Source organism: Hyperoodon ampullatus (genome assembly GCF_949752795.1).
Source record: "Hyperoodon ampullatus genome assembly, chromosome: 5".
NCBI classification, from domain to species: domain Eukaryota; kingdom Metazoa; phylum Chordata; class Mammalia; order Artiodactyla; family Ziphiidae; genus Hyperoodon; species Hyperoodon ampullatus.
The window spans coordinates 142620731-142687046 of NC_136918.1; the positions used below are offsets into that span (position 1 = coordinate 142620731).

Genomic DNA, 66316 nt, shown 5'->3' on the forward strand with positions numbered 1-66316 from the left:
TTATCAACTATCTATGTACCTATCTAGCATAATCCATCTATCAATCAGCAATCATTCAACTATTTATCATCTAACTATCATAATCTATCAACTGTCAACTATCTATCATCTATCTATCTTCTATCTATCTATATTTTAAAAATAAGCAATAGGAGAATAATCCATAAGTATCATTGAAGGATACCTATGGGGGGGGGGTGGAGAACAGGAAGACCTGGGGTGGAAACCCACCAATTTGGACATGCCTTGTTTTAAAGTTTTCACTTTGGAACCATGCAAATAGTTCACTTACTTACAAAACAAATTAACTTTTAAAAAGCAATCCCTAAAGGTCAAAAATAAAATAGGACAAACCATGTGTATATCCTTTTGGAGGCCTGACTGACCAGAGGGGAGCTATCTCAGGTGACTTGGAAACATGGAAATTTGAAAGTCACTCACTCCTGGGGAAAATACCCGAGGACAAAAAGAACAATGAGAAAGAGAGAAAAATCTTAGACCTTTCCCGACAATCATGCTGTGGGTATTATTATTCTGGGACTGGTGTATGTTGAGGAATAAAGCAAATGAGATATTCAGAGTCTGTTATTACCTGTGTTGTGGAGTTTTTTCCTTTTGAGAGAGTGGAAGTTAAGGAGCTCTGAACTTAAAGTGAATATTAGCTCAGAGTCGTCAGCAGAACTGATAAAATTAGATACTGTAAACGTGCTGTAAATTGGGCTGGTTATCCATCATAATCTAAGTGCATATATGGGGGGGGTTGTTCCTTGAAACAGCAAAGGTCTCTCCTCCGCTGCACCTTCTGTCAACTATTTTTATATAGACACAGAATTCCCATTTCTACCAAAATGAGAGGCATTGTATTTATTGCAGTGAACCTTTAGGCCATCCTGAGAATCAAAGGTGAGATAGATTATTCAAAGTTTACTTACAGTCTCTTAAAATGCCAAAGCCCTCCCCGCCTGATCAATGACTTCCATTCATGATCACTGATGAGATTATCAAAATTTTTTATTTTTCACTATTAATTCTAAAGGTCAACAAAACATATTCACTTTCTGGAATAACATCGCGTTTGAGAGTTATCAGACAACAGTAGGTCCAAGTTATACATGCAACGAATAAAATTATTCTGCAGAAATCAGGGTTTTCATGCTTTCAGTAATCGACTCCTGTTCGGACTCCTGATCCGAAATGCTGGAAGGTGATTGGAGTGAAATCCCACCTGCTGATCCTGAGAGACTGGTCACGTGAGGTTCCCACGAGTTCACCTAGAGAGGCACTGGCAGTTGTAAAGCTGGAGAGAACTCAGATGAAGGTGACTTCCATCAATGTCATCCTTCGATTATTCTCAAACACACCTCTGCTTTATGGCTACACATTTCATTTGTAATTTAAAGCTTAAACAAACGGTGCATTTTTAAATGCTCCTTTTTAATTTGCAGAGAGAAAAGTCATTTTTTTTTTTTTTGGTACGCGGGCCTCTCACTGTTGTGGCCTCTCCCGCTGCGGAGCACAGGCTCCGGACGTGCAGGCTCAGCGGCCATGGCTCATGGGCCCAGCCGCTCCGCGGCATGTGGGATCTTCCCGGACTGGGGCACGAATCCGCGTCCCCTGCATCGGCAGGCGGACTCCCAACCACTGCGCCACCAGGGAAGCCCAAAAAAGTCAATATTTATTATTAAAGAATGTGGCTGAAATACAAGACCTGTCTAGAGGGAAGCAGGGAAAAGATCAAAGGCGTGACTGCAGAATACATGGCAAAATTAATTAACTTTTATAAAACTTTATTCTGAAACTGCATTCCCTCCTAAGGTCTAAAGCACTTTTCTTTACCCCGTGTGTGTGCACGTGTGTGAACCTGAACCAGGGTCTCCCCACTCAGCTGCATCAGACCCCCTCCCCAGGGCACCGTCACCCAGACATGCCCGCCACACCCACTGCCCATCACACAGATGACCCCCCATTCTACACATGGCATTTCGGGGCCTCTGGGCAAGGGACTGGTGGAGGTAGCCCTACCCGCACCCAAAGAACCAGGAGGACCGGCAGAGATTTGAGGAACGTCTCCAGTGTGAGAGGCAGAAAATAATCAGAAAAGGGGAACTCAGAAGAAACAGAGCCAGTCCAGAGAAAACTGCGGGAAACTTAAAACAAGAGACCTGCACATAAGCTCAGGGGAACAAGATATTTGCACCTATGAAGTCAGAACAAGATGGGGCGGTGGGGAGAAAGATTACTAGAGAACCAGAAAGAACTCTTAGAAATTAACACACAATCGTAAAACTAAAAAATTGAAAAGCCACGGAGGTCTACCAGAGATTTCAACAAAAGACAAAGAGATGGAAGGAAAAATTAGAGTAGATCAGCAGGAAAAGGCCAACGTCCGATTCACAGGAATTCCAAAAAAAGGAGGAGAGAGAAATGGAGAGATTGGAAAGTTATCAAAGAAAGAACACCGGGACCTTCCAGGACTGGCCTACAGTATGTGCTCCACGTCCACAAAGTAAAAATTCGGAAGAGAACGAAAACAGGGAGGACAAGGCAGCAGAACACCCTCCACTTCTCACACCTCATCTCCCAGCCCCGGTGGGGCACTCACCTTGAGACACCCCCATCAAATGATTTTATTTCTCTTGGGTAAATACCTAAGAGTGGGATTGCTAAACTGAGGGGGAGATGTACGCTTAACTTTAAAAGATACTGACAGACAGTTCTCCAAGGCAGCTGAACCATTTTGATCTCCCACCAATGCCAAGTACACACACACACACACACACACACAAATGCACACATACATACACACATATAGACATATGTACTTACATACATATATGTACACACATACACATATATACATACCTATCTTATTTTATATGTACATACATATATGTACGTCTTTTAAAAAAATTAAGACTTCATTTTTTTAGCAGTTTTGGGTTTACAGAAAAATTACACAGAAAGTACAGAATTCTCATATACTCCCATCCCCCTGCACCCCTACAGTTTCACCCATTATCAACATCATTATTTGTGTCCTGCGTTGTCATAATTTATGAACCAATACCAGTAAATTAGTTTTAACTAATAATTAAAATTTAACGTTTACATTAAGTAAACTAATGTTAACATTTAAATTAACTACACATTGAAAATAGGTGAATGATTTTTTTTTTTTTTTTTTTTGCGGTACGCAGGCCTCTCACTGCTGTGGCCTCTCCCGTTGCGGAGCACAGGCTCTGGACGCTCAGGCTCAGCGGCCATGGCTCACGGACCCAGCCACTCCGCGCCATGTGGGATCTTCCCGGACCGGGGCACGAACCCGTGTCCCCTGCATCGGCAGGCGGACTCTCAACCACTGCGCCACCAGGGAAGCCCGATTTTTTTTTAAGTGTTCCATTTTGGGATCAATTTTAAATACTTTCACTTTCTGTGGAAATAATTTCTTCTGCAACCGGCTAATATCTGCGTACAAGTCACTAGCGAGCAGAAGGGGCAGACGTGCGTACGTGGGCTGGGAGCCAGGTGCACCTTAGCCAGGTAAATACTGACAGGCCGGAGCCCGGAGGAGACAGCAAGATTGGGCTGTCAGTTCCCTGAGGGCCACGGTACAACCTGGGGTTAGAGTTCAAGGAGAGATCCCTGCCTTTCACGCCAAAACCTTCTATAAGCTCTCCTGGAGATGCTTTTGTATCTATTACATAAAAAACTACCCATTTTGGGGGCTTCCCTGGTAGCGCAATGGTTGAGAGTCCGCCTGCCGATGCAGGGGACACGTGTTCGTGCCCCGGTCCGGGAAGATCCCACATGCCGCGGAGCGGCTGGGCCCGTGAGCCATGGCCTCTGGGCCTGCGCGTCCGGAGCCTGTGCTCCGCAACGGGAGAGGCCACAACAGTGAGAGGCCCACGTACGGCAAAAAAAAACCAAAACAAACCAAAAAAACTAGCCATTTTTTTTTAGGAGTCTGGGATTAGCATATACATACTACTATCTATCAAATAGATAATCAACAAGGACCTACTGTAGAGCACAGGGAACTCTACTCAATATTTTATAATAACCTATATGGGGAAAGAATCTGGAAAAGAATGGATATATGTATATGTATAACTGAATCACTTAGCTGGACACCTGAAACTAACACAACATTGTAAATCAACTATACTCTAATATAAAATAAAAATTAAATTTAAGAAAGGTATGGCATTTAAAATAAATCACCATTATGAATTTAATGGAGAAAATATTAAATTATATAGCCTTTTGTCTTTCTCTTTTCTGTTGGCTTTGTTCCATATTGGTGTAAGATGTTAAGCAAAAATTTGATATTTTATTAACTCAAATTCATATGATCATTTTCTTATTTTAAGATCGCATAACATAAATCAGAAATGCTTTTCAACCTCTCCATCATATCTGAAACTTGAAGTGCTGAAGATCATTCTTCCATTCATTCAATAAAGTCTTACTTAATTAAAAAAACCAACTATCCCATTGACTTTTCTTCAAGCTGGTAAGAAGCTTCGTGTTATAGTTAAGCATATGACACCTCCCAGGTGTACGGTTCCTGGCTTGCTACCAGTGATCCCTGAGGACAACGAACCTCAGTTACTTTCGTCCAGCTGTCTTCCTGATTTTGTCCAGTTGTCACAGCAACCACAATTCCAGAGACGTCTGTCTCAGAGAGGAGACATTTACACAAACCGCAGGGCACAACAGACGGCTTGCGTAGCTACCGAAAAGGAAATCGGTGGAAACGCGAAAACAATCCGGTTTATCTGAGGCAAGATTTTACCTCTTCAATGTGCAAAACCAAACAAAAGCCTTTGCAAGCCACCGCCGTAATATCTGCATTACTATTAAAAGGTAATTTAGTAGCAAAGATGTTTAAAGGAATGTCAACTGTCTTGAATAAATATACATTCTGTTTCCAACAAACCCCAGCTATTTGTAGGGTGCTGTGGCATGTGTTAAAGCAGCGGTTTAAAATATTTTAACCTACAGCCCCAGTGGTCCCACACTTCCAGGATGGTCTCTACTTCAACGATGATCGGGGGTGGGCTCCGCGGGCCCCCTTCCTCCTCAAGCCCCCACCCCCGTGCTGGCTTCCTATTCCCTTCGGTGCATTGACAAGGGAAGGTCGGACTGGATGGTCCCTACTAACTGCCAGGGGCTCCCCGTGGCCACTCAAAGCTGCAGGGAGAATGAAGCGCCCCCAACACTGCAAGCAACCGCAGACTGCCTTGGTCAGAGGTAGGAACTGAGAGAAAGAAATCATAGTTGCTATGGAAACCAAACATTTTTCTATGCTAAACTATTCAGCATCAAATCTTGGGCCAGGTGCCAAAAAAATGAAAACCACCATTTAAAAAAACCTCATTACCAGGAAATTCAGAATATAAAGAGTCCTTTTTTTTTTTTTTTTAAGATGAATTTGTCATTTTCTCTAGGGATTCACCTCGGTCTTTCCTTCCTCAGCTTTGGTAGACTCTAATTAATCAAATTCAGAAACTTGACTTATTCTTTACCCTTTTCAGAATAGACTAGTACATAGTTATAAAGTGACATATCTTTTTGAATGTAAGTTAAAAAATTTCCATAAAGTGATCTGTGCATTATCGGAAAAGTACAAAGCATTCTAACTCACCAGGAATTCTAATCTGGCTCCACAGAATTCTCTTATTGGCAAAGTATTTGCTACAATACTGATAAATACATGCTCTAAAATTAAACACAAACGCACCAAAAACTGAAACATAAACTTGTTAGTAAAGTATGGTTTAATAAAAGATTCTTTAAACATATAACTCATATTTTTCCTGAAAATCTACATGAGGTAAAAGTAAATACCAGTGAGGCCCACACAGAAAGCAGAGTTGAACACAGATAGAAATAATCAAAACAAAATAAAGTTGCAATTACAACATTTTAAATATAAATTGTGATAATGGATCAGCAAATGTAAGTATTTCAGAAGACATTTCTACCTACACTCTGATGTACTGTTAAACACTCATTTGCAAAAACACGCTCAATGAATATGAAGAGTAGAAACCTATTCTAGGTTTTCCCTGATGGCGCAGTGGTTAAGAATCCGTCAGCTAATGCAGGGAACACGGGTTCGATCCCTGGTCCGGGAAGATCCCACATGCCATGGAGCAACTAAGCCCGTGCACCACAACTCCTGAGCCCGTGCTCTAGAGCCCGTGCTCTGCAACAAGAGAAGCCACCGCAATGAGAAGCCCGCACACTGCAATGGAGAGTAGCCCCTGCTCACCACAACTAGAGAAAGCCCGCGCGCAGCAACAAAGACCCAACGCAGCCAAAAAAAAAAAGAATGTGTATATATGTATAACTGAGTCATTTTGCTGTACAACATTGTAAATAAACTATACTTCAATAAAAAACGAAAATTGAAACCCTTGAAGGTTCAGGGGGAAGTCCGAGAGGAGAAAAGATGAAGAGAAAAGGCTGCAGGACTAGTGCAGGTTAGGAAGTTGGTTCGTGGGTTTGAGAAGTGAAAGGCTATTAGACAAAAGGCTATAATCACCTCTCCTTGATATTTATCACAAACAGAACAGGAAGGAGTACCCTCAATTATCCGACATGAGGATGTTTTTGGACAGAAACAATTACATTAATTACAAACCTCTTCCACTTGCCTCATTAACAATAAAACAAATCATGTCTGGGGGAGTTTAGCCATGTTTCTGTTCTTGGTTTGAAATCAGTTGCCGAATGGCAGCTCAGGGCTGTAAAGCTTGCGTTGTTCCCAAGTTGAGGAAAAGACGCTCTTCTGGGCTGTGAGTCACCGGAGCCAGGGATGAGCCCAGGATGAGCTGGTTCCCAGTAGGAGTTTTGATGGTAGTAGTGGTAGTAGATTTGCACAGCAAGCTAGAGGCGACGGTAAGCCCTGGAGAGTCAGAAGTCTGACTGCGCCTGGTGACTAGCCGGTTAGACTGTTTAGGCTTTGACCCCCTTGAAGGCAGATCGGGGGTGGGGTGAGGGTAATTACAGCCAGAGCGGGAAAGCTGAGCCACGGCTGACAAACAGTCGGATGGGAGCCAGTGAAGTCATAATGTTTTGTTGCATTTGCAATTAAAAAGAGGAAAAAAACAGTATGGAGGTAAAAGTAGAGCTAAAAAGCAAGAAGCTAAAAGTAGAGTTGCCATATGATCCAGCAATCCCGCTCCTGGGCACATATCTGGACAAAACTATAATTTGAAAAGATGCATGCACCCCAATGTTCATAGCAGCACTATTCACAACAGCCAAGACATGGAAACAACCTGACTGTCCACGGACAGATGAATGGATAAAGAAGATGTGGTACATATATGCAATGGAATACGACTCAGCCATAAAAAGAAATGAAATAATGCCATTTGCAGCAACATGGATGCAGCTAGAGATGATCATACTAAGTGAAGTAACTCAGACAGAGAAAGACAAATACCCTATGATATCACTTATATGTGGAATCCATAATATGACACAAGTGAACATATCTACGAAACAGCAACAGATTCACAGACATAGAGAACAGACTGTGGTGGCCAAGGGAGAGGAGGGTTGGAGGAGGGAAGGATTGGGAGTTTGGGGTCAGCAGATGCCAACTATTATATATAGAATGGATAAGCAACAAGGTCCTACTGTAGAGCACAGGGAACTATATCCTGTGAGAAACCATAATGGAAAAGAATATGAAAAAGAATATATATAGGTATAACTGAGTCACTTTGCTGTGCAGCAGAAATTAAACACAGCTTTGTAAATCAACTCTACTTCAATACAATTTTGTAAAAAATAAAAAGGAAAAAAATAGGCCTCTGTTTAAAAAAAAAAGTCTCTGTACTATTTGGTGCCACATTCAGATGCTGGTTATTTTGGGAACATTCTGATGAATCCCTGTGGGATGCTCTTAGTCTGAAGCCTAAGAATGTTGGCTTGGTGTGGGCCAGCTACACTGGCATCTTCTTTTCTTAAGAGGAACTGTTTGGCCATTCAGGCAAAAATTCACAATGTCTCCAAAAGTACGGACACGGTTCTAAATATAAGCAAAGAAACCCAATTCCACACACATGACATTACAGATCCATTAAGACAACGTTTTCTAACGATATTCCACTGGCAGTGAAGTGTACCCTTTGCTTGAGAAACCCCGCGTCATGTCACTATGAGACGACAGCCATCTCAGGGGGCCATTGGAGGGACTGGCTGAGCTGACGGTGGTGGAGCCCCGAGAAAGCAGGAGTTGGGGCTGTCACTCTTCTTATCTGAAATTGACATGCAGGGTGTTTAAATACAACTCCTTTTGGGCTTCCCTGGTGGCGCAGCGGTTGAGAGTCCACCTGCCGATGCAGGGGACACGGGTTCGTGCCCCGGTCCGGGAAGATCCCACGTGCCGCGGAGCGGCTGGGCCCGTGAGCCATGGCCGCTGAGCCTGCACGTCTGGAGCCTGTGCTCCGCAACAGGAGAGGCCACAACAGTGAGAGGCCCACGTACAGAAAATAAATAAATAAATACAACTCCTTTCAGTTATGTTTTTGCTGATGCTTACGAGATGTATCCAAACTGAAATCTAGGGACATGCACTTCAGCTCCGTTTCTAAAGAACTCGAAAAATCAGTGTCCAACCTACCAAAAAGATAACCAACCGCAGTGAAAAGATACTGAGATACTAAGAACACGAGGCATGGGTATTTTGTTTTTCACTATAGCATTTATTAGAAATTTCCAGCAGGATGGCAGGGGAGGGGAGGGAGGTCCAAGAGGGAGGGGATATATGTACATATGGCTGATTCACTTTGTCGTACAGCAGAAACTAACACAACATTGTAAAGTGATCATACTCCAAAAACAAAAAAACTTCCATTGTTCTATTCCACTCATCATGTGTCTCCAATAGACTGTTACACCGAGGATGCTAGAAAGTGATGTAGGGATGACTGGCACGCATGGGGGCAGTCCAGGGAATACGATTTTTGAAAACCATAGGGTGCTTGCTGACATGTACTTCAGGGTCTGCAGAAATGTACTACAATGTTGGACATGAAACCTATATGATTGTGTCGAATGAGTGTCTTCTTTTTTTTTTTTTTTTTTTTTTTTATGGTACACGGGCCTCTCACTGTCGTGGCCTCTCCCGTTGCGGAGCACAGGCTCCGGACGCGCAGGCCCAGCGGCCATGGCTCACGGGCCCAGCCACTCCGCGGCACGTGGGATCTTCCCGGACCGGGGCACGAACCCGTGTCCCCTGCATCAGCAGGCGGACTCTCAACCACTGCGCCACCAGGGAAGCCCGAGTGTCTTCTTTACTGCCATTTCCATTATGTGATCGTTTAACATAACGAAGGGCACTTGTTGTAAAGAAAGAACCATTTTCTGCTAAATGGTCACCTGCCATTAATCATGAAGTATGAAGAATCAAAAGGCTTGATTATGTTTTACTATTTGCTAACAAGGGGCAAAAATCATAACTTAATAAACAAAGTTGAAGAAGTAATTAATAATCTTATCCATAAAATCGAGTCATTGGAGATTAGGATTTCCAAGAGTCTCATGAAGACAGAAATTTCAAGTGATAATTCCAACCGGATATAACAAAGTTAGTTAGGTTTTTGTGGGGGAGTGCTTCAAAGCTTTGGTGGCCACCCTTGGGAAAAACACTTGCCTATTAATCTCTGTGGGTCAGGCTTACTGTCGGGGGGTGGGGGGGCTCAGGGGAAATGATGAAATGATGAGAAGCAGCACAGTCCCCGCCCTTCTGGAACTTACTGAACAGCAGGGAGGCACATATAGGAACAAATGCATACAATGAGTAAACAGCCAGTGTAATCGCCCACTGGCGCGCACTGTGCTTGCTTGCTATCAGAGGGCGGGAAATGAGGGCTTCCGGGGGATTCCAGGAGGCTTCCCTGAGGAAGGGACGTTTGAGCCGCGATCTGAGGGCCAAGCAGCATTAACCAAGCGGGGGCTCAGGGTGCTGGGCGAGCGGAGGCCCTGGGAGAGGATGGGGAGGGAGGCGGGGCAGCCCCCGCAGGCTTGAGGCCGCAGAAAGGATCGGCGTGTCCAGGGAGCACTTCGGATCCGTTGGAGGACGCTGACCTTGGTGCGTGGGTGACACATAGAATGACACCACCGAGGCCACCGTGTGGAGGACAGATTCCTGGGGACGAGAGGGGCCCAGGTGGACCCTTAGGGGCTGTCAGCTGGGAAGGTGGTCATGGGGATGGTGACACCCAGACATTCCCAAAGGCACAGGGGGTGTAAGCGTGGGATGGCTCTGGGCTCCCACCCGTGCCAGTAGGTGGAGGGCAGGGCTGTGGGCCGTGAGTGGGTACAGTCGGGGAGCGCCGGGTTTGGGGCCGGGGGTCATGAACTTCGGAGTCAGACGTGCGAGCTTAATGGTCCTTGGCGACATCCAGGTGATGAGTCCGTGTGCGTTCCCAGAACAGAGGATGGCAACGCACAAACGAAACGGCGGCCGCTCCTGACCCAGCACCCTCACCCCCAGCCCCGGATCATTCTGGAGACTCCGACAGGGCAGCTTGTGGATTTCTAGAACATTTCCCCCAACACTGCGGCCGTGTCTTCTCTTTCCTTTGTGACCTTGCTACCCTGTTTTGTGGCTAAAACTAGGAAGAGAGAATTCCTGGGGTTGAGGGCAAGCTGCAGATGGTCACGCGAGGGGGTGATGCAGTGCACCCAGGAGGAGGTGAAAGGCCCAAGTGGAACAGACGGTAAACAGCGGCACCAAGCCCCGGGTCCTGCACCCTCACTCTTCCCGGGAAGTATGCTGGGCCGGGCTCTCTGCAAAGATTCAGGGTGGGTCTGTGTCCCATTGAAGGGACTCCTTCCCATGGAGAGGGGGCTCCGTCTCCCTCCTTATGGAGCAAATGTGGGCAGACAGACCGGACGACAAGGAAGAGCTGGAGGCTTGGTGCCAAGGCAGTCAGGATGTGGGGCGCCTGCCCTCAAGTGTCGTCCGGATGCCAGCGGCCTGCACCTGGGACTGCAGGGCCCCGGGGAGCCACAGGTCTCGGCTCAGGGAGGAGAAGCCTCAGGTCCATGGGTACCAGGGCTCGGGGGGGAGGGGTGGTCCCAGCCAGCTCATTGTGCGGGTCACCCAGGTAATTCTGCTGCCTGCAGCACACGCAGGTCAGATCATTGGCTGTCATTCCAGGACTAGGACCTCCTGATGTGGAGGCGCTCAAGCCAGATGCAAACACCCACAAGAGGAAGCAGCCAGTGGCCCAGCGGTCTCCCCCCTTTCTGTTGGAATTTGTTGCACATACAAGAACATGCTCACAATTTGTTGGACGTTGTGGGGGTGAATCCTATTCACTGGCAGAAGAATTAGCTGCTACCAGCTGTTCTCTAAGATACAACTGAAGTACCTAAAACAAGGTTCTCGTAATTCAAATCCTTAGAAGATCGGATGACACTCCAGGTGTTTCATAACGTTAAGATGACTCTTCCTAACAAATCGGAGCATATCATTATTTGATCCATAAAATAAGGGATCGTTCCAGACCATGTGCCCTAAGAAACGCCTTGCTTACTAAGTTCTCCCCTCTCTCTGGCTGTTCATCTTTTCTTGTGTCCATTCTCTCCATCTAAGCTTTACAAAAAATGCTACAACCACTTGCTTTATTGCTTTTAAACAAACAAACCAACCCTTGTGAAAGCTTCTGATATCTCAGTATCTTGTTTATTTTCAATGTTTGGGTCATTTAAAATAATCCAAGCATTTCACAGGGTCTGAACTACACGGGAATTACAACTGTTCTCAAAATATACCAAGTGTGTCCACTACTTGGAACGGACAATCTGAGCAGAGGGCCAGCAATGGAAAAACACCGCTCATGGCAACTTTTATTTGTCGTTATAGAAACTAACGAGACACGAAATACACGTGACCTCTCAGCCTTGATGCCTTTCAAAATCCAACGGGAAAGTCACTGACACGGCCCTGGGCTGGGAGCCTTGAGCTCTGGCCGCTGTGACTGTGAAGTCCGTGCATCTGCCTCCCGGGCCCCGAATCCTCCAAGGCGGGTCCCTGTCGGTCACAGTGGAGCGGGACCCAGCACGAGGAACACATCCCACTCGGGGCCCCCGTCCCCTCCTCGCCTCAGGGACACTCAATCCCGGGGGCCGGCTCTGCAAGGCTCACACCGTCGGGTGGCACAGAACGACACAACTTCACAAATTCACCGGCCAAAACCAAGCATCTTCTGTTTATTAATTTAGAATAACCCCGAGGGATTCACAGAGCTCAGTGGTCACAACGGCTCCATCTAATTTCCTCCTATGGATACAGCTGTGCACTGGGATCAGTTAAAAAAAAAAAAAGTAAGTATTTTCCATCAGGAAACAGTGGTAGAGGTGCAGAACAGTCTACAGCTGGTAACTCTTTTGGCTGAGTAGTACTTTTTATTTTTTATTTTTTGCTTCCCAGTTTCTTATATGCAAATTCATAGCAACTGTTTTAAGACAACACAAACCTATTTTGCCTCAGACAGTGACCCTATTAGACCAAATATTTCTAGAGAAAACTCAGGAGTCAATTTGATTTTTATTTAGAGTTCTCACTTATTATAACAGGAAGTATGATTAAGCATCTGTGTAGTTAAATAAATGGCAGGAAGTACACTGGGGCCACACAACCTAAATCAGGTTCTTTAAAGACATTTGATGCGTTCTTACTCTAAGCATAAAAACAACTTCTCTTAAAAAAATAAAACTGTGATTTAAAAGGCCTTTGTTTCATAGGGGAGAGGAATAAAAGATAAATGCTAGCGGGTGTTCAATCATGTTTGGATTTTTTACTTGGTCATTCATCCCTTACATTCTGCAAATGCAAAAGGAAATGGTCAGCGATTTTTAAGAAAATACCTTAGGAACCTTGGCGCTTTTGATGAGTCCATGGATACCTGGACCACTTACATTTGGAGAACAGAGACAATACTTAGAAAGTATATCACCCCCAGCCCAAGTTCATTTGATGAAACTATTATGTATAGAGCAGTTAATTATATACATAAATAACATAAAAATAATTATCATAAATTAAAAGTCCAACAATCCCCCGCTACTAATTCAGAGGTGCGAGCCGGGAGTTACCGGTGAGCTGGGTGTGGAGGGTGAATCCTGAAGCCCCTTTCACATGCTGCGTGGGTGATGAACTTAGTTCACGAAAGCATGTATTGCACAAACCAAAGCCTAGCCCCCCTCCTCAAAATCTTGCGATTTGGAATGAAGCGAAGTGCTGAGAACGTTGCATTTTGCATAACAGGTTGTCTGTAGCCTCACTAGCAGCATAAGGTTATTCTGCCTCATTTATCCACTACTGATGGTCTCCCAAACAACGCAGGATCGGGGACAAATACTGATCAGGGCAAAGTAAGGCAAATGTATCATTTCATTCTGGACAGCGTTAAAGCATCAGGAGGGTGGAAATCAAGCTTCTTTGCCCGCCTCTTTGTTTCCCTGGCTGCGCAGTGGGAGGGCTGGCTGCTGGCTGCCACCTTGGTGGTCCAGAGCCTCACCTGCCACTTCTGAAACGGGCGCACACGTGCGAAAGCGCGTTCCCCGGAGGGGCAGGGCTCCCGTCGCTCAGCACATTTATTCACTCATTCGTTAGGGGCACTGACGCTTCTACGGGTCAGCTAACAGCCTTTCTGCTTTCATACTACGTGGCAGGAAATAGCACTGTCTTCGTATTTCAGAAAAACCTATACCTTTCTTGGGTAAAGAGCCAAGCTCATTCAACATTTTTATAGAAAACTGGTCTTGAAACACACCAACCTTTGGAATTAAACAGAAAAAAGACATGAATTTCTCCCTTGTTCTCTAGTGCAGGGGATTCTGGCTGCGCCTCAGCCATAATAAATACATTTGGATGGCAGAGAATCCTGAGACAACCCCAAGGAGCCTCCAGAGGGGCATGAGGCTCACGGCCCCTGCATCGGGGGAGCCGCGTAGAGCTGGACGTGGACCCACAGCCCCACAGTGCAAACGACTTCTGTGTGTTAAAGGAAAATAGAGAACGACGTGGCCTCCGCAGTCTCGATCACACAAGGTATGCTCGAGATAAAGTTAAAAAAAAAAAAAAAAGGAAAAAGCCATACTGAAAATCGATTCACGAATTCTATCACTGAGATGCCTTGGTCAGCGACCTCACATGACCCCTTGCCCGAGAGGAACTCGCGAAGGCCAGAGGAGGGGCGTCCGCTCCCACAGGGCATCTTCCCACATGGTTTCAGCCCAAAGGTGCAGAACGAATTCGACTCAACTCAGATTTCAAAGACAGTAAACGTTACTTGAACTCCTATCTGCTCGTTAGCAAAACAGTGCAGGAGCCAGGAGAAAACGGGCTACATTGTCACACAGTAGCGGAGCCCTAAGGGGAAAAATGAAACAAGCCACTTACATCCCTAATGACACACGGGTCTAACCCTGCTGCTCCCCTCTGGGTTTCCTTTTCCCAAACCCTGCGCCCATCCGCGTTCTGAGAGGGAAGCCTGGGGGCCCGGCCTTGCCGGGCAGAGCATATGGGGCCTGAGGGGGACCTGCTCGGGGTCACTTCTGAGTTCAGCTGACAGACTGTGATGGTTGTTGGGGAATTTGGAGATAATGCTGCAGAAGCTAAGTCAACCTTACTGATACTGCAACGTACGGTGTTTCGTTTTTTGTTTGGTATCCAGCAAACAAATCTCAAATAAAAACGAAAACAGACCACCTGTCTGTGGTTCTCTCTCCCAGGTCCCCGCAAGGTGACTCAGTAGCTGTACATCTGTGGCTGCTGCTCGGCCGGCACCGGGGGCTGGGCGGCCTGCGGGGCGGGGGCCGGGGCCGGCAGCACGTCTGTCTGGGGCACCGCCCGCCAGGTGAGCGGGTGCTGCTCGCCAAGCTGGCTCCCCAGGGGCGTGATGGAGTTGACCAGGGTGGTCAGGTTGATGAAGTGGGCCACCGACTGCGGATTCGAGGCTTCCGGCTGCGGGTGGATCTGGAGGTCGTTCTGGCGGTTGTGCAGCATGGCAGAGCCGCTGACGGTGTCAAAGGTCACGGTCAGGATGGAGTTGTCCAGCTGCAGCTGGCGCTCCGGGGTGGTCAGGTGCCCGACGGCCACCGGCTGGAGGTTGGTAAACTGAGTCCCGGCCGCGGTGCTGATGGGGGTCACGGTGATGTTGGTCAGGCCGACGGAGCTCGACGGGGTGGTCACATTGGGGTCACCCAGCGTCACCACCACCTGGAAGAGTCACGCACAACACGGGACCGTTAGTTCCTGCAGAATCGAGAACAAGAGCAGCTTCCTGTGCTGTACTTTGTCACGGAGGCCATCTCGTGACGCTAGAATCATCACACTCCTGGCCCAAAGGAAGGAGTTAAAACACCTGCTGGTGAGAGATTAAACCAAGTTCATTTTTCCTGGAGAAGGAATTCTAGTGAAAAAGAGAAACAAGATACAGACACAATCAGCTAGAACTGAAAAACAAAGGATTTCAGTAGCTAGGAAAAAAAAACAGAAAAGTAATGAGAAAAACAGAGCACATTCTTCACTGTCTCTTAACTTCTGTGAAGTGATGATGGTAAATGGAAATCCCAACCGTAAAGGTCAGAAGGGCAGTGAACCAATGTGCAGCGCAAGAGCTAATAAATGAAGAAGCAAGCAAAGCTCTTCCCCACAGACAGGGATGAAACGCAGGAACGTCTGCAACCAGGATGACCAGGGCCAGTCAAGGGAGGGGTGTGGCGTCCGACACACGCTGACCGGGAGCTGGGGGCCTCGAAACCCCAGCAGGGAAGCTTTGGTTAAAAGCAGCAGACTGGCCGGCCACACGCCCTGGCGTGCAGGGTCGGGCCCTCCCTGACTGGCCGGCACGCTCAGGCCATTGAGAACCTCCCCAAACTAGACACAGCCCCGTTCCCAACCAGGGAGGATGGCTGTGACTTCTGGGTCTAAGCTGGGAAACGCTCACGGGGAAACGGGGCACGTGCTGACCACGGGCAGAGCCCAAGCCCCCCATACCCGGGGCCCCAGCTCTGCACAAGGAGCGGCGACCTGCTGGATGCTCTGCACGGCAGAGTTGGTCTCGTCCCCGACGCCGCCCGAGAACGTGGCCTCCTTCTCTGAGAACTCGCTGAAGGCGGTCTCCTCGGGCCCCGTGGCCCCGGTCTCCTCCTCTGGCTTCTGCTTCCTCTTGTGAGTCCTCCTGGAGGCTTTCACGTGTTTCCCTTCCGCCAGATCCTCCTGCCCCAGACTCAGTTCAGGCTGCAGGAACAGAAGGCGCGACAACGGCGGGTCAATAGGCCGTGTCCCCGAAGCGGCCAGCGCATCCTGACCCTGTTCCCAGACACCAGGTGACCAGGCTTGTCTGCTAACTTGCACTTCTAAGGACGGGGGCAAGTTCCTGTTGGTTTCGGTTGCTTTTCTTTCAGGTGAAGGATTGTATCTTAGATACAAGTCATATTTTTAAAAGCCACATTTTGTGCTGAAATAGAAACATCTCTAAAAACAGATTTTTTGAGCCACTGTTTCAGCCCTGTTGAGCTCAGTCTGAGACTGAAAAATGCTTTCACATCAGGACTCTCATCCCCTGGCTGAAACAAATTCACTGCAGACACAGTCTTGGATCAAAATGAGGCTGACTGCAAGAACTGTACGGTCACCTTTTCTGGGGACAGCAAATAGGGCCCAATGGTAACGGCGACCCCAGACGGGTGCCCTGCACACGTCTTCTTGAGCTGCTAAGTGTGGCCTGTTTTCCGACCTACAGCTGGGCTGGCCCAGCATCACGGAGGCCGCTGAGCCGAGGTGGCCAGCAAGGCTCTCCACCCTGGTCACCCACCAACCCTCCTGGTCCTCGGCGCCATCCATGAGACTTGCTCCCACCCAGTGGCAGGCAGACCCTGAGGAGGCCTGCCAGGACATGGCCACTGAGGGGTTGCCCTGGCCAGGGGTGGGCGTGGTCCTGGTCCTCCGGGGCTGCTGAGGCGTGGGGCACGGCAGCTCAGTACAACCCGGCCGCTGAGCACCGCGCCCAAAGCTCCGTTGCAAAACACAGACGTAGAAACATGATTTTAAAATAACCGAGAGCATGACACGTTTCCTTTAAAATAAGAGAAGCTCTTTATATAAAGGTATTGACTAAAAATTCCTTTTAAAAGTAAGTTCACCTAATACGTTGAAAGTTATTTTGCTTCTAATAATCTAATCATGCTAATAAGCTTTTCTGGAAACCACCTGTGATGGTTAAGTGTCAACGTGGCTGGGCTCGGGCGCCCGGCTGGGTGGCTGAACACCAGTCTAGAGGCTGCCATGAAGGTATTTTTCAGATGTGATTACCACGGAAATCGGTGGGTACTGAGTCATGCAGAGCATCCTCTGCAATGCGGGTGGGCCTCGTCCCATGGGGCGAAGGCCTCGAGAGAAAAGCCTGAAGCTCCCAGAGGAAGAGGGAACTCTGTCTTCAGATGGACCGGGCACAGCATCAACTCCTCCTGGGTCTCCAGCCTCCGGCCCATCCTGAAAGTTCTGGACTTGCCAGTTCCACACTCGTGGGCGCCAATTCCTTAAAATAAATCTAATTCTCTCTGTACACACACGTACACACGTGTACACAGGCTCTCTATTGACTGTTTTCTCTGGGCAACTGTGACTTAAGAAACCATCTATTCTCTAAAAGGAGGTATGTCAGGATTCAGAAAACTGAAATTCTAGAAACTTTTACAGAAACTAAAAGGCTCCTGGGGTGACAACCAACCAATAAGACAGAGGCAAATGAGCGTGAAACGTGGGTTTTTTTCCCAAAGGCTGCTCAGGACACCTGCCGGGGCCCCTCGGGTGAGACGTCCCGGGCCCCGCGTGCGCAGGGCTCACCTGGACGATACCGATGGAGGAGGCGTCGATGGTGGTGGTCTCAGGGAGGTGGTCCAGGTCGTCGATCCTCACGGCCAGGACCTAGGAGTGACCACAGGGCGGTGAGCCCGGGACACCACGCCCGAAGGCCCAGGCTCAGGTCAGGCGGGACCCAGACACGTGCTGACAGGCCGCCACCCTCAAAGGTGCCCACGCCCTCACGGGCCCTGCTCAGGACTTGAAACCTGGATTCCACAGCCCCGTCCGGGCTCTCCTTCCCTCCTCCCAGGCCCCCTCTCTTCATGTTTCTGCTGTGCTCTCACACACGGGGGTGTTACCTCGCCCCTGTCCACGTGTCACCGCACTGTCCACCGCTCGAGGGTGGAGGCTATTCCTTCCCTTTTAGTTTAGTGAAAACGCTAACGTGCACAGTGCATAATGCATAGTGCATTCTCACTCAATCTTGTTCTTTCAAACCGAGAGCGGAGTGGGATAAGATACAGGAAACCTGTCCTACAAGGAACCACCAAAAATGAGACGCTTACACTGTAAACACCTGACTTTTCTACCTGAAAAGTAGAGAAGTCCGGGTAGTTTCATCGGTCATTTCTGATGAAGTGCACCTGTGAGCCGCACTGGCCGGTCCCCAGCACGCAGACCCTTACGCCACGACACACGCCCGTGGTCCACCCGGTCTTCCCTGAACCTGATCCACACACCTGCTGACGCCGGCTGTACCGTGACTGCGATCACTTAAGTGAACAAATCACAGGTGGGGCGACGGACCCTGAGCGCAGAGAGAACGGAATCCCTGGGAGGGAGGTGTGGTGACAGGGAGTTGCTGAGGAAGGGAAGTGCTGTGCAAAGACTACACGAGACCAGGGAAACCAGGAAAGTCTACCTGCACGGGCTCTTCAGCCAAATGGCTCTGCGAGCATCTTTACATTTTTGCTCAGAAAAAATGAAGAACAAAATTGTAGGCTATACATAGCGGGTGTGGCTCATTTAAGAAGAATGACGGGGAGCTGCATTTCCGGACTTAGGTTCCAAGACCAGGGCTGGGCCTTCTCTGAAAGGATGGCCAGCAAGGTGGTCGTGGTCACGTGGGTTTCAACATAAATGCTGACGTGGCGCTGAGGACCCAAGCGTGACTGTGATGCTGCAAAGCTGAGTCACAGCAGCCGGATGCCACCAACTGTCCTCTCCCACCCTCACCGTCACCAACTCCATTGCTGTCACTACTGTCAGTCACCACCACCTCCACCACTGTCAGTACCCCATCACTGTCACCACCACCATCACCTCCACCGCTGTCACTGTCACCACCACCTCCATCATCATCAACGACGACATCACCAGTGTCCTAGTCACACGGTCTGGAAGCTGATGCCACGAAGAACAACCACAGAAGCATCTGCTGGCTTTGCTCTTATCCGGAGAGAAGACCACGCATGCAAAGTACTTTGTGGGTTTGAATTTTTTTTGAATGTAACATTCACTCAAGGCAGAGGGAAAGACCATACCTTGAAGTAATAAAATCGTATCAATTCTGAAAGGTCTCCAATATGTGAAAGCAGTTTACGCCTAACACCTTAGCCGGCCTCCACGGGACCCCTGCCCCCGAGTCTGTGCCCAGCACTGCGGGGCCCCCTGGCCCGCACCCCTGCACAGCCGGGCCCCAGGGTGGCACCCACACGGCAGCCGAGCCCTCCCTCGGCCTCACTCCATCTATTCCTCTCTGTCTGACTTGTCTGCGTGCTACCCCTCCCCTCTGTCTCCCACCCTAGACGTCGGTCCAGGAGGACGGGGCGCACCCTGTCCGGCCGGTCACCAGCGCTCATCCCCGCAGGCACTTAACTGTATCTGTTTGAGCAACACAGAAGGAAATGACAGAGAAACCTCAGAGGATCAACGGGGGAAGCGGCTGAAGGCGTCAGAGACACAAGGGACTGAGACCAGAGCCCGACGGGGAGCCCTCCGTCTGCTGGAGTCCCCTCCCGAGCGCTGTGCCGCTGGCATGGTGGGCGTGAGAGGAGGTGGCCGCACAGAGGGGCAGGCTAGGAAGTGACCGCCAACCGGACGGAAGAGTCTGCCGAGCTGCTCCGCGCCCGCAAGGCCTCCCGCACCCGGCAACGTGCATCACACAACCCGTCTGCAAAAACTGCTGTACACGCTGTTAGCACGTGTGCCTACAAACACCCACACATCACCAAGAAATCACTCCCACACGTCACGAGCCCCCGGGGGAGCCTGCAGCGCCAGCCCTGGGCCCCAAGACCTGGAGGGCGCTGTCTGCCGGCACCGGGCAGCGGGTAGATGCTGACACTTCGGGCGCCTGCTCTCCCAACTTTGCTTTTCTAGGTGGAAACGCTAGCTGGCCGCTAGGTGGAAAAGGCCGGGAGTGAGGAGAGCGAAGCTGGTGGAGCCCCAGCTCCTCGAGGACCCCAGAACTCAGGGTCGAGGTAACACAGAAAAAGACGCACTTACCATCCAAATGAGGCAGAGGGTGCTTTTATAATTGCGAAAGTAACCCATGTTCGCTAGAGGACATTATTTAAAATGGAGAACAAGAGAAGAAATAGCCAAAACTTCAACGCCAGGAGAAGAAGACCACTGTGTAATGTTTTCGTCCTTTCTCGTTTCGCCCACCCCATTTATATTACATAGGTGAGTCTCCCACAAACACACACAACGTGAACGACATGCTGTGTATACACACGCAGTACACGCACGGTGCGTACGGCTTTCTTACAGCGAACACGCACACTTTTCACTCAGAGTTCTCTGCAAACACGTGACATTCAGGCACATCACTAAACTACCACTAACTTAATAACATTCGTCTTGCTGGACATTGAGGGTTCCAAGTAGTCATTTATAAAACACTGGAGGGATGGTCACGCTACCCCCAGCAGGACACGCCACGGCCGGGCACCCGGCTCACGCCTGCCGCACAAGCATTTTGAATCTAAGAACCTCCTCTAATTCAACGGAGGGAGGATGGCACCTCTACCGTTAAAGGCTTTCTCCTGTGTCTTAACCACAGGTGTTTCCTTTCATGAATCTCCGCGGACACACTGGGTTCTTCATGTTCTTCTCGTGGAATGCATATTACCTTCAATGTTAACAGTTTCTATCTGTTAACGGTAGTAATATCTTAACACATGTCTTCCGTTTTCCCTTTGACCTACAGAAGTTCTAAATGTTAGGCTGCTTGGTCAAATCGTTTGTTCGAGACTCCTTTCACCGCTTTTGCGCTTAGAAAGTTTCCGCCTTTCAGTGATACAGCTGTCTTCCCGTACTTTCTTCTAGCTTTGTTTTTCAGTTTACTTCTTTTTAAAAAGCAATAAATTCTTCAGCGCCCTGGACCTGCCCTTAGAACCAGCCCCCGGGTGAGTCAGCGTCTATCTGCGTCAATACAGCTTCTCCCCCTCGGTCCCCAGGGCCACCTTCTAATCAGCCCCTAACACCACACGGAGGCTCCCGTCCCGAATCTTTTTTAGTTGCCCAAAGGGAGGAAAGGGGGAGGGGGAGGGGTCGTACTCCCGTCTCGCTGTAATTCCAGCGAGAATGTAATTTATAACCTCAGCAAAACACACGTTCCAGGCTCTTCTGTTCACTCACTCGTTCAGCGCCGTCGGCGCGCAGGCGGAGGGGAGTGGCCAGGCCCAGGCCCGGCCTGGAGGAACCACGGGCCCGCGAGGGGCAGGGATGGTGGGCCCGCGAGGGGCAGGGATGGTGAGCCCGCGAGGGGCAGGGATGGTGAGCCCGCGAGGGGCAGGGATGGTGAGCCCGCGAGGGGCAGGGATGGTGAGCCCGCGAGGGGCAGGGATGGTGGGCCCGCGAGGGGCAGGGATGGTGGGCCCGCGAGGGGCAGGGATGGTGGGCCCGCGAGGGGCAGGGATGGTGAGCCCGCGCGGCGGGGTCTCTGAGCAGGAGCCGCCACCGGGCAGAGGGCAGAGGGGCCGGGCCTGCGTGGGGAGTGCGGGGGGAGGCAGGCAGAGGGTCGCCCGCCCAGGCTCACCTCGGGGTGCTTGCGCCGCATGTGTCTGCTCATGGAAGCCCGGGTGGACACCTTGGTCCCGCACAGCTGGCAGCTCTGGGCCTCCACCTTGTCGTGGGTGAGCTGCACGTGCTTCTGCAGCATGTACTCGGTGACGTACTTCTTGTCGCACACGGAGCATGTCCACTGCTTGCCCACTTCCCACACGCACGGGGCAGAAGAGAAAGCACGGGTCGTGAGCGGGCTCAGCCTCTGCACGTGCGGCCAGGGTCGCCGGCCGGGTCACCCACCCGGTGGTCAGGCCGCGGGACAGGCAGCGCGGCCTCCTCCCCTCCTGGAGCCCAGTCGCTACTCCAATGTCCAAAAATTCAAGTTTCGGACAATGTCCGAAAATTTTGAAAATTCAAAATTTTCAATGTCCGAAAATTTTGATGGGCTGAGTTTTTGTGGGCAAGGGACCATCGTTAAGGCAGAACAGCACCAAAACACGTGAAAAAGCCTACCAGGAGCATCACAGCCGTGCCATCCCCACCGCGCACGCTCCGATGGCCTCAGCGGAGACCGCGGTGGGCGGCCGGCCGGCCGGTCCCCAGGTGCCCCGCTTACCCGTGTGGATGAGCTTGTGCGTCTCCATCGTGTTCCTCTCACTGAAAGTTTTTCCGCACAGTTCGCACATGAAATCTTTAATCCCTGCAGAAAAAGGCACACTTAATTTCACGTTTCATGAGTGTTTTAACTACATACAGAAGCTGTCTCGTCCTTGACACATTTCTGTATTTGCAGAAGCTGCACGGGAGGTAAATTACCAGGAGAGAGCAGACAGTAAGTGTTCATTCCCACACGCGACCGGCACACTGTGGCTTGAAAGCTACCCTATGGCTGGCACCCAGGCGAGCTCCTTCCGCAGAAGGGGTGACAAGGACAGTTTCAGTCCGAGGCCCACAGACTGCCACAGAGTCTCAGCAGAATCCGATTCAATGAGCTTACTCTGCACAGCTCGCGACCAGGGAAGGCAGGGCCACGTTTATGACACGTTTAAGGCTTCCACCCACTTCATTCCAGCCCTGAGTGTTCAGATCAGTCACTCGGTCTGGGGTGACCACCCTGCCTGCCTGCAACCTGGCAAGGAAGCATCAAGGCATCAGACTGTTTCTCTCCCCAAACTGACAAGAAAGTGGATCCTTAGAAGGCCTTTTAGATAAAGGTTTCCCCCCAAATGGAAAACTAGGTAAGTGATTTTCAAGGTCCACTCATCTTGGACTTATCCTGGCCCTGTATTTGGCGAACCCCTCGTATGCTCACTGTGGCTTTCGGAGGCCAGAGACCACTACAGCCCAGCAGTTGCAGTGTTGTGAGACCCGAGAGGTGGTCCAGGACCCAGTCCCAGGGGGTGAACGCTTCCCAGAAAAGGGGGAGCGAAACGGATGAGCTTCCCCAGGAAGAGGAGGGCAGCACACTTTTGTGAAAGCCCAGTGCCCTGGGGGCTGGCACTCCAGGGGGACCCAAAGCAGACCTGGGTGGTGGCCTGGACAGCCCTGGGGGCAGTGAGAGAGGTGGGCGCACAGGTAAGCTGGGCCAGGCAGTGGCAGGGCTTAAGTCCGTTTTAGGAAGAACACGGAACCAACCAGAAACTTCAGACACAACTCCATCACCCAGGGATAACCGTCTCTCACTCCGCTGTCGATCTTAATCCTCTTATACACACACGTTCATCCATACACAAATGTTTTATAAAACAACGAACTCATTTGTTGTAGAGGCTGGTTTCTCTCCCACTGGATCATGAATGTCTGCGTAACTTAACATACGATTCCATCACTTGCAGGGGTGCACTGTCCCTCACGGTGAACACACCGTAATTTAGCCACTGCCCTACTGATGGACACTTAAGATGGCCCAGTCTCCCGTCCCGACGACAGGACGACCAGCGTGTACACACGCCCCGGGCCCCCTCCGCGCCTGTGCCGCTAGCCTGGTTTCCCCGCCCCACCCCGCGCGTGCGCCGCGGCCGGGAGCTGCCTCACCCGTGTGCCGCTTGTAGTGCTTGAGCATGTTGACCTTCTGCGCGAACTTGCGGTGGCACTCCCTGCACTCGTACTCCTTGATGCCCTTGTGCAGCTTCATGTGGTGGCGCAGCGCGTGCTTGGTCTTCATGCCTGCGGGACGGAGCGGAGCGGGTCTTCGGGGGCCCCCCGCCCCCACAATGCCCGCCCCAGCCCTGCCACGGTCCCCGGCGGCGCACACACCCCGTCCCCTCTCCCCGGCAGACACAGGTCTGGGTGAGAGCAGAGAGGAGGGACGGGGAGCGGGGGCTCGTCTCCGAGAGGACCCCCTCCGCCAGCGGCGAGGCGGGCCGTGTCCTCGGAGGCCACTTCCAGACAGCCCGTCCCGGCAGGCGCCCGCCCGGCCTGCACGGTCAGCGTTCCCAACAACAGGAGCTGCGGGTAGCTGTGCAAATCTGACCACTGTGACCCAACTGAATCATCTGGTAGGCGGCTCCAAGTCTCCTGAAGTCCGCTGTTGATCTTGGCGATGTAAGTGTTAATTGAGATTAGATACTTTAAGGTCCAAACACAGACTTTCCATCTACCTTCAGGTTAATGTAACAAAGTCAACATTTGCGGAAAGGAGTGAAATATGCTAAAACCTCCCTAACTCAGGCGCTGAAGAAGGAAAGACCCTGGTTTAGGGTTTGAATCAGTAGTGGAGGGTCTCAGGCCAGGAGACCCCACCAGATGAGCAGTGCTGGACAGGAAGGGAGGGCTGCAGGGTCTGTGGGCAAAGGGCGCCCGGGGGGCAGCCTTAGCATCTCATGGTGCATGAAGTGTTTTGAACAAATCTTCCTGTGTATCCTCGGCTACTAGTGCTATATGTGGAAACCCACCAGGCGTGGCACACGGGTCTCTGCTGCCAGGTGACAGACTGTCATTACTTCCACAGTCTCCCATTTGGATAAGACCTGGTCAGGTCTAGAATTTGGGGGGAAAATGTAAAGTATTGATAATAATAAGCAAGGGCATTTCCTGCAACATCACTTGGAATGATAAAAAAACTACACACCAAAACCCCCCGAAGATATAAATTAAAGGGTCTGGTTGTAGGAATCCACAGGATGGAATCCTATCAAGGTTTTGAGAGGAAAATTAGGGCCATATTTGCCTGGTATGAAAAGATCACCAAGATGGATATGGAAGTAAATAAAAAGTAAGGTATGGAAAGAACAGGTAAGCACAAGCATCTGCTTGTATGTGCCAGTGATCATAATATGAAAGTAAAATGACCACTGACAGTTTAGGATTATGGAAAATATGGTAACCCAAGTATTAACACCTGCATTGTATTTAAAGTATTCAGAAGTCATGAAAGAAATCATGAAACTAAACATTAAATACACTTCAGATATAAAAATGTATGTAACACAAGATGTGACACTGACCTCAGCGCCCACCCTGGGCACCCCTCCCTGACCTGCCAGGGCCCACTGAGCAGCACTCAGGTCTCAGGTGTGGTTGCCCCCTGCCCAGCTGGGGGGACGGCCCACCACACCTGTCTACCTGCAACCCTTCCCACCTCTACCTGGCTCTAGGTCTGTGGGAAAGGGGCTGGAATTGCTGCAGCAAAGACGGGGCTGCGGCTGGAGCTCCAGCCAGCACGGCCAGTGCTAAGACACGCATAGAAACTTCTAGAAATGTCGGTGCACAACAATCAAATGCTGCTTTTGAAGAGTGTAACTGAGGTCCGAGGTGGGAATAACTTTACTTTGCATATCCATTTGTGTAAAAAAAAATTTTTTTTTGGTTAGGTGCCTGGGTTACTTTTTCAATAAAACAATCTACACACTGCACACAGTTACTTTGGAGAACAGACAAGAAACTGTCACCTGTGCAGAGAGGGACTGGGGGCCAGGGGTGGGGGACTGTGCACTTTCTGCTTTTCTCTGCAGGTCTTTTAGCCTTCTGCATGTAGTCTTATTTTATGAGTCTAACAGGGGTTTATCCGGTGAGTGGAATTACGGGGCATTTGTGTGTTCTTTGTACTTTCCTAAAAATCACATAAAGGAAAAAAGTAAACACTTTATGGAATATTAAATTTTTTAAAAGACCCTCACAGCAAGGCAGATGAACGTGATCAGTCCCGTATCGGAAGGAGGGTGGCACTGCCGCGCTCCACCACACACAACACGGGCGGCCACGTGAAAGCACCAAAGATCCGCTGCCCCAAGTCTTCCTGACAGTTCTGGTTTGTTTTCAAACAGAAATGAGTTAAAACTTTACCGTGTACTGCGATTACCTTTCTTTTCCTCATTCCACTTACGGATGTGAGCTATCTTGTTAATAGATTTATTATCATTGAACTAATTTCACCTGACTCAAGTAAAGGTCACAGTCATCACTGATCACAGTGCATCACTGTCTTAATGCCCAGCTGGGCCTAGTCAGTAGTTCCAGTCGGCAGTCGAGGACTTTGCACCTATACTCAGGCCATACGAGGATTCTCAGATTATTCTGTACTTCAGAGAATTATGTGTTGCACTGTTTCCCTACTTTTAAAACGATTTACTTGTGCTTTGATTTTACCCATCTCCCTACCTCTGGACGGCTTTATTTTTCTTGCTGATCCTCTTCGGGTCTTATCTTTCTTGAGTAAATGACTCGGGTCTGGGCGACCCCCCGTGTGGCCTGGCCGCCCCTCCTGCCTGACGGCCGGGTCCCCCCCACCTCCGTGCGCCCGCTCTCGCCTTCGCCCCTCCCCCCCCGCACTGAGCACACAGCCCGGTCCCCCGACCTGCCCTCACCTTTCCCACACTCGGCGCACAGGTACTCGCGGATGTTGTCATGCACGCGCATGTGTTCCTTCAGCATGTCCTTCCTGGCAAAGGACTTCCCACACTGCTCACAGGCGTGGCTTTTCACACCTACAAACAAACAGGTCAGACTTTCACAGCAGGAGATCCGCACCCACGGTCACCGCGGGACGGCAGTGACGGGAGAAGTTCGGCCCCCCGCCTGCAGCTGGAGCAGTGCCCGCTGAGCCCTCCTTCCCGGGTCTCTGCGAGGACCCAGAGCGGGGAGGGGCCGAGCTCGGGGGGGTAGTGGTGGCAAAGACGGACAGAGAAGCACTGGCAGGGAGGCGAGAATGACCGCTGGGCAGGAAGCAGCTCGGGCCCCTGCGTCCTCCCAGGCACGGCTACCTGTGTGGATAAGTTTGTGCCGCTCCAAGTTCCCGATGCTGTTGAAGATCCGCCCGCAGATCTCGCATGGGTGGATGTACCTGAAACCAGGCACAGGCTCAGCACGACCCGCACAGCCTCATGGGGCCGTCAGCGGCCGAGTGCACCTGCCTGAGCGCCTCTATCAGCAGGTGGGGCATAAAAGGTGCTGGGGGGACAAGGGACCCAGAGACTTCAGCCTCCATCTGGGCTGAACTGTCCCCCTCAAAATTCACACATTGGTGGCCTGATTCCCAGCACTGCAGAATGCGACGGTGCTTGGAGATGGGGGTCTTCACAGAGGTGGCTAAGTTAAAACTGAGGTCCTCACAACAGGCCCTAATCCAGTATGACTGGTGCCCTTATGAACAGGGACACAGAGACACGCACAGAGGGAAGGCCACGAGGACACAGGGAGAAGATGGCATCCACACGCCATGGAGGGAGCCTGGGACAGATGCTCCCTCACGGTCACAGGAGGAAGCAGAAGATGTGCTGCATCTAGAACGTCCGGCCTTCAGCACTGAGATAATACAATTCTGCTGTTCAAGCTGCCCAGTCGGCAGCCCGAGCAGACTACTCAGCTCTAAACAGGCCGTTGCCTGACTTGCTTGGACACACAGCGCTGGTTACGGGCTGTAGCCAGATGTGGGACTGGCATTCACGAAACCTAATTACCGTGGGGCAAAGGGGCTCTGGTCGTATGTAGGCAGGGCCTGCAACGCGGCCCACTGTGCCGGGGGTCCGGGAAGGCGTGCAGGCTGGGAGAGGCCTGATGACCCACGAAGGAGCAAGGCCAGTGCTTCCCCCAGACCCACCCGGGGCTCCCGGAGGAGGGAGAACTTGCTCTACGCTCCGGACGGCTGATTTGGGCACCTGCCTCTCTGCAAGGAAGCCAGCCCTCCCTCCGCACCACCCTAGGCCAGGGAGCCCCTGCGGGGGGGCGGGGCTCACTTCTGCACGTTGGGGTCAGGCAGGTTCTCGCGGTGGATGACCATGTGGGCGTGGTAGGTGGCCTTCAGGGCGAAGCGCCGGTGGCAGGTGCTGCAGCCGTAGCCCTTCTCCTTGTGCACTTCCATGATGTGCTTCAGGTACTCCTTCCCGCGGCCGAAGGTGAGCTGCGGACACGCACACTGCTCACGTGCGCACGCGGCCTGGATCTCCGCGGCTGACGATGCACCACCGCCACCCAGGCACCCTGGACGCCGGGGAGAGCCCGCTTCCCAGCAGGAGAAGGGGGAGTCCTGAGAGCAGGGCCAGCGGTGGGCAAGATCACGAAGCAGGGGGAGCATAAGAAGCAGATTCCAGTCCTCCAGGTCCCGCCCCCCCCAGCAGGCTTCCAGAACCCCCCTCCTCTCCACCCACCTGACCCCATCTCTCCCCCAAGCCTGAAGGCCCTGACAGGTGCACGGCCAGGTGCTGTGCCGAGCCCACGGGTGCGAACGCCCAGGGAGAATGCAGGGACCTGCTCGGCAGTGGTGAACCACAGCTCCCTGAGCAGCGAAGCCGCAGAGACCACAGCCTACAGCAAACTGCTGAAAACTCACCGAGCCCCCAGCCTCTAAGCACGGGTCCCTGCCGTGTGGGAGGCAGGCGGAGGAGAGAGGAGCCCTGGCCTGCGCCCACCTTTGCGGACACGGATCCCCACCGGTCAGCCACACGGGCACGTGTGGACCACACTGATTCTGAGACAGTGGTCCCTTGACGGCGGTGAGACCCGTGTCCACCATCCCTGAGACGCAACGAGACCCGGGGCGCCTTCCAGAACATCTGTGAGGCGCCCCCGCCCCCAGGCCAGAGCCTCTGCGGGCCGGCAGCCCTGCAGCCCCAGGGCTCGAAGGCTGGAGGTCCAGTTACCTGACACCTTTTGCAGCTGTACTTGTGAGGCTCCGAGTCTGCGCTCTCGTCGGAATTGTCATCATTTTCCTCCGAGGAGATGCCAATCTTGCCGATGAACTCCTCCCTCTGGTGGTCGTCCATCAGCGCGATGTCCTGGAAAACAGCCACCGTGTCCAATTTCTGACATGCTTGGCGCAAGCTTTAACTGGTGATTTGTCGACCGGATGCAGAAACCGTGCCCTCGGGTCACCTGGGACGCCCCACCCCCTGACGGCAGTGCCATCAGGCCTTGCCCGCATTCAGGTGACCGTGAAGGCCAGGGCTGGAGCTGCTGGGAACAGTCACCGAGCTGGGCCGCGTCTGGAGGGCGTGCTCTCCGTCCTCACGTGGGCCTCGTCACCACCGACCGCTCCCTCCTTTTCCCTGGATCGGCACTTCTTCCCCCCACCAACCCCCGGAGCCATGACCCCGAATCCTCACTCCTCTCCCCACCACACCCACAAGCTCCCGTCTCACGTTCCTCAAAGGCAGGGAGGGAAGCAAATGCCCCCCCGTCCCGACCCTCGGCCCTCGTTCTCCTCCCGGGAGGTGCCCAGCGTGGAGGGGTTTTAACGCGAGTCCTGCGGGTGGGCTGCAGGAGACACAGCAAGAAGACTCTAGAGGGCTCACGGGAAGAGCGGCAAGGCGGCCACGCTGACCACGAGGGCCGGCCCCGCCCCCCCGTGCGGCCCGGAACGGGGACGCCAGCTCACCTTAAAGTGGACGTGGATGTGATCCCGGAGCACGTCCACGCGGAAGAACTTGCGCCCGCAGATCTCACAAGTGTACTTCTTGTCGCCGTGGGTCAGCAGGTGCTTGTTCATGTTGCTCCTGCAGGAGAACACCTGTGGGGGGAGAGCCGGATCGGAGAAGCCCGTTACCGTGCACGCCCGGCCCGCTGGGAGGCCGTAACCGGGCCCAAAAACGCAGTTTCTCCCCAGGGTTTGAGCTGCAGCCACTCCTCAGTGTTTGAGACACAAATAATCGTGTGGTGCTAGAATCATGACCCTTGAACCGTTTAAGTTGGTGCTTACATTGTAATACAGAATTAACCATTGTCTAGTCTTCACCATAAACGGTATTCTGCTCAATTTTATTCAGCTCACTTAAATATTTCACTAGGATGGGGCCTACCAAGAAGACTAAGTCACAGGAACAGCTGCAGTTTTCTGAAAGCGGATATCAAAAAAGAGTTATGTACTCAGTGGGTGTTCCGAATTTCACGCACAATTCACACCGCCTCCCCATTTCTCAGTGCTTCCTGTCTAAAGTGATGAGTGCGGAGACTCGGCCATTCACCCAGTACTCATCCATTGGGTGTCCCCTCTGCTGCCCACAGGCCAGGTGCAGCCCCGCATCCACCAGCAGAGCTCAGTGGACAAAACTGGCAGCAGAGATGACCCCCAGGGCCCACACTGATCTGAGAGTCTTTGTCCACACGGCCTTCGCCCCAGTGGCCGAGTAACCTGGAGAGCAGGCCTCCTTAGAGCTCACCCCGACCACGCATGGTCTCAGGAAGAGAACATGCCATGAACGAAAGGGAAACGGTTCACGGGGAACAGAGGCTACCGCCTTCACGGGACACTGCTTTTCAAGACCTGCAGGTGACTTGGGGCCAACAGCCCTGAGACCACAGCCCAGGGAGGCTGGGCGGGAAAAGGAGTCAGCAAGGCAGGAAGATGGGCCTCCAGGGAGGGATGGAGGCTGCAGGTGTCCCCCGGCACTTGTGTTCTCCAGGCACACACGGGGATGGAGACAGGGGATACTTGGAAGCAACGAAGAATTCAGTTCTAGAGACATTCAGGCTCTTTCACTGCCTGCCTGGCCCCTCCGTGAGGGTTCGGTGAACATTTCACAGAATAAAAGGTGTCTGAATGTCAGTCACACAGCTGGCTGGTTTCAGGTACACCATCTCCCAAGGACACGGAAGGGACACGGTGCCGCCACTCCTCAGAGCCGGTGGTCAGTGGGCAGAATGAGCGGGACACGTGAACACGGGGCAGCCTCCACCCACCCCTGCCCGTGAGCGGTCCGGCCTGGCCACCCGGGCTCAGGCATGTTTTCCGTTACCCCAGCTCCACCGCCCCCAGCCCCCAAACCCACACTAAGTCAGAGCCCCAGCGTAGAGCCCACAGACCACACTACCCTGTGGACCTGTTGCTTTGTGGTTTGAAAAAAAATCAGGGAATTTCCCACAAAAACATGGGTTTCTGTTTTCTCTTGAAAAGGTCAAAAGATCTGGCAATGCTGCCACGTGCCAGCTGGCTGGGCCGAGTCACAGCTGGCCGTCTGCCCGGGCCTTCACTTCCGGCAGCTGCTGTCGCTCCAGGGCCACGTGGCTCACGTGGGCTGCGCGTGGCTGAGAACCTGGGCGAGCCGAGTCACAGGAGGTGAGCCTAAGGAACGAGCAACCGCACCTCCAGCCGAGACCAGGCGTTTGTGCGCAAAGACCACCGCCATCTCACGTGGTTAGCTGACGTAGCCTGGATGGCAGCGCCCGGACAGGGTTCCCTGTGTAGGGCTGACGTGGCCCAGGGCTGCTCAGATGGGGAGTGTACTCCAGACATTTAGGGCTGCTGAGGAGTCAACCCCCTCTGACGGCCAGCCGGACGCCCCGGACAGATCTGCTCACTCGGGGCGCCGGCATCCGTGGACCGGCCACGGAGCACACGGCTGTGGCTCGGTCAGTCTCTCACTGGGAAATGCTGCAGGGGGACCAGCGCTGACCAGGAAAATAAACCCGGACATCCCGTCTCCGCCAGAGGCACGTGGCTCGGGGTGCTGGAGATGGAGTGTTCGTGCCGGGGTGGCACTAGTGGAAAATCGTGGCCGAAGGGAGGCAAGGCTGAGCTCCTTCCTCCACCGCAAGAGAGCAGATGACCAGAGCACCAAGTGAGGGGACGCTGTGGCTCGGGACACCAAGTACCCACTCGATCTTAACATTCCCCCGCCCCCGCCACACGCAGTGCATAGAGCTCTGAGTCTTCCCGTAAGAAAAGGTGAGCCGTGTCCGGGCCCCGGCCCCAGCCTGCGTTACCTTGCCGCACACCGGGCATCCCGACGGCTCCTTCCTGTAGCGCACCAGGTTCTCGCCACCGCCGGCCTCCACGTCTTCCCTCTTCACCCGCCGCACTCCTGAAACCCCCCACCCCCCGCCCGAGAGAGTCAGTATACACACGAGACCTTCCCACATCAGCCAGGGTCACCTCCAGCTGACGGAGGACAGGGCTGCCCACGGGTGGGACAAAGGAGCGAGCGGGGTCACCCGTCCGTGACGCACCGGCGCTCCGACACGCGACCCGGGAGGGAGGGCAGTCGGCCCGCACCGCCGACTCCGGAACCCGGGCTGCACCTGAAACTTGGAAATCCAAGGGCAGCAAGTGTCTTGAGCTTTCCACGCAGAGGAGTCAGAATGAGCTACTGGTGAGGGAGGTCTCTGTGCTCAATCTAAAGGCTCAAGGGAAAGGTGGGGTTCTCAGAGGCGTCTGTAAGTAGGAGGGCATTTTTATTAAAAAGATACTAATATTCATCCTTCAAGTTAAATCAGCCCAATGAGGAATAAGGTAAAAAGTCAGAAAATAATAAAGTTTCTATCGTTTTAAGGCATAAATGTTCATAATTGGGATCGAAACAGACTTAGAAGTTCTCAGGAAACAGGGAATCTCTGAATAAAAGAAAGAGAGAAGTTCCTTCTCATGGTCTCTCTCTACACCACTGACCCGTCCTTCTGGGACATTCCTGCACAGCTGGGCTCAAGAACGGCCAGCACGCTGGCCTGGAGACAAGTACATGACTCCCCAAAAAGCTCCCAGCGGCGTAAAGCACACAGGTCTGAACTGGGCGTGGATTACGCTTCAGTATAGAGGGAAAAACCATGGAACGGCCACACAGCACTCGCTCATTCCCGAGGAAAATGATCTGAGTGTGTCAGCTGTAAAATGTTGTAAGATAAAGTTGTAAAATGCAACCCACATATCTGTCAATCAGGAAACACCTGACTTCCAGCAGTAATGGTGGCACTTATGGGCCCGCCTGGGGCTTTATCATCAGGGTCCGGTTCAACCAGCCCAGCAGGTCGGCACATCGGCCATCCCCACGACACAGGTGAGGAAACCGAGGCCCAGCAGCATGACCAAGGCCACCCAGTCACTAAGTGGACACCAGGCGCTAAGAGCAACATCTGATCACAGATGGAAGGGGGTGGAGCTTATGAACCCACGTGAAGGAGAGCCAGGTAAAAAGGCAGAGTGCAAAGGCGACGCAGGACGTGACCTGACTCCAGGCTCGTTTTAAAAGCCACGAAGACACGTGTACATGCACAGCTGTGTGCGATGGTCAGACTTCGCATACAACTTCGTTTTCTGACCTTTTTCCCTCGACAAGCATATACTTCATTTACAATTCTTTGTAAAATTATTTTTTTCGAACTTTTATAACAAGGTGAGCTGGTCAGTGAGTGCTTCTTACAGAGGCTGGTCAGCAAGCAGGCAGTGGGTTTTAGGGTAAAAAACTAAAATGTCAAGATCACTAAAACTAAAATGCTATTTTGAAAGAGGGTCTGTCTGAGCAGGCTCTTTGAGAAAGCCTCCCAGGTAGGGTAGGTGCTCAGGACACACCTGTGGCCCAAGGTCCCCGGTCTCTCTCCTCCCTCGGGGCCCCTGCCTTCCCCTGCACAGCTCAGGGTCTGCCCTGTGGGGTTGCCCGCAACCCCACCTCACCCCTCATCATGCCGCCTCCCGCCTTCCCCCCCCCATTAGCGACCCCACTGAAGTCCATCTTTCTCCTGCGCTGGCCTCTCGTAAACCCACCACACGACAGGCAGCCCCCAGGCACCCCAAGCCCACCGCAAATGGCGAGGGTCATCAGGGGTCCCCGGGGAAACAGGAGCAAAGGCAAAATCACTCACGGCCCCAAACAGCCTCCGCCTGAACCGTTCCGTCCCACGCACACGGCTGAAAGCGCACCACACCCCATGTGAAATTTCAGACACTGCTTTTCTCCTGCTTTCGTATGGAAAGCACTTTCTCACAATATTAAGCTCTCTGAAAACAAAAAGGTTTTGGTGACTGATAAAATTCAGTCCTACAAAGAGTCTGGTTTTCCTAACTTTCCCCGCTGTGGAACGTCTGGGACATTTCCAAGCGTCCCCACTCGCACGTGATGCTCTAATTCCCCATCAGGACCTCTTGATGCCGGAGCCGATTCCCATCAGGTGGTGCCTCGCCAACTGGCACCCACAGAGACGGGGCCAGCGTGAGCCCCGCCCCCTCCCCGGCAGGTGCATTCACCTTCCAGGTGCCTCCTCTGGTGGTCCAGCATGACGTCCTTGCGGTAGAACATTTTGTTGCAGACTTCACAGGCGAACTTCTTGTCCCCGTGCTTCTTCTTGTGCTTGGAGAGGTTGCTGTTGGTGGAGAAGAATCTGAAACACATCTCACATTGGAACGTCTTATCATCTGTCGAGGAAGCAGGGAGACACACAGTAACTTTTAGGTCCGTGACACCGAGTACAGGCTCAACGTCATGGCCGTGGGACCGGCAACGAGGCACGGAAGGAGGGCGGAGCTGACGAAGCCCCCCTGTCAAGCCAGGCCTGAGCAGCGTGCAGAGCAAACGGGGAGCTCACCTCCTTCCTCCCTGGCGCCACAAGGCTCCCGCAGCATCTGGGGACCCGTGGCAAGGAAAGCGGCTGGGCCACAGCTGTCCTTGGGCCCTCACCCCCTCAGCCAGCCTGACCGCAGCGCCGGCCCCTGCTTCCCGCAGCGGCACATGAGCGGCCCCCTGCCCCGGCCCGCCGCTCCTCCGAAGCCCACCCATCACCGGCCCCTCCCCTCCCACGCGCCCTCCACAGGCTCCTCCTCCATCGCACAAAGACATCCCCAATGTCTCCCACCTGTAAGCAAAACCGTCTGGTCCCTAGGTCCCCTTTGGGAGACGTGCACCCACCCCCGGCAAACACCCCCTCCCCACAGTGAAGCCTTCAGAGATACCCACAGCCCGGTGTCCCTCCCCAAAGGTGGCCAGACTGCCCCACCAGGGCCTCTGACAGTCCCCACCCTGCTCTCTCCCTCCAGGTGCCCAAGGCAGACCCTGGGGTGTCCTGTCCCCTCCCCCCGGCCCGGGGGGTCTACCCCCCATGAGCACAAGCACAGGGGCCATCAGGGCACCTGCCCCGCCCTGGCACCTCTTCAGCTGTCTGCCTTGGCCCCAGCCACCCGGCCTCCACCCCTGGTTTAGGGGGTCTCGGCTAGCGCTCTCCTCTCTGACGTGTCGTCTGCCCTCAACCCCACCACGCCCACCCTGCTCCTGCCAGGACACGTCAACTGCCCACGGGTCCGTCACCTAAACCAGCCCCGAAAGGCAGCCCTCACTGCCCACGGCCCTCCTGCAGCGCCGGGAACACCGTCCCGTGTCACCTGAGCGGGTGGGCATGACAGTGTGTGTCCCCCTCCAGAGCGAGGGCCTGAGGTCACACCGTGTCACCCTCATTTCTGGGCCTTTGGCTACAGCCCACTGACCACTTCCCGTAGTCAGTAAACGTTTGCTGAATGCGTAAATCCCGGAGGCCGGAGGCCAAGTTTCGTTGTCTACAGTGGTTCTGATTGTGGTCCTCACTCTGCTGCACAGTGGACTCCCGTGTCCTGGGATCACAGCCTGGGCGCTGCTGACATTCCGGCCGGATCACTGCGCGAGGCTGTCCCGTGCCCTGTGCGTTGAGCAGCGTCCCCCAGGCAGCTGTTCCAACCGAACCGGTTCCAGACTCTGCCCAGCGTCCCCGGGGACTCAGGCCTCAGCAGTTCAACTTCTGCCAGGCGGACCCCGATGCGCAGCCAGGTTGAGGCCCCGGGGTATCCACACAATCCCCTGTACACGCGTCTGTGTGTGTGCAGTACCTGTGCTTATCATGCGGACATTTCCATGCTTATTTTAGTGGTTACATAATATTCCACCAAGTTCATACATCGCAATTTACTTCATCTTTTTTTTTTTTTTTTTTTGCAGTACGCGGGTCTCTCACTGTTGTGGCCTCTCCCGTTGCAGAGCGCAGGCTCAGCGGCCATGGCTCCGGGCCCAGCCGCTCCGTGGCACGTGGGATCTTCCCGGATCGGGGCACGAACCCGCGTCCCCTGCATCGGCAGGCGGACTCTCAACCACTGCGCCACCAGGGAAGTCCTACTTCATCATTTTTAATACTGTAGGTAACTTAATGATCCTTTTCCTACTAGATTTCCTCAGCATGGATCCTTAGGAATGAGACCACCAGAGACAAGGGCGTCTGCCATCCTGCTCTGTGAAGGGCCGCACCTTACAGGGCTGTTCCATCGGATCACCCGAGACCCCGCCCACTCTGGGCCTGCTAAACCACACAGGTAAGCCTCCCTCCTGGGCAGGTGGCCCACAAGCCCAGGAACCTGACAGCCGTGGAAGGTGCAGCGCGGCCCTTGGACTTTCGCTTCTTCTCTCTAACGGGTCGAGTCCCTCCCAGCGTATGGAGAGGACCCACCTCTAACCATCCCCAACAGCTCTGGTGTGGCCTTCGCCGGGTGACAGCAGAGCTGGAGCAGCTGTCCGGGCCAGGCTGTCACCACGGTGGCTTTTCCTGCCACGGCGTCCACAAGTCACCAGTTCAGGAATCCAGGAAGGTGCTTGACAACAACCTTCCCCCCCGCCCCCCGTAATCCCTGCTGCCCTCGAGGTCTATGCCCATGTTTTAACAAAATGCAGCAACTGAGGACAAACACCTATTACGTGGTGGAGGGTCAGGCCTCTCAGCATGGCTGTCCCCCGCTCCCTGTCCGCCCCCTGCCCAGCCAGTGCCCGCCTCACCTCCACACGCTCCCCTCAACTGCTCGCCCCCTGCCCTAGCTGGTGACTGCTCTAATCCTCAGGCCAGAAAGCCTCTGCCTTTCTGCTAGTTCATTAAAGGGAGACACCTGCCCTCCTGAGGGGCTGAGAGGGGCGTGCCCCAGCCGCTGGTTTCCCTGGTAGCTGATGAGCCAACCTGATGTCAATTTCCCCTATAAACGGCAGCCTCCTTCTCCCGAGGCGGGAAGATCTCTGCCTGACGTGTGCTGCCTGCCCTCTGCACGTGGCGGGGTGTAGCTTCAGGACCTTTGTTTCGGATGTGTAAGGTTCCCCCGTCCAATAAACCGTTGATGTCTCTGTCGCTGTCTCCGGGCTCTTTCTTTGGTCTCGAGGTTGGGCCGCTCCAAGGCTTGCAGGCCTGGGGGTGCAGCCCAACACGTGGGCTCCAGTGAAGGAGGGGGCACAGGGTCACTCGGGGGCGGGACAGGGGATTTCCGGGGAGACCCTGTCTTGCCTGAGGGCCTGGACGTGAGCCTCTGCCCTTCTCCAGCTCCCTGAGGAAGGTCGAGGGCGGACGAGGGCCACCTCACACCCAGGACAGGCCGTGCTGAGTGAAAGCTTGAGAAAAAGCCCAGCAGACCCATCATTTCAAAGCTCACACAAATCCCTGACTTAGTGGTCTACGGAAGACACGTTCTCCTAACGTGAACACTATAAGTACAATAGCCTGCAAATGATATATTACACAAATGACCTCAGCTCCCTCAGGTTTATCCTTTGTCTTCCATCCAAAACTTCTGACCTTTGAAATTGAGAGAAACTGCATTTCAATTCATTGCTGCTGTTAACTTCTATATAAAAAAGACAGACAAACGTCTGGTCTAACAGAACTTTTTGCTGACATGTAGCAACTGCTGCTTTGACTCAGTACCTTCTGTTTCATTTGTGTCCAGAGAAATAAAGATTAAAAAGAAGAGTGTTAACTTCTATATAAAAAAGACAGACAAACGTCTGGTCTAACAGAACTTTTTGCTGACATGTAGCAACTGCTGCTTTGACTCAGTACCTTCTGTTTCATTTGTGTCCAGAGAAATAAAGATTAAAAAGAAGAGAACTTCTCTGCCTCAGCCTCCAGCGGGCCTCAGCAAACACCCGGGCCGGGACAGGGGCATCGCCCTCCGCTCTGATGCCCACCCACCGAGCTCGTGCAGAACCGAGCGTGGCCTCACGGAGCGCCATCCTGCCCGGCGATAAGCACAGCTCCAGGGTCCTCTGACTGATATGGCATCAAAAGATTGGTGGATTTCCCCCAGGTTTTGGGAACACCTGGGCTGCGGAATGCAGGTGGTGTAGCACCTGGAAGTGCACCTGGAAGCTTCCAAGGCCACTTCATGCCTGACTGACGCTCAGGACAGCCGGAGCTCAGGTGAGACAAGACTCACCTGCCACTCAGAAAAGCCCCGCCCTGGGAGCGAGGCACTGTGGGCGGAGGAAACCAGCGCGGTTTCCAGCGGGAGCCCTCAAAGCGGAACAAGCAAATGAACCAAACGAAGGGACCCTGCAGAGGCCGCAGGAGCGGGTGCCGGCCACCGGCAGGGAGGGGCGGCGGCGATTTGGGTGATGGGGTAAGGGTGCCCTGAGAGGCGGGCCGGCCGGCACCCGAACAAGAACCAGCACAGAGATACAGAGTGACCGGTGACACACACAGAGGGCTCGACAGGAAGGGGGCTCGGAATCAAAGGTTAACCTGGCAGGTCTCTAAGCCGACTGCCGCTGGTACCCACCCCCCAGGTGTGCGACGATGCCTAGAAGAGGGGGCCGAAGAGACAACAGCGACCCTCCGCCACCCCCATCCTCCCTGGGTGGGAACGCAGCCGCCCGCCTTCGCCCACGAGGCACAGGGCAAAGAGCCGCGGGGACAGGACACGGGCCTCCCCTGCCGGCTGGGCTCCTGCGCAGCCGTCCCCTGGCCGTCCACGGGGATTTACACATCGCGTACACTCGCCAGCTGCGCGCTTGGCCAGACACGGGGCCTGAGACCCTCGGCCAGGCCCAGAGACCCGTCCCGGCCACCGGCTGCCCCAAGCACGCCGGCTTCAGCTGCACGCAAGCAGACGAGGGTCCGTGTCACGAGAGGGGACTGGGGACAGCGGCAGGCTCAGCGGAGGCCGGTGTGCGCGAGGGAGCGGCATGGCCCTCACCTGGACCCGGGCGGGGTCCTCGGAGGGAGAAGGGCGGACGGCTGAGGAAGCCCCTGCCGAGAGCGAGGCGGAAGCCCACCCTCCAGCCGCGACCCCACCTCTTCAAGGACTTCTCACGGGGTCCCAGAGCAACCCTACCACTCACCATCCTCGGCGACGATGAAACCCCCCCTGCTTCACTACGGGCTCAACTGTGGGCCATGTGTGGCTGCTTTGGAGGAATAATAGGATGTGAAATAAATCCCCTTTTAGAGGGAAAGTTTCAGTCTCTTGAGAGTAAGTAACAGCTGCTTGAAGCACCCCGAACGGAGGGGAATGTTACAGGTGAGGATACCTGTTAAATCCACCTTCACCCTCTGCCGGAACACCTGGTCCCCACCCCGCCAGGTACCCGCGCCTCAGCGCCGGGCGGGGCCGCTCACCTGTCCGGCAGTTGTGAAACTCCAGCGCGCTCTGGATGCGGAAGGTCTTCTCGCAGGTGCCGCACCGGTACCTGTACTCGCTGTCGACCTGGCGGGAGCGGGGCGGGAAGCTGGGGCAGCTGGGACGCGCCCCCTCAGGGAGCTGCTCCAGCAACGGGCCCTTGCCCCGCCCCCCTCCTGCCCAGCGTAGAGCGTGAACCCTGTCTGGCCGTCCCCCTGCCCTGGAAAGGGAGCCCCGCGTCCGGGTGAGCTCGCTGCCCACGCGGGCCTCCCGCTCGGCCTGAGCCCTGGCGGCGCCCAGCCAGGCCCGGCCCCACCTCGGCCGCTCCGGCTCCCGCTCCCCACCCCCACCGCCGGGACTCCTTCATCCACGCCAAGGGTCTGCTTGCCTCCGTCACTAGACAGCGGTGGTCCTTCACCCACCTCGTTCCTGCTGTGCTTGTACGAGACGTGCTGCTTCAGGCTCTCCTTGCGGCTGAACAGCTTGGTACATTCCTCGCATTTAAACAGCTTGTCGCCTAAGGGACGAGCAGTGACAAGCCGCGCGCGCCACTGCCCCAGGTGCCCTGAGACCACGTGCCCGCCTGGGACACGCCGCCCGGCTCCCGGAGCGGACTGAGCCGCCCTGCACCGATGTCCGCGGGGACTCACCGTGGGAGCGCACGTGCCTGCTCAGGTTGCTGCTGTTCTGGAAGATCTTGCTGCAGATGCTGCACTGGTAGACCCGCCTGTGCTCCCCCAGCTGCCGGACCAGCTTCCGCCGGATGCCGTGGCGGCTCGAGAGAATCAGGCTCCTCTTGAGGGTGAGGCTGCTGCTCTGATGGTGGGGGAACCTGCCGGGTTAGACACACAAGCTGGTGAGACCGCTGGGAGACGGGGTGGTCGCAGAAAAAAGTTCAGGGTCACAGTCACCTTGGAGAGAGCCCCTGTCAAATCTCCCTAGCCCGACACGAGAGTGGGGGGCTGTGATCAGCACACCCCTGTAGCCTTGGGGCATCTGTAAGGGACAGGCACCCTGAACGTACAGTGGCACCAGCTAGCTTTTCCTGTACCGGCCACGCAGCTCCCTGGGCATTAACTCCGGCCACCAGGAAGCCTTGGAGCTCAGTGTGTGCGCCGACCAGAGTAACCATAACTGTTCTTTTTTTTTTCACTTGCCTCTACCCTGTTTCATATTTTCCCTGAACCTGATTTTTCAAACTTCTTCTCCCTGTGAAACGTGTTTCTGACGGTAAGTTACCGAAACCCTTTGGGCAATAAGATGGAGTATAAATAAGTAGGTCAGGTTCACCATTTCTGACATTGCCCTGCTCTGTTTTCAGTTTTTCCACAGCTTCCCGAACCCTACAGGACCAGGTGCATTTTGACCCCATGGGAAAAGGGCTGGAAAAAAACACTGCCACCAGCTTATTCAACTTCAGGGCAAAAAACTGCCTAAGGATAATAACTAAAATACAAACATTTTCCTCGTTCATAAAAAGAAGAAACACACAGAGCAAGGTGTTAAATTTACAGAAATTTAAATACAAACTGTTCTATCATAGCAGCATTTGTTCACAGCAGCCAAAAGGCAGAAGCAACACAAGTGTCCTTGATGGAAGAATGGATAAACAAAATGTGGTCCATCCACACGATGGAATATTATTCTGCCTTAAAATGGGAGGACATTCCGACACCTGCTACAACATGGATGAACCCCGAGGGCATTACGCTAAGTGAAATAAGCCAGTCACAAAAAGACAAACACCATGTGAGAACACTTATATGAGGTCCCTAGAGACACAGGTACCTCCTCTGAGGTCTTCACAGAGACAGAAGGCAGAATGGTGGGTGCCAGGGGCTGGGGAGGGGGTGATGGGGAGTCAGTGTTTTTATTAAGTATGGAGTTTCAGTTTGGGGAGGATGAAAAAGTTCCACAGACGGATGGAAGGCTGCACTGCAATGTGAATGTATTTACAACCACCGAATCGTACACTTAAAAACGATTAAGATGGTAAATTTTGTACTATGTGTATTTTACTACGGTAAAAAATAGTTTTTAAAATTTTAAGCTATTTTCACAGTGGATGCACTATTAACCCCCTGGGCTCCAGAGTTCCTGCTGCTTCCCAAGCACATACGTTTCCTACAAGAAGTAAACCATCCCCTCTCATCCGGCCTTCCCTCTGGAATGGATTAGCCACCACGGCGCCTTTGCCTGTGAAGCCGGGCCCACGCGCTGCTCTGGGACATACTTTGGCACTGAGCTTGCGTCGCTGGGGGTGGCGGCCAGCTTCCCCAGAACCAGCTCCATGATCCGTTCGTCCGGCGACGCAGCCACAGGCTCGACCTCACTCATGATCTCTGCCACTTGCTCTGTGTGGAGGGGACAGGACAAGATGTGTCATCACCAGGGCCGGGGATGGAACACAACCGAACCAAGATGACAGGCCTGAGGGGCCACGGCCAGGCCAACGTTGCAGACACAGATCACAAGATTGACACGGGGGAAAAAAAAAAACTAGCAATAGTTTAGAATCCACACATTTACCTGCAGATTTAGAAAAGCAAAATGTTATTCTTAACTCAAAACTGGAGTTATGGGCTTCCCTGGTGGCGCAGTGGTTGAGAATCTGCCTGCCAATACTGGGGACATGGGTTCGAGCCCTGGTCTGGGAAGATCCCACATGCTGCGGAGCAACTAGTCCCGTGAGCCACAACTACTGAGCCTGCACATCTGGAGCCTATGCTCCACAACAAGAGAGGCCGCGATAGTGAGAGGCCCGTGCACCGCGATGAAGAGTGGCCCCACTTGCCGCAACTGGAGAAAGCCCTCGCATAGAAACGAAGACCCAACAGAGCAAAAATAAATAGATTAATAAACTCCTACCTGCAACATCTTCTAAAAAAAAAAAAAAACTGGAGTTATAATCTGTGATTAAGTCATGACACTGTCTCAATCCTTTTTCGTACCACCTAAAACCGAAACACTTTGATGTACAGCAGGACCTTATAACCTAGCTAAATCTGTGCTGACAGAGATTTGGAAATATTAATTTTTATAATTACACAAGCCATCTTGAGTATGTTCAAAAGCAGATCGTCATTTTGTACAAGAGTCAAATATCAAATAACCACAGTAATAGGTTAGACCCAGGCCTGAACCTCTGGACAAATGAAATACGGGAAGGTTACACGAAAAGATTTAGCCACTTCACCTACTATGATGTCTTCCTAATGCAACTTAGAATTAGTGAAATAATCATTTAATAAGCTTTTCACCTCCTTCTCCTTTTCTCTACTTGTTTATAGAGAAGTAGGGAAACTGTCCAGGGGAAGTTTAAGCCACTTCTCCTGAGAACATTATGTGAGGGCTGCTCCTCTGAATTCTCTTTAATTCCAAGAAAGGATAAAAATTTCTTCTCACTCTCGCAAAAGAAATCCTGGGCAACAGCAGACGGTAAAAAGAAATACTGCCCAGCGGTCAGTGAGGAAGGTAGTGAGGGGACTTGCTAGTGTCTGAGCATCATGTCTGGTCCTTACGTGCGAGACCCGCCAGGAATCCTCTGGCACCAGGCACTTCTGGCAGAGGCCATGTGAGGGCCGAGGGGACATGGCATTTTGGGAATCCCACACCCGAGAATGAGGGCCCAAGGTCCCTCCAAGCTCAACTGAGGCTACTGTACAATCAGAGAACGGCTTTAGCCAAGGCCTGGAAGCCAGCTGCACGACCGTCCACGGGGGACACGCGAGCAGACGGTGGGGCATCCACATGACGGACCGACACGGCTCAGCAGCAGAGGAGAAGGGGCAGCGGGGACCCGGACGTGGACGAGCCTCCCCGACACGCCGTGTGGGAGATGCCGGGCACGGAGAGGGTGCGCAGGACGGGAACGCCCGTCCACGCGGAGACAAGCAGGGAAGCGGCTGGGGGGAACGGACATGCTCTCTGTCCTGATAGCCGGCTACACAGGTGGACCCGCTTGTCGAAGGTCACAGCCGGCACACCCTGCCAACCGCGCTGCGAGTCGCCGTACGCGAAGAGCTGCTCCAGCGAAAGAGAAGGGCTTAGCGTTCGCCTCCGTGTGGGCTCTGTGCCGAGTTTTGCTACCTGGCATGGAGGCAACATGGCCTCAGGTCCCTCCCCATTCCCCTCACCGCTACCCCAGGACCAGCGCCGCCTGCGGGCCCCTCCCCGGGGACCAGCCTCACCTGCGGGCTCCTTGCCTTCAACAATAACTAGAGGCTGCTCTGGTTTGGATGCTTTGGGTTTTCTCCCCCTTCGAGGCTTTTTCTTCTGCTCTTTGGCGGCGCTGACACTCTTGGGAACTGCGGGAAGCTCCCCCCGGGGCACGTCTGCTTCCTTCTCTGCAGGCGAATCCTGCTGGCCGGCTGGGGGGACGCTTCTGGATTGTTCCAAATGGCCCAACAGGTGCTCTGCAGGACAGGGAAGCACAAGCGTAAGGCAGGGCGTCCACTCCCAACCTCCACTTGGTTTGTTTTTAATTTTATTTGCTCATGGTGTGCCCTCTGCGTAGGCAAATAAACTTTATTTCTTCTGCTTTGAAAACGACAGCATTTCCACTGCACCAAACCCAACCACCATCTTAAAAAGTCAGTCAGGCGATAGAAGCAGGAAGTTTTGTAAAATCACGTACAGTTTTGTGTAAAAACTAAAAGCACGGGTACACGCGTATGAGCAAAGAGAAACTGTGGAAGAACACAGCAAAAAGGTAATGTGGGTCTCTCTATGGTGACCTTACGGGCAACTTTTATATTCTTCTCAAAGCTTATTTAAGCTCTCTAATTTTTCTATGATGAATATATAATACAATTATTTTAAAATGTAGCCTTTGAAGAGGAATATTGATACATATTCAATTCATAATGAACAAAATTGTCTTTCAAAACACTGCATGAAGGCCAAAAGCCTTTATTTTCAATGGAAGAAACCTCAGAGACCTCCCAAGGAAAGATAACTGGGCCACACACAGGAAACAGACAGAGATGGCCATGCTCCCTGAGTGAAGGTGAGCTGGGCTCAGGCTGGCCGGAGGGCAGGGCACCAGCAAGAGGGTGGAGGAGTGACCCATGAGACAGGTGGGGACCAGTGCCCTCAAGGGACCACTGGCGCCCGCCTGCACATTCGGCCAAGGACCAATTCTTCCCATCGACAACCTCGACTGGCTCACACAGGCCTCAGTGTGAAGTGGCGGCTGTCTCCCCATTTGTTCCACGCTCAGGGCCACTGTGCAGGGCGAGTGCCCTCGAGGGGCCAGGGAAGGAAAGGGGTGAGGGATGAGGGAAGGAAAGTTTTAATGCAAACAACGTTACGTGCTGCGTGTCACGGGAAGGGTTCGGAAGTTTGGCCACACAGCAGAACAAGCTAACGATGAGGCCGCCCAGCTGCAAATGCTTGGTAAGGCTACAAAAATAGAGATTGCCCCCCACACCAAACTAATGCTCTGCTGAGCTTCAGAGAAAGAAAACAAGATCCCTCGCTGCCAGGCATGCAGAGAACTTCAAGCTAAAGCACAGATCCCGGGAGGAGGCCTGGGAGACACAGGCTGGGAGATGAGCGGCTCCCGCAAAGCCAGGGAACTCCCGTGCGTCCTGCCACCATCCCGGAGGGACGGCGTGGAAGTGACAGAGCACATCAGGGTGAGCGCAGCACGGGACTCGCTGGCGTCTGGCTGAGCAGGCGCCTGCCCCTTACCATTCAGCAGCTGCAGCTCAAGGAAGGCGGCCGAACACACCTTGCACACCCACCGGCTGGGTTCCGCCTCCACCGGCGTGCTGCTCTCTGGGGTGCCTGCAGCTTCAAAAGACAAGAGGGGGAGGTGGTCCAGCAGCTGCTCTCTCTGTGCAGCCCAGCCCAGTGCAGGGCACACGTGCCCTTGTAGGAGGTGACAATGACAGCGGTAACAACTGCCACCACTTGGGAGCAGGTCCAATGCTCCAGGCACCGTTCTCGGAGTTTTACCTACACAGACTCGTTCGTGTCTGTGAATGTCCCCATTTCACAGAGGAGGAAGCCAGGCACAGAGCACTGGAACCAGAGCCTGACAAAGGGCTGTCACCAGTCATGGAAAGGTGGCCTCCTCCCAGAAGCCAGTCTGGTGGGACCAGACACTGTCCCCCCATACAACTTCAAGAAAAGAAAAAATGCATGCTACAGCCCACATCGAATTCCCCAACCTCTCACTGGCTCATGTGACAAGAAAGGGCGGAACCCCAAACACCCAGGCCATGTGCCCTGGTGTGGCCACGGCTCCTGCCCAGCACTGGCCAGCAGAGCTTTCTGCAATGACAGAAATGTTCTGTAACTGCCGGCCAGGGGGGCAGCCACGTGCGCCGAGTGCCCCTGAGGAACTGGACTTTCACTTTTATTGAATTTACATTGAAACAGCCGCCTGGGGCAGGTGCTTACTGCAGAGGCAGTGCCCCTAGCCCTCCCGGCACCCCCGTGGGAGTCTGGGGGTGGGAGGGAGATGACCAGGGTCCATGGAACACAGAGGGAGACCCTGGCTGCTCAGGGTCCTTTTCAAAAAAAGCTACTGATGCTCTTGTGAGACCTCAAAGTTGGGGATGTAATGGAGAAGAACCTTTGTATTCTATTACAAGTTAATCACTAAAGGGATGTTGCCTATAAGCTTAAATTATATTTAACGGCCCTGAACTGGGAACCCTGCCTCCCAGGTAAAGACAGTCAAACTAAAATACCTTTGTTTAGCTCATAGGAAACATCTTGACCAGGTTCACCTGTGAATGGCTGCAGGAAGGAAGAAATTAACACATCCCCTGACCAGAACCAGGAAATGCCTGATTTTATTCCCTCCCCTTTTAGTATAAAAGCAGCCTGAATGCTAACTCAGCTGGTTCTTTGGGACATGAGTCCACCACCTCCTCAGTCTGCTGGCTTTCCAAATAAAGTCGCTCTTTCTTGCCCCAACTGGTCTCTCGATTTACTGGCTGCTTGTGTGGTGAGCAGTACGAGCTGACTTGGTAACAGGGACATTCTAAGTGAATGTATGTTTGTGATTTCCTGGCCCAGGAAACGGATTCGCTAAACCCCACATGGCAGCCTGTCAGGGCTGGACGGGGGCCACCAGCCCTCACCACCACCTCCGCTCCCGCCTCTGTGCAGCTTGCGTCGACACACACAACCCATCGCAACCCTCCCGGGCCGCTCATGAAGCAAAACCATCCAGAAGAGTGACTGCACATGCGTTCAGAACCAGGAAAAAGCACACCTCTGTCTGTGTCAAAAAACAGCGATAAGGTTGCAAAGGACGGAAGAAACAGACGGAAACCACTGCCACAACCGTTTGCAGGCATTTTCTGAGTCTCCGTAAGATAACAAGAAGAGAGAAATGTAGCTGCAGTATGAAATTTTGAGTTATACCAAAACCAGAGCAGAAAGAGTGGAGAGTGGGCAGCCCAGAAGCAGGGCGCTGTCGTGGGGTGTGCCCTGCGGCCCAGCCTCCGCTCTCCTCTGCGCCCACCTCTGGGAATCCACTGAAGAGCATCAGGAGGAGATCAGGGCCAAACGGAATAAAGGGCCAAATTCCTGTATCTCACTCACCTTCCCAAACACACACGGTTCTAAAGAGGGCAAAGCACTCTTGCACAGGTGAGTTTCAGAGAGGGAGGCTGAGAAGGGGTTAGCTGGCAGTGGATACCCGGGAATAAAGGCAATTTCTTTTCACGTGAGTGAGCTGCTATCTCTCCACCACGAGGTCCCTGCCCAGGAATGGAGGTCCCTGCCCAGGAATGGAATTCACATAGGCCTGACCTTCGGCAGGAAACCCATCTCTTCAGCCTGGCGTCCTGAACGCTAGGTCAACGGGACTAACTAGTAGAACCAGTCATGACTGCTGTCCTCCCTCCGAGGGCAGTACTCTATTTTCCAAAAATTATCTTTAAAAGATAAAACTTAAAAAAAAAACTTTTTAAGACAAAATTAGCTAGCAATCAGAAGGCAATTCCTCATCCCAATCACTCACACATCCAACAAAAGAGAAGTGTCTACGCAAAACGAAACAGTAGCTGGCAGTGGAGAGACAGGGAAAAGGCCCACAGCAGGACGGTCAGCAAAACGTGTAATGAAGATCAATCACGTGGTACATCAGCATGTACAGCAAGACCTCAACCACGCAGAAGTGCACGCCTTTTTAAACAACAGAAAAGAAATGGTAGAACTACAGGGACAGAGGATAGATGCTGGTCGCCAGGGGATGGAGTACAGAGCTGTACAAGGGAACCGTCTGGGGTGCTGAGAACGTCCTACATCTTGATTGTGGGGGAGCTCACACAACTGCAGACATTTGTCCAAACTCTGAACTGTCCACCTAAAATCGCTATTTTATTGTTTGTTAACTACACGCCCACAGTGCTGGTTTTTTAAAACTATTAGAAAATGCTAATCAAAAATGCTAAGAGGGCTTCCCTGGTGGCGCAGTGGTTGAGAGTCCACCTGCCAATGCAGGGGACGCGGGTTCGTGCCCCAGTCCGGGAAGATCCCACATGCTGCGGAGCGGCTGGGCCCGTGAGCCATGGCCGCTGAGCCTGCGCATCCGGAGCCTGTGCTCCGCAACGGGAGAGGCCACAACAGTGAGAGGCCCGCGTACCGCAAAAAAAAAAAAAAAAAAAATGCTAAGAGTCGTTAAGATGGTCATGTTATATGTGATTTAAAAGTTCCCCAAATGTTATGAAATGTACTTATATTTCATTTTTTTTTCACTAGAAAGGTGATTTTGAAACTCTGATGCTGACAGCCGATTCTGAACCCCAAGCACCTGCCCACTGAGACCACTGGGCTTCCCGGTCCTCCTCCTTCATCTGCCAACAAGCCCAGGTGTGTATAAAGAAGGAAAATCAGCCTTAATGTGAGCTCAAGGAGAACATGTGATCAGAAAAGTAAATCCACTACCAGAAAAAAAAAATACAGACTAATTTTTGAAAGGAGTGTGCCAAGTAGAAGGAAACCCACTTCCCTCTGTATTTAAAAGTCTACTCTGTCAGTCTACAAATTGGCTGATTTCTATGACAAACATCTATGACAAAGATGTTTGAAGAAAATTCAAAACAGAGAGAGCACTGAGTCTTAGCAGGTCTGATGCTCACCTAGAAAGTCTATAAATAATGTAGACGCAGACTGTTCCTTGCCCAGGGGCCCCCTCATGACTCTTCTGGAACAAACTGGTGGTTCCTAAGGCCCCTTCACCTTGCTCTGACCCACCCCCACTGGGCTAAAGGTGCAGTGCTGGCCACAAAGGCCCCGTGTGATCTCACGGGTGCGTCCAGACCAGAGGCGGGATGGGGGGCGGCCTCATCTCATGAGGGGCAGAGGTGAAGCCATCTCCCTACCTGTCAGATCTGGATAATCAGAATCACGCAGAAAACCAGCTTTCCACGGGTCTCTAGGCCTCCCTCCCAGGTGCCCAGGTCTTATCTGCTCCCGTTACTGAGAAGGGGGCACTCAGTAACTCAGTACTCCCAACGCACGGATTCCGATGGGTGAGGCGTTCAAAACACACACCTGAGACCGCCCTGGGCCCTGGGCACCTGGATGGATGGGGCTGGAGCAGGGTTCCAGAAGCTTCTCTGTGCCAGGAGGGGACGTCAGGGGAGGGGGGAGGGGCTTGGGGAAGGGGCTGGGCAGGAGGCCAGGGTGGTAGGAGACAACGCAGGGGTCCTAGGGCAGCTGCCACGTCCCTAGGTGCAGCAACCGTACTGGCGCCAGCAGCACTGCCAGGGCCAAGCGGTCACTCAGCAGGGGGCTCTCCCAGGAAGAAAAGAAACAAGGAACCCAACTAACCAACTAGGTAACAGCAGTCATCACATTGCCGAGAAATATGTGTTTGCCATTTGTCCCAAAACAGAAAGAGAAAAAAATTGTAAAAGTTATTTCTAAAATTTTAGAGTACCTAAGTTGCTTATTTAGTTCCCCAATTCAGAAGCTAGTTTAGGGTGACCACGCTGCTTGCCTGGTCATTAACAGCGCCCTACATTCTCAGAAGCCCAGAGGAGGGGCCACAGCTACCCTAGTGTCCTGCTTGAGAACAGTTAGAATGGAATCAGGAGGCAGGTATTGGACAACACAGTCCTGGGCTAATTTAATGAAGATCGATGCTCTCAAACGCAGCCCCAGATTAAAGAGCCCTCTGGAGGCAAAAAGCCAACAACACTGGAACTCTGATAAGGGGAGGTGACCTCTGTGTTGACTGTGACCTTGAGAGCCATGAGGGGCATGCATGTCACCTCCAGGACACAACTGACAAGGTCAGACTCTACAAGCCAAACCCTGACGTGCAGTCTGGGTTGGTCCCGGGACACGCACAGGGTAAGGAATCCACGACACGAGAAAACCAGGTCAGGAAGATCCTGGTGACCCTGGACAGCACCCGGGGAGTTGGCCTCACCTCGGTGCTTGAAAATGACTCCTGACTCCGTAGAGTGCCACTGCAGGTGCCTCCCAGGGGCGGGGGCAGGGCCAGGTACCCGGTTTTAGCAAATCCTAGGGGCTAGAGCAGTCTGGTGAAAAACCTAGGGTCCCTCCAAATTCTTTCTGCCCCCTTTACTATCAAAATAAAGAAAGGCCCATCAAGCCCAGTCTCCCTCTGCAAATATCCCTGTGAAGATGCAAACCCTCTACTGCCACCAGACCCCGCGTGCAGCCATCTGCCACTCCCGGAGCACCCCCCAGAGGCTCCACGGGCCACCATCACCCAGCCAGCCTGCAGGGACTGAAGAGGGGTCCTGGAAGTTCACGTCGGCCTGGAACCTTTGGGTAGGGTCTTTGCAGAGGTAACCCAGATAAGATGGGCCAGACTGGTTGAGGGTGGTCCTAAATCCAGTGACTGGTGTCCTCATAAGGGGAGAACCCAGAGACACAGGGAGAGACCTAGGCAGGGATGGGGCGATACAGCTACAATCCAGGATCGCCAAGGGTTGTCGGCAACACCAGAGCTGGGAAATACGGATCTTGGACTTCAGGCTTCCAGACTGTGAGACAACACACTTCTTTTGTTTTAGCCCCGGTGTGTGGTGCTTTGTCTGGGATGCCTCACGGATCCCTCCCTCCGCCTCTCACACTGCCACGTGAGCCCACCGGAAGCAGCTCCCAAGCCTCTGCCACGATGCACATGTGGGACAAACCAGAACCTTCCAAACCTGTACGGAGCTGTCTGTACCCCACGGTGCTCATAATAAGAGAGATCGTCTCCTTGTCAGAACCCTGTTGTTCGGGGGTCGGAAGGAAAGCCAGGGTCAGCTTCTCCCCCACAGGAAGTAATCTTTGTGGCAGCAACAAGCATGTCTGCCCCGGGCAGTGCCAGGTGGAGCCGTATGAAAGCCCTGCTCTGCCAGGTCACAGTGCCACGTGTGAGCCACTTCACGTGGTCCCTCAAGGTCAGGTGGAGAGGATGAACACCCCAAGGACCCATGGCGTGGGTAGAAAAGATTTAAGTTCATCGGCCCCCTTCACGAGGTGATACCCCCGACCCCAGGTCAGCAGGACATGCATTCTGATTTGCTTTTCCAAAAGGATGTGGGTGAATCACACGTGACTCCACTAGGTCTTTCTTTGACGACACATGCTACACAGGCACACACATGCGTATGCACACACGCATGCACACGCACACCCCGACCTCCGGGAAGAGGCTGCTGGAAGGTGGCTATAGCACCAGCACTGGAGCCAGAATCCGGGTTCAAACCCTGATTCCTTCACTCTCTGCACTGTGATTCAGGGAAGGTTCCTTAACCTCTCTGTGCTCCGTTCCCTCTGCCCAAACCCAGGGGCCACAACCTGACCCCCAGGGACTAAGTGGGTGAGTGATGCATGTGAAGCCGCAGAGCTGGGGGCAGAGCTGCCCGCCAGCAAGCGCCTGGCCTGGGGCGAGCTCTTCTAATGGCTTCTCAGCCCGGATATTCAACAAGCAGACCTACAGACCCACCCCGTGGTGTCAGGACCGAGCCCTCGGTGCTCCCCATGCCCGCCGGCCCTCCCGGCCCGACTCTTCTCACTAACACCGGGCTGCTGCGTGCGGCCAAGGGGCTGTGGGTCCCCACGGGGCGGCAGGACGGCGGACAGGCTGGGGACAGGGGCCCCTACGTACCGTGGAGCCCAGGGCAGGCCTGCCTCAGCATGGGCTTGTCCATCCTCTTGGCGTAGAAGGCCGCGTACCACACGCGCAGCTCGGTGCCCGGGGGGATGTCACGTGAGGTGGTGAAGTACACGTCGCTGCCGTGCTGGAAGGCCGTCAGGTTCTGGTGCCCGGGCTCCGCCGCCGGCCGCACCAGCATCATCCAGTTGCAGTCGTCCTCGTTGGAGGTGTCGAAGCACACGGGGTGCCCGTCCTTCTGGAATACCTGGGGGTGAGCGCGGCCCGCCGAGGGGCCGGGGCGGGGGCTGGTTATCCACCGGTGTGCGTGTCAGCACGTGTGTGTGTGTGTGTGTGTGTGTGTGTGTGTGTGTGTGAAGGGGGGCTGCTGAGTGACCAGTCTGGACGGCACCACATCAGAGGCCAAACCGTGTTCCATACAGACCTATTTAGGCATTTACAGTGGTCAGGGGGCAGAGGTAGACCCCTGAACAGGTCAGGCTGATCACAAGCAAAAGGGAAGCAGGAGACACAGCAAAAGGTGAGGTGTCACTGGGAGACCCTAGTCCTCCGCATGGCTCAGGTGGGAACTGGGACGCCTAATTTCCACCTGTGGTCCAGGTGGGCACCCGGACGCGTGCATTCTGCTGCACGGGGAAACCTGAGTTCTGCTCCTAGGCCAGGAGTTATCAGGAGACCTGAGTTCAATGCGTGGCACGGCTGGGAACTTGGACATCTGAGGTCTACTTGTGGTCCAGGTGTAGAACCTGGACACTCAAGTTCTAATCAGTGTTCCAGTGGGCATGAAGGCACTTCTTGAGTTCTACTCCCGGCCCAGGTGTCACCGGGACACCTCAGTTCTAGGCATGGCACAGGTGGGAATCAGGACACCTGAGTTCTACTCCAGTTCCAGACGTCATCGGGACGCCTGAACTCTATACCTGGCCCAGGTGTCATCGGGACGCCTGAGTTCTACACATGGCCCAGGTGGGCATCAGGACACCCAAGTTCTTATCCCAGCTCTGTTGCAAGTATGGTCAGTGACTTTAGCAAAGTTCCTCGATCTTTATGAGCTGCACCCTCATCTGCAAAGCAGCACCAGTGTTTTATGGATTAAATGCAGGCAGGGACCAGGGGGAGAAGCCTGAATATTTTGAAGTTCAAAGTAACCACATGGAATAGGGGGTTCCTGTCCGCCATTTTCTGATGCAATCATTGCTTCCTCGTTGTAGGAAGAAATCGCCCCCCCTCCTGGGCTTTTCCTGTAGGGGGTCCCCGCTGCTAAGAGCTAGAGGCCCCCTTTGGGGACGGAGCCCTCGGAAGCAAGGGGAGAGGGCAGAGGGGTCCACCAGGGGCCTAACGACCCTGAGCCGGTGTGGGAACTGCTCCCTTGCCCTCCCTCCATGGGCGTAAAGCTGCCCCCAGCACCCAGGTAACCAACGCCGAGCCTGTGCTGGAAACAACTCAATACGAGGCACAGACCTTCAGAATCCGAGTTGCTCAAAGAAACCAAAACAGGCACAAAGGACTTTTTCAAAGGGGCCTCGGCCGACCCCGGGCCCACAGCGATCACGTGCGTCAGCCCCAGGCCTCTGTACCTCACTCCTTCCCGTAAAATAACGCTTCGTTCTTTTCTTTCTTTGTAAACCAATCAAGTGCCTTTCCTTTCGCTCTGCTGTGCTGAAATCTGCCTTGTAAACTCAGTTCTCCAAGGACTGGCGAAACTCCGCGGTCACCTAGGTCATCTCTGCCCTGAAACACGTGGGTCTCCACTAAGGGTCTCCAGGAAAGCTCACCTCCCGGGGTAACCACTGCCCGACCAGCACCCGTTCCTCCCTGTTTATTTCACAGGTGTTTTTGAAGGCGGGCTGAGGCTGGGCGCGTACTGGGTGCGGGGTCAGAGCTGTGACTGACACCCACATCCCTCGCCTCACGGCGCCTCCGTGGGTCTCGCTTTAAGTGATCCAAGCCCTCCCACCGATTTCCTTCCATTTTGTTTTTCTCAGTGTCATATAAAAGCTGTCATTTTCCAGCCTGATGTGCTTTTCAGAGCTGCCAAATTTTGCACTGGCCTCTCATCAAGGCCCCGACAAGACACCTTCCTTTCGAAAGAGCTTTGCAAAGTATCCTACGCTCTGCACCAGTGTGAAAATACTAACGCACTCCTGCAAAAATCCACAGAAATCCCCCCTCCTAAAGCCTGCGCTGGGGGTCTACTCTTGCATATGTTTTAAACAGAATCTCTTTAATGTCTTGCAAAATACTAACTTAACTCTGATGCTCCTGTGATATAAAAACAAACTAAAAAAAAATCTGAACACTGTCTTGGAAATTCACCAGAACTATAATACCTGGAGCTGTTTCCAAGACATTTATGAATCACTGGTGCTCAGCGGGCGTCGCCCCGTCTGCACGAGGAAGGTCACAAAGCAGGGCCTCTGCCTCCCGCACTGGCCCCAGCTTTTACCTTCAACGGAAACGCAGACTCCTTCTCCCATTTGGCGACTCTCCTCGACTCAAACGGGCCAAACTGCGTGCGCTTGACGAGCTGGGTCACAGCAAACACCCCCTCGGCTCCATCTTCCAGGCGTCTGATCTCCAGGTTGGAGGGAAGGGACGACCTAGAAATAGAACAAAGCAAGAGACTCTCGGCCCCGGGCATCCACTGAGCGAGGTGCCACCCACACCAGGGGACGAGAGGGTTAGGATGACGGAAAAGGTCACTCTCACTGGCCCCCAGAGTAGGCGACAGACGGGCGTTGACTCAAGGATGCGTTTAAAATCCCCGCCCAGGAGACAGAGCTGATGCGTGTGTGTGCGTGTGCACACACACACACACACACACATCCTAAGTGTGGGCTTCAATCAGCCAACAGAGAGAGGAGGACGACAGAGAGACCACAAAGAGGTGCCACATGTAAAGCACCACGGGGAAGACAAGAAGTGCCACCGCATTCCAAAGACCAGAAAAGCATTTCCAGCCAGGCTGCACTGGGCTGGTTTCATCGGGGATGTGGCCTTTCTAAGTAAACTCGGAGAACATCAAGGATGGGGCACGCGTGCCAGTGGGAAGGCATGTGGCCTGGGACCCTGCGTGAGCCAAGGCCAGGGCCAGGGCCAGCCTGGCTCACGTCGGGAGTGGGGTGGACCCCCAGGGCGCCTGGAGCACACACCCCTCACAGGAGCGAGCAGGGGGGCTGAGACGAGGAAACTGTCACAGAGGGACCGACGGCTCCCACGGGAACTTTGTGGGCAACAGGCAACCACTGAAGGTTTTTGGAAGAGAGCTCATCAGATCTGTACTTCAGGCGAAATTAGTCATCTCTCTGCTTTGTGCAGGGAAGTCCCAGTAAGACAAGGAAATAAAGAGGCTGGGAAAACCAGTTGGGCGGCTTCTAGGAACAGCGTTGATTAGATGACAATTTTAGTGCCACTACATGCCAGGCCCTAAATCAGGTGTAAGGATCACAGCAACTTTCCAAGGGGTGGTTATTCTCTCCACTTTACAGATGAGGCAACTGAGGTGCAGACAGGAGCACGTCTCGTCCGGGTTCAAACAGCTGCTACACTGTAGGTGGGGCTGCGCCCCTCCCCCCCAGGGAAGAGCTACGGAGCCCCCGGCCGGATCCAGGTGCTCGTCCAGAAGCTGCCACAGCTCTGCCCCGTGCCCACGGTGGGAGCTTGTTAGACAGCAGGCCTGGGCTCGGACCACAGGGGAGACTGAACAAGCTCGGCCGTGGCCGCTCAACGCATAAACCGACCCAGCCCATCAGCTGAACCAGGAACTAGATAAAAGACACGGACCCTGAAGTGTCTGCAACAAGCCTCAGCTCATCCTGGCGGCAGGAGACTCAGCTCACGGTGGGACGGAGATTTCGGACGGCCTCAGACGTGAGGACAGCCCTTCCCACCGAAGCCTCTCCCACTTCTTCTTTTGCTGCCCGCCCCCCCTTTTCGTAGACACCCAGGCCACCAGGCTCTTGCGGCAGGTGACATGTCGAAAACCCTGTCTGACAGGCAGGATGATAAAAGCAACTCAAGGTGGTCACTCACCTTGCCCTGCTTAACACAAAGGAGTCTTTGACCATGACCACCGGGCCCAGCTCGGGACATTCAGAGTCGTGGTACTGGCTGCAGTCTTCACACCCTGCAAACAAACATCCCGGCGTCAGAGGGGGCGTTGAGCGGGGAGGGAGACGCCCACAGAGCATCGCGCGGCCTGGGAGTAAGCGATAGTGCTCCCCATGAATGCAAAAAGAGTACAACGCAGGACGTGTGCCCCCAGGAGAAAACCCTGCTCCACGGCACGCTGCAAAGTAGGCCAAGTCACCTCTATGGGGACGGAGGACAGGGGTGTCCCCAGGGAATGAGTGTAAATGAAAATTCACCAACTTAACCTGTTTATCATAAATCTAACATGTTGTAAACCTCTTTCTAAAACCTGGGGTTACTTATCTGAGTCAACTGCCACCCCTGCTGAGTGCCCTTTGCCAGGAGTTCTCAGAAAGATGATCCTTTTAAAACTGTACCGGGCAACATATTTCTTGTGTAATAAATTGTGGTTCTTTTTTTTTTTTTTTTTTTTTTGCAGTACGCGGGCCTCTCACTGTTGTGGCCTCTCCCGTTGTGGAGCACAGGCTCCGGACGCGCAGGCTCAGCGGCCGTGGCTCACGGGCCCAGCCGCTCCGCCGCACGTGGGATCCTCCCAGACCGGGGCACGAACCCGCGTCCCCTGCATCGGCAGGCGGACTCTCAACCACTGCGCCACCAGGGAAGCCCAATAAGTCGTGGTTCTTAAAACAAGTAAGACCACGTCTAAAGGAGAGAGCTCTTCTCTACTATAAAAACCAAGCGTGGACGTGGCTTTGCCTTCCGTGGTGAGGATGGGCCACGGGCCACTTACAGATGAACATGATCTCCTCGTTCCCATCTTCAGCCATCGCCACCACCTGTCAGGACAGAGCGCTGCGTTAGTGATCGGCTTTTGGGCAAAGGCGTTTTTTAAATTGAAGTATAGTTGATTTACAGTGTTGTGTTAATTTCTGCCGTACAGCAAAGTGATTCAGTTTCATTCTTTTTCAGATTCTTTTCCATTGGCTTTTTTTTTTTTTTTTTTTTTTGCGGTACCCGGGCCTCTCACTGTTGTGGCCTCTCCCGTTGCGGAGCACAGGCTCCGGATGCGCAGGCCCAGCGGCCATGGCTCACGGGCCCAACCACTCCGCGGCATGCGGGATCCTCCCGGACCGGGGCACGAACCCACGTCCCCCGCATCGGCAGGCGGACTCTCAACCACCGCGCCACCAGGGAGGCCCTCCATTGGCGTTTTTAAAGACAGTCCCTGCTAACGGCCCTCTCGAGCCTGTGTAGGGACTGACTTTGTGCTTTTTAAGAAATTTTTTATTTTATTTTATTGGTCCTGCCACGTGGCTTGCGGGATCTTAGTTCCCCGACCAGAGATTGAACCCGGGCCCCTGGCAGTGGAAGCGTGGAGTCCTAATTGCTGGACCGCCAGGGAAGTCCTTGACTTTGCGCTTTAAAGGCAACAGGCAGCAGGGTCCCCTTTATCGTGGGTTCGGGTGGGGGCCTTGAAATGTTTTCTAACCTAAAATGATGCTGCTTTATAATAAGCCATTGATGTGAATGGCTCTGAATTAGGACGTCTTCGTGAACTCAGGCTTTCATCTTTCATATCAGCCATCCATTTCCAGTTGTAAAATAAATATACCACTATTTTTAAAAAGCCAGTTTTCACACTGCCACTTCTATTTTTTCCTCCCTCACGGGACTGTGACTTCCTCCGGGGCAATCACATCACACACGACCTCCATTTTTTTCCACCTGCTAACCTGTGTGTGACACCAAATTTCTCTCGAGGGGGGACTAAGCACCGCCTGACATCATGGAGGAGAGCCTGCCTGCCCTCCACAAAACCTTTATCACAACTGGTCACTTCTATCTCCTATTCAACCTTGAGGTTCACCTCCAAAGCGGGCAGCTGCGCTCAGGCCCCCTGTATATTCGTGGGCGATCTGGATGTGTTCAGATGGGGACTCAGATTCCTGATCTATAAAATGGAACTTAAAATGCCCACCTCATGTAGTTCTGGGGGGAGCATAAAGTGAGATACACCCCGTATGTGCCACTCAATAATCGTTCCTCTTCCCTCCCACCCCTCCATCCCCAATTAAGCTAACTCAACACATCCTTCCTGCATCCCACTCCTGGCCAAGCCCGAGTGTATCACTAGGTACCTTTCTGGGGAAGTACACAGGCCGGCGCTCCACGAATGCCGATTCCACACGCCCTCTGCCCCATTTCCATCCCGGGAGCTTTTGAAGAATGAATAGCAGACAAATGCAAAGTCCAAAGGAAAATGGATTTGCTGAACACATGATTAGTTGAAAGGTTCACCACAGAAGAGTGAATGAGTTATAAGGAAACAAGGCAGAGAGATGGCGTTTCCAATTTGCCCCTAAAATGCCAGGGATCAACAACCAGGGTATATTTTTTCTCCAAACACAGCACAGTTTTTTCTGTTCCTGGGGACACCCCTTCACATTACAAGATGCCGCATGTGGCCTCAGCACGTTTAACTTGGTGTTTCCTGGTTGATGGGCTCCACGGGTGGGGTCAGGGGCCAGTCTGGAACAGGGGCAACGGCTGGTCATGGAGCAAAAGGAGAAGAGGGACAAAGAGGCAGAGGAAACACATGAAAACCCGCTTTCATGAGCTGCTGAGGTGGCCCCAGGAGCTTGAGAACCGTCCACCCATCAGCAGGAACCCGCTCTACCCAGCAACACCAGCTCACGGTCAAGGAAGTTCTGCAAGAACAGTGGGCTCTTAAGGGAGCCCTCAAACTGCTTACAAAGCTGGCAGCATCGGAGGGTGCAGACAAAGGGAACCGTTCTGGCCTTCCTCGTGGCCCAGTGTGGCCACCTCCCCTGTGCCTGCCTCTGATCTGGCCTCTCAAGGCTTCCATGTCTTGGCTACTGTAAATAGTGCTGCTGTGAACACTGGGGTGCATGTATCTTTTCAAATTAGAGTTTTCTCCGGATATATGTCCAGGGGCGGGATTGTTGGGTCGTGTGGTAGCTCTATTTGTAGTTTTTTAAGGAACCTCCATACTGTTCTCCATAGTGGCTGTATCAATTTACATTCCCACCAACAGCGCAAGAGTGTTCCCCTTTCTCCACACCCTCTCCAGCATCTGTTATTTGTAGACTTTTTAATCATGGCCATTCTGACTGGTGTGAGATAATACCTCATTGTAGTTTTGATTTGCATTTCTCTAATAATTAGCGATGTTGAGCATCCTTTCATGTGCCTGTTGGCCATCTGTATGTCTTCTTTGGAGAAATGTCTATTTAAGTCTTCTGCCCATTTTTGGATTGGGTTGTTTGTTTTTTTGTTATTGACTTGTATGAGCTGTTTGTGTATTTTGGAAATCAAGTCACATTGTTTGCAAATATTTTCTCCCATTTCATTGGTTGTCTTTTCGTTTTGTTTATGGTTTCCTTTGCTGTGCAAAAGCTTATGAGTTTGATTGGGTTCCATCTTTTTATTTTTGCTTTTATTTCTACTGCCTTGGGAGACTAAGAAAACATTGCTATGGTTTCTGTCAGAGAATGTTTTGCCTATGTTCTCTTCTAGGAATTTTATGGTGTCATGTCTTATATTTAAGTCTTTAAGCCATTCTGAGTTTATTTTTGTGAATGGTGTGATTCATTGATTTACATGTAGCTGCCCAACTTTCCCAACATCACTGGCAGAAGACACTGTCTTTTCTCCATTGTATATTCTTGCCTCTTTTGTTGAGATTGACTATAGGTGTATGGGTTTATTTCTGGGCTCTCTATTCTGTTCCATTGATCCATATGTCTGTTTTTGTGCCAATACCATGATGTTTTGATTACTGTAGCTTTGTAGTACTGTCTGAAGTCTGAGAGTTATGCCTCCAGCTTTGTTCTTTTTCCTCCGGATTGCTTTGGTAATTCTGCATCTTTTATGGTTCCATATAAATTTTACGATTATTTGTTCTAGTTCTGTGAAAAATGTCACAGATAATTTGATAGGGACAATTAATCTGTAGATTGCTTTGGGTAGTATGGCCACTTTAACAATATTAATTCTTCTAATCCAAGAGTGTGAGATATCTTTCCATTTCTTTAAATAATCTTTAATTTCCTTTATCAATGTTTTATAGTTCTCAGCATATAAGTCTTTCACCTCCCTGATCAGGTTTATTCCTATGTATTTTTTTTGGGGGGGTGAATGCGATTTTAAAAGAGATTATTCATTTTTTACTTTCTCTTGCTAATATTTTACTGTTAGCGTGAAGAAATGCAACAGATTTCTGTTTGTTAATCTTGTATCCTGCTACTTTGATGAATTCGTTTATCAGTTCTAGTAGTTTTTGTGTGCCACCTTTAGGGTCTTCTATATAGTATCATGTCATTTGCATATAATGACAATTTTACCTCTTCCCTTCCAGTTTGGATATCTTTTATTTCTTTTTCTTGTCTGAGTGCTATGGCTAGGACTTCCAATACTATGTTGAACAGAAGTGGTGAGAGTGGGCACCCTTGTCTTGTTCTAGATTTTAGCAGGAAGTCTTTCAGCTTTTCACTGTTGAGTATTATGTTGGTTGTGGGTTTGTCATAAATAACTTTTATAAAGGAGCCTCTTGAAGTCTGTGCTGTGCTGGCAAAATCCCTCTGGTGTGCAGAATGCTCCTTTGCAGAAGGGAAGTCCAGTTTCCAGACTTCTCCAGCATGTAAGAAATCTCAGACCAAGGGATTGTAAATAGTACTGTTGTAGGGAAAATGACAGAAAAATATTCAAAGTGTGAGATTCAGCCATTTTAACCACCGATCCTGAGGAAACTTACTTATACCAGTGGTTCTCAGTGTGGTCCCTGGACCATCAAACAGTAGCACCAGCAGCACCTGGGAATTTCTCAGAAATGTGAATTCTTGGGCCCCTCCCCAGACCTGCTGGGCTGGGGCCCTGCACTCTGAGTATTTGCAAACCTCCAGGTTATTCTGATGCAGCTCAAGTCTGAGAACTGCTGCTTAACCCTCAATCTTTTTAACACTTACATGATTACTACTGCAAAAAGCAAACAAACTAACCACAACAGTGATCACTGGGGGACCACAGTAATCATGTCAGGAAACCAGATTTGTCATGAGGGTCAGTTAGGCTTAGACCAGGAGTATCTGTGTGTAACTTGGTGGGAAATGGGGAGCAAGGGGAGATCTGGGGCAGATGTTCTCTGTGACACCTGAGGTTTACTCGGCAGCCCCCATGATTACAACTGTTAAAAACAATTCTGAAAAAGAAGACTAAAGTGAGAGACATCAGTTTACCTGGTTCAAGCTTAATTATAAAGGACAGTAATGAGGACTTTGGTATTGGTAGAGGGATAGACACACACATCAATGGAAATGGAGAACAGACTCGCAGAAATATGCTCAACTGATTCTGGACAAAGGGGAAAAGCAGCTCAGTGGAGGAAGGATGGTCTTTTCAACAAATGGTACTGGGGGAATTGGACATGCAGAGGCAGAAAAAAGAAAAAAAGGACTGTGACCTCACATCTCACACAAAGATTAATTCATAATGGATCAGAGACTTAAAACATAAAACAGTAAATTTTTTTTTAGAAAAACAGGAGAAAATCTTTGAGATCTAGAACTAGCCAGTTTTCAGACTTGTCACCAAAAGCATAGTTTATTAAAGGAAAATTGATAAATGGGACTTTACCAAAATTTAACATTTTTGCTCTACAGAAGATGCTGTTAAGAGGATGAACAGACAATGTAAAGACCAGGAGACATTTTTGCAAACCATGTAACCATATGCAGAATATGCAAAGAACTCTCAAAACCCAACAGTAAAAATGCAAACAAGCCAATTAGAAAATGGGCAAAAGACATGAATAGACATTTCATCAACAAAATCACTGGAATGGCAAATAAGCACATGAAAAGATGTCCAACATCATTAGTTGCCATGGAAACGCAAGTAGAAACCACAAGGACACCACTACACACCTTTCAGAATGGCAGGATGCCAGTGGGGATGAGGAGACTGGGACATCTGTGTTCGCTGGTAGGAGTGGAAATCCATTTGACAGTTTCTGATAAAACCAACATGGCCTATGACCCAGCAATGGCATTGGTGGGCGGCTATCCCAGAGAAATGGAAACTTACATCCACAAAAAACCTGTACACGACTACTGAGGGTAGCTTTATTCCTAATAGCCCAAACTGGAAACAACCCAGAGTCCCTCACTGGGTGACTGGTTAAACAATCTAATCTGTGGTCCATCCACAGCCTGGAATACTAATCAGCAACTAAAAACATGAAACTACCGACACACACACAACCGATCTTGATGAATCTCCAGAATGCTGCTGGGTGAAAAACGCCAATCCTCAAAGGTTACATGCCATATGATCCCATTCACACAACACTCCTGAAATGACAAAATTATTGAGAAGGGGACTAGAGCACTGGTTGGTGGGGGTAAAGGAGGGGGAGGGGTGGGAGGAAAGAGGGGGAGGCTATAAGGGGGCCCCGGAGGGCTCCTTGCGGGGCTGGACATTCTGTATCTGGACTGCATCAAGGTGACCATCCCTGCTGCCACCCGGTACTGGAGTTGTGCAAGATGGTACCACTGGGGGAAACTGGATGAAGGATACACGGATCTCTCTGTGTTCCTTCTTATAACCACCCGGGAACCTACAGTAATCTCATCAAAATCAGTGAAATCAAATCACTGTAGTTCAAAAGCAACTTCCGGCACAACGCGTGGGAATGGTCTGGATCCTGGTGGAGATAAAGCACATAGGACTTTTTTTTTTTTTTTTTTTTTTTTTTTTTTGCGGTACGTGGGCCTCTCACAGTTGTGGCCTCTCCTGTTGCGGAGCACAGGCTCTGGACAGGCAGGCTAAGCAGCCATGGCTCACAGGCCCAGCCGCTCCACAGCATGTGGGATCCTCCCGGACCAGGGCATGAACCCGTGTCCCCTGCATTGGCAGGCGGACTCTCAACCACTGCGCCACCAGGGAAGCCCCGCACATATGACTTTTATCGGACAACTGGATATCTGAATACCAACTGGATATCTGACCAGATTTTGACCATATTAAGGAACCAGTATTAAACGTTTTAGGTGGGTAACAGTATTGTGGTTATTTTTAGAGTCCTTCTCCTGTAGAGACACAGACTGAAATATTTACAAACGCAATGATGTGACCAGGGTTTGCCTCGAGGTCCTACCGGTGGGGAGTCCTGGACGGGGTGGAGGGGGCAGTCAGACCTGGGTGACAGCAGCTGAGCTGGTGATGGACAGGTGCGGTCGGCTGTTGCCTGCCTGTCCACTGTTTTGTGTGTTCATACTAAAGCTGTTTGTCAGTGGTGACGACACCCTCTTCCCAGGTCCTCCTCTTCCGCTGACTCTGAGTCCTGCCCCCAAAGCTGGCCTTGAACGCATGCCAAGTCCACTCAACAACTTTTTCTTCACCTCACTTGACCTCTGGGTCACGCCGGATGTGGCTGACCGCCCTCCTCTCCTCCACAGCCACTCCTCTCCCAACCAACGGCACTGAGCTGCTCTCTCCTGGTGCTCCGCCCCCCTGGGGAATCCTCCTCCGCCACCGGGTCGTTGTCTTGGCTCCCGTGGGCTCAGCACCACCAGCCCCTTCTCATCCCTCCTCGTGCTGGACCCTCTTCCCAGGCAGTCACATCTGCTTCTGTGGCTGCTGCTAATACCACGTGGATGCTGGTGGCTCTACTCAGGGTCCCACACGTACACCCAGCTCCCCGGCCGCACCTCCGCCTGGAAGCCAGCAGCAGCTCAATGCACCAAAAACAAACTCCGGGCCATTCCCAGCTTCCCTGCCTGGTGCTCCGAGGGCCACGGGAGGCCGAGTCTGGCTCTCAGGCAGGTGGTCAGGGACCAGGTCCCCTCCTACGGCTGCGAACGTTCATCACCCAGAACTTGGATGCAGGCAGACACCCTGCTGCCACCCTCAGCTCAGACGGCCCAGAAACCTCATTGGACTGTTGTCAGTTTCACACAGATTTTCTATAAAAACACAGTGCAGTTCTACAGATCACCTGCCACTGGTCAAACACCACCTGGAGAGGAAAGAGAGGGTAAGACAAGCCTCCCTCGTGTCCCAGCACAGACCAGCTCGATCCAGATTACCCGGGAAACAGGTCCTGGAAGGGGAACCATACACCAAACTTGGGACAGAACAGTCTTTACAACAACGATCGCTCAGATTCCAGGTCCTCAAAGTGCCTCCTGTAGGTGGTCGGACAGTGTTCCTCCTTCCGAGACAGGCTTGTTTCACTCAGCATCACGTCCTCAAGGGTCATCTACGTTGGCCTGTGTGTCGGAATGGCCCTCCTATTAAAGGCTAAATAATACCCCATCGTTATATACCTGTCGATAGACACTTGGGTCGCTTCCACGTTTTAACTACTGTGAATGAAGCCGCTACGAACAAGGGGCAAATACCTCTTCGGGTCTCTGCCTTCGACTCTTTTGGGTCTATACGCAGAAGTGGACTTACTGGATCATACAGTAATTCTACATTTAATTTTTGAGGAACCACCATACTGCTTTCCATGGCAGCTGCACCATCTTCCATTCCCTCCACACCCTCGCCAACGCTTATTATTTTCTGGGTTTTTTGACAGTAGCTGTCCTAGTGCATGCAAGGTGAAAAGGAATTTTTTTTTTCGCCTCGCCGCGTGGCACGTGGGATCTTAGTTCCCCAACCAGGGATTGAACCCTGCAGTGCCCCCTGCAGTGGAAGCAAGGAGTCTTAACCACTGGACCACCAGGGAAGTCCCGATAAGGATTATTTTTAAATGTGATCCGCAGAAGCTGGGGTTTAGAAAAAACAAACAGTTTTGAAACACTGGAAAATGAGAACTTCACAATTTTAAAAGACACGTAGCTTAAAATAACTCAAAGAAAAAGGCGTTTTCAAGAAGGTTGTTGATATAAGTATGAAACGAAGGTTATCGCTTGTTTGTTAATCTGGCTGGGCCTTCCCAGGCCGTCCCTGGCCTGCCTATGTGATGGAGGGGGACGGATAAAGGACAGAGGTGAGGAAGGTTGAGGTCCTGCAAGTTTGCTATTGGCTCAGATGACTTAGCAGTCCCTCCTTGTCAGTGACCAAAGCAGTGGTCTCAACAGAAATATAAGGTAAGCCACACATGGAATACTTTCTAGGTCTTTAGTTTTGAAATAATTACAGGAAGTTTCAAAAATAGCACAGGGAGGTCCCCTGAACCCTTCAGTCTTCTCCAAGGGTTATATCTTACGTAACTATGCATATCACATACATAGTTTGAGAGCGTAACTGCAGCACACTCTCAAAACCAGGATATTGACCTTGGCACTGTGCGTGTGCACGTAATTCTATGTCTTCTCATCACAGGTGTAGGCTCATGGGACCACCTCCACAACCCAGATTCAGGAATGTTCTATCACTGAAAAGACCTCACTCATATGCCCCTTTATAGCCACACCCTGTCCCCTGACCATCCCTAACCCCTAGCAACCACTAATCTGTTCTCTAATTCTACAAATTTTATCATTTCAAGAGTGTCATATAAATGGAACCACACAGTATGTGGCCTTTTGAGATTGGCTTGTTTTCTTCACTCAGCATAATGTCCCTGGGTTGTTACATGTATCAGTAGTTCATCCCTTTTACTGCTTCTCACTCCATGATGTGAGTTTAACCACTCACTTACTGAAGGAGCCTTGGTTTTGTCCCCATTTTTTGCTATTACAAATAAAGTTGCTATGAACAATTGTGCACAGGTATTTTTGGACATAAATTGACATTTCTCTGGGATAAATGCCCAAGAATGTAATTACTGGGTCCTGTGTTAGGTGGATGTTTAGTTTTTAAAGAAACTGCCCCACTGCCAACGTCTGAAAGATCCAGTTTCTTGGCGTCCTTGGCAGCATTTGGTGTCACCGTGTTTTATTTTAGCCATTCTCACACGTGTGCAGTGGTATCTCGTTGTGGTTTTAATTTGCAGTTCCCTCATGGCAAATGACATTGCGCACCTTTTCCTGTGCTTATGTGCCATTTGTAAATCCTCTTCGGTAAATGTCTCTTCGTGTCTTTTGCTCATTTTCCAGTTGGCCCCTTCCTGTCCCACTGCCCTTCAGGTCTGACACTGGCTGCGTGGGCCTTCCTCCCACTGTCACCTGGGATTCGTCTGTCCTCTTGGGTGTGGAGCTCTTGTTTCCTGAGCCCTCGTTGCTTCCGTTTTCTTGGTTTATTCCTTTGATCTGGGGAGCACATTTTCCAGTAGTTTCCTTAGAATGGTGCCCGGGAGGTAAATCTCGTGAGAGGACTTGCCTGTCTGCAAATGTCTTTACTCCAAACTCACGGGCCAGCTGGTTTGCCTGGTCCACGGTGGTTTTCCTGCGGAAGGTTGAAAGTGAGGCTCCATCGTCCTCAGCTTCCAATGCTCCAGCTGAGGAGTCTGATGACTTTCCAGCAGGCAAACCCTCTGTATGGGACTCCCTCCCCCCAGATCTCTTAGTCTGTTTTAGCTCCAGGGCCCTGAAGTCTCACGGTCTGCCTTGGTGCTGAGCTCGGGCTGGCCCTTTCAGCCTGGCTCTCCTGTCCTGCAGTCCTCAGATTTTCTCGTGTTATTTCTTTTATAATTTCTTCTGTTTCCTCTTTCTGAACCTTTTAGTTTCATCCAAGATGACATCTGTTTTTCTGATTTTCACATCTGGTTCTTTAGGAGGGATTTCTGAGCAAAGGGGGCAAGAGAGGTTTGCATTCTGCTGTCTCA

General features: G+C 52.3%; 1 protein-coding gene across 1 annotated transcript; it reads right to left on the reverse strand.

Moving 5' to 3' along the window:
- Window positions 1-14782: 14782 nt before the first annotated feature.
- PRDM15 (PR/SET domain 15) lies at window positions 14783-57329 on the reverse strand (the record flags this gene model as incomplete). The annotated part of the gene is given in 25 exon segments (XM_079705390.1): window positions 14783-15253; window positions 16067-16276; window positions 17885-17965; window positions 21888-22063; window positions 22473-22556; window positions 23891-24022; window positions 26662-26781; window positions 27058-27137; window positions 28030-28193; window positions 28933-29067; window positions 29667-29798; window positions 31991-32088; window positions 34242-34409; window positions 38507-38541; window positions 38543-38564; window positions 39383-39470; window positions 39806-39900; window positions 40034-40215; window positions 41617-41737; window positions 43574-43798; window positions 45078-45179; window positions 51484-51736; window positions 53936-54089; window positions 55522-55615; window positions 56372-57329. Coding segments are annotated over 25 exon segments (3459 nt in total). The 5' UTR covers window positions 56409-57329.
- Between the last annotated feature and the right edge of the window lie 8987 nt (window positions 57330-66316).